The following is a 66,153-nucleotide window of genomic DNA, read 5'->3' on the forward strand; positions in this document are numbered from 1 at the left end:
TAGATATGTGCATATTTGTATTGTGTGTATCGTACTGAGAGATTTTAAAGCAAAAAAGTTTTGAAATATAAACTGCTAATATACCATATATCATTTAACCCGGCCCTTAACGTGAGTGAGTTTAAATTGTATTTTAAAAAGTTTAAATCCAACTCCAAAATTCTAAAAGATATTTCTCAAATTGCGGTATCTTAATAAAGTTCTATCATCCAACACCTATGATGACAATTAACTATTGGCTTTATGTAATCCAAACCAACTGTCGACGAGTTTAACATTTCTGACTGCCTTTTTTGTGGCCTTAAAATTATAGTTATCCACAAACACGGTTTTTAAATTCTTTAGTTTATCGGTACTCTTTTGGAGGAATAAGATACATTAAGATTCTTCAGTCTGATCGAATACACCTTCTTATACCAAAAGACCTGAATCTGTTGCAAAAACGACGTCGAGTAAAGGGCCAAAAGGAATGCTTGACAACGTAGCTGAAACCCTACATTCATCCAACGCATCACTACTGAGAACGAAATGTGTTTTTAGAAAAATTTATAAGCACATTTTTTATTAACTGTAAACAATATAAAGAGTTTCAAGTGAGTGAATTATTTTATTTTAAGAGATGATATAATGTTTTACAAACAACCTTTTTTTAAGTTAAGGGGCAGCACTCTTACCTATGTACCTACCTACACATGATCTTGGCGATCCTGCATGTCTTTAATGCGGTCCATCTCGCCTTGATTCGTCTGTTAGCCATTTCGGTAATATCACTGTATATCGTTTTTATTGATTTCCGTATTTCTTGTTCTGGTTCGCCCAGACGGATGGTACTTTGGCAAACTCATCAGCTATTTCGTTTCCCGGAACCCTGGAACCCGGTATATATGCACTCTCTCTGGCATAATGCGATGTGCGATTATAGCTTTAATTGCCGCCTGGTTATCGACGTACTATATATGCTAATATTCTTTATGTTGTTTCCTGCGTTTGTAGCTATCTCAACCGCTTTCCCGACCTTCCTCTTGGAAGATATTGCAATTTTCGGAAAGCTTGAAGGGTCGCCTGTTATTTAGCTTCGAGCAATAGATTTCGGCTCCCACTCCATTCTACTCGCAGAAAGCTTTCTTAAGATTTTTCAAATACACTCAAAATATGTACAACTACTTCATAAGTTCATAAGTTATATGTCTTTAATAAAGCCTAGGGCTAATTACACAAAGTTCTTAGAATTATATGTAAAAGAAAAATAAAATGGACGCAATTGCAATTGTAATTTACATAATACAAGTACGTGTCGAGCGATTTTGTTTATCTGAAACTAGGAATTGCAAATCATGAATGCTTCAGAAAATGAAATAGTTAATGAATATGTCAAATATTATAAGCAAGTTTTCCAATGGAATTCAGTGTAAGGCAATTAGACAGGGTGACCTGTGATATTAAAAATTGGTTGAGTGTCAAGAAAAAGGTTAATTTTCATTCTGGAAATAAGATATTGCAGTTGTTATTTGATCTAAGAAAAATTTTATAAACATTTTTCAAAAAAAAAATTACAAAATACCTGAGAGGTTTGATTTTATATCATCAAAAACAAAATGAGCTAGAAAGCATCGAGCGCAATCACTTGCTTTTTCCGTGTAATTATTCTGTGCTTTTCTTACTTCTTTTTCAATGCCGTCTTCTTATCTGTTCATATCGCGAATGTCGGTTTTTTATTATTTGATTTTGGTCTATTCCTTGATAACCAATTTGGGTTACAACTAATGATCTATATTTACAGTTAGATCGCTTCTTTTAAGATCTGTGTTTGCTCGGCCCTTGCGACTTGGTCATGAAGTTAGCTGCATATGATGCCATGAAGTACAAACTATCTAGAACAAATTTACTTAGGTTTGAAATTTTCTCTAAATATGATGAAAAATGAAACGTGAAAGGAATTATATTATTCTTCAGTCAAGGTTGGCCAGTTCTAGCATCAAAAAAGTTTTTTGATTAGAAACAGCACACCCTTTACAGCTAAAATGCACTAATTTTATATTTTGAAGAGTAAATATGTTTTCAATCGGCAGTAAATTCTTGCTTTTGAACCGTAATTCCTCTTTACTAGTTATTTATATGATTTTATGCTTGTCACATTGCATTCATTATTTATTGACTTGGCTTATGCATTCGCCTATTTCATGACACAATTTTACCAAGAAAATATATGTAAAATTTCCCGCTGGCTTTTTCCAGATTATTACTCGAAATAAATCGATAGTGATTGTTGTTGGTTTTGCTTTTGTATCTGTTTTATATTAATTCCTTGTTCACGATAATCCTTTGTTTCAATCAACGAAAATGTGTTGACCAACAAATTTGTTAGTCAATTTCAATTTTACTGATTCAATGATGTTCTTGTTGTGGCTGCTGAACGAACCCGTTACATGGACAGGCAACTGTAACAAATCAAATCAATACGGAATTTAAATGTAGCTGCAAACGTTATACAGCGAGAATAATAAGAGAAAATGGTAGAGAAAGAAGAGCGATTATCGGGTGCTGCTGGGTAGTGGATGTGAGGAACGACTGTTGAAGCTGCTTCCTAGTAGGAAACACAAATATGGTAGATTCTACTGGTAGTGATTATATGATATAAAAAATTTGTTCAGAGATTGTACCGTTGTTTGGGAACATATTACATGCTAAATTTCGTGAAGATATTTTGTCATAAAGTTAAGTTTTCAAAACAAGCACTTGATTTTGATCAGTTTGTACAATATGACATCTATGTTCTATAATGGTTCAATATCGGAGATTCCAACAAATAAGTAGCTTCTTGGGGAGAAAGGGACCTGTGCTAAATTTCAGTTCGATATCTCAAACGCTGACAGACAGATGGACAAAGCTAAATTCATTCAGATCGCCAAGCTGATTAGTTATGTATTGCATATATGTATATACTTTAAAGGATTTCTGACCGTTATTTCTGGGTGGTAAAAACAATGCGGTGAAGTACCAAACATCTATATTATGTCATTGAAAACAAGTTTCTACAAGGGTCTGCAGATTTGATCTTGACCTTGAGTCAATCAAATGGTCCAATGGTTTACACAACCAAACGAGTATGCGTTTGGAATCCAACACCTCTTTTTGCCTCATGGGCAGCCAGGTTTATCTCACCAACTCTGTATAAATTTAGGTCAATCAAAAACAAAATTGTAAAATCGAAGTGGGAAAACTTTAGACTTTAGATTGACATATTTGAGCAGCTTGCTTCCAACCGGCATCAACATGATTTTGTCTACGAAATTCTACATTGTTTAAAAATGCAAAATATCACTCGGATATTTCGAAACTTTGAGGCAAATTCCGTGTGGTCTGGCAATAAGTGTTATCCATGTGTCCAATATATACGACCAAGTTGGCATCTTAATTTCGTTTCATCGCGACAATTTCCAATGGACCACTCACTGCCCACATATTTTCCTTAAATATAAATTCCATGTACCAATATGCAATGCCATGCAACAACTGCCCGTTTGAATTGGAGTGCGTTATTGGGTGAAAACAAGCAAATTGTAATCAAATACCACCGTTATTGACGCTCGGTTTGATTGACTCCAGCCACCAACCGATCAACCGAACATCCAACCAGTTCTCAACGCATTGAGAAAGAATAAGAAAACTCATTCGATTGAATGTGAAATTGAATTTTGTAATCTGATGCAAAATCGAATTACAGACAATGTCCATATGCGGAGGATACGCACATACGCTCACACATACTTGCACATCAGTATACACATACATATATATGTAGGTAGAAGTGTGGAAGAAGTGCAAATAAAAGATGGTCAAAGTGTGGATTGTAAAATATTCGAAGAGTAAGAAAGACACACATCTATTTGCAACAGACAGGGATTCAAAGTTTCTACAATGGCGCGATATATGGTATACGAGTGCCAGATGTAACGGTGGACAAACGAAAGCAAATGTGTATTTGGAAAATGAATAAAATTGTTGACTCTGAGCGTGAACATTGTCCACGGATTTATTTTGCGTTTTTTCCATGTTCGGATTTCCACTTTCATTTGCACATCTGCAGTTGCATGTGGCAAAATACAAGACGACAGCAACATTCACAAAAGTAGCTGAGTAAGGAGTCATAATTGAAACATGGAAGGGGACCGGCAGATTTTTAAATGTGAACGTAATTTGGAAAGAACACTTCGCCGTTTTTCAATACTTAGAGGTTGAAAATAAAAACTTTGAACTACATAGACATTACTCTTTGGGTTACGCTTTATAAAAATTTTAGGACTTTTCCACTTAGTAAGTAAGTATGTGTAGAGATAGATTAGTTCATTTAGGTAATACCAAATAGTTTTAGATCGTTTCTGTTAAGTGTAGAAACTGATCGATACCATCTTCCAAGTCTAACTTAACTGGACTTAACGAACTTATTTCCCGTACTTAGCTGATTTTTAGTTCAAAGTTATGGCACAAAAGTGGGGTATGGCAATACAGCCGAAACTAGAGCTATGGATGTGAGCACATCTCACTTTAAGTTGGCTTTTACAAATTGTCGAACACACATAACGTCAAAATTAAGCAGACCTTAAGTTGGGCGCGACTGAACAGTGAATCCTTACACAAATCTAAGCATTTAGGACGTGTGAACTATTCAAGGTCTAGAAAAATAAATCCATTATTTTTGCAATAAATTTAAGCTTTTAATAAGTAATGATCCGATATTAAATATGCACCATTCGATAATTTGTTACAGCGATTATTTGTCGGTATTTTAAAGCTGATTTCGAATATCAATCTCATAGAAACCTTCGTCTCCAAGGGCAAGAAACTGTGAATGAAGCTTAATAATTTGACTTTGAACGTGTTACCGGCTAGGTTTAGATAAAATTAAATTTTTTGAAAACACCACGCCTATTTTGAAAGTAAAGTCAATAACTCTAACAGCAACCAAAGTAACAAAAGCAAACTTAGAATCAGGGATCGCTGGTACTTATAAATGAAAACTCCCGTCAATAAATATGTGGAATAAGATCGATTTCAAAATGCCTTTCTGGAGGCGAATAAACTTGGAACAAGGAATGAACAATTGAATAGTTATAAGATCGATACAAAGCTTCCATAGATTTTGACAGACCACCATCGATTTGTGTGGCCTGCCATTGTCTTGAGGAAACACAATCGCTCTCCTATTGGTCAAAGTTGCCCGCTTCTGGTAGAATACTTCCATTGAACTGCGTGATTTTAGAGGCGCGACAGGTTTTATTGATTTAATTTCCGTTACTAAGATTATTAAAATATGTAAGTTAGGTTTATTTAAAGTATATCAATGTTCGATTAGGTATGAATATACATACAGACAAAATTAGCTTGTCAAATATGACATGTTATGAATAACTGCTAGGTGAACTAAATTACTACGCACCAATATAAAGGCTGTACGATTTCAATCCATTTCTGACATGCATGAAAATACCAAACTTTCGAACATCCGTCACGTTAACTTCGATTGCACCGAAGCTTTAATACTCTTCACAAATACAAAAGATTCTTTCAAGAACTTAATTTTAAGAGGTCAGTTCCATTAAAAATTTCGTAAAGATATCTCGTTAAATAAAAAAGCTTTCCATACAAGCACTTGATTCTGATCGTTCAGTTTGTATAGCATTTATATCGGACCACTGTAGTCCGATATAGGCAGTTCTTACATGTAATTAGCTTCTTGAGGTGAAAAGGACGTGTGCAAAATTTCAGATCGATATCTCATAAACTGGGGGGCTCGTCATGCTGATCATTTTTACATATATATATATATATTATATTCCCGACGGGTGTTACAAACAAAATCATTTGTTGTTCAAACCGACTTACATTTTTCATTTTTGAAATGTTTACATTTTCCCATTGCCTACAGTATCACAGGTAGTAAGGCTATAAGAGTCTACTAAGTGAGCCTTGGAAACAATCAGAGCTATTATCTGAAAATAATGTAAAACAATTTTTTTAAAATATAAGGCTTGGTAAGATTTTCTGAAGCTCGTTTGTTCACGTTTAGATCTTCTGAGAATAGCTCAGAAGAAACCGAATAAAGGTAGCTTCCATTATTTTAGTGTATATTGAGATTTTAGTAAAAACAAATGTATATTGATATTGTAGATATTTTGCTTAAAAATCAGCCAAAAGATATTAAAACCTGTAAAGATTTCATGAACGTTATAGTTCAAGATCAACTACGGCGGCCTTGCTTTAGTTATTGTAGATTGAGAAAACCTTATATTAATACCAGATGGTTGTTTCTACATCAAACTGAGCAGTTAAAAAAGGCTGTACGCCTTACACCTATATATTTCGAAAGCCTCTGTGCTACCTCATTTCATTTTATTTTGAACGTTTTTATTCTACTTTGATATTAAACACGTTAATATATTTTAATGGAATAAAAAGTTCCTGCTAATACTTTCCGCCATTCATAACTGAAAATGAGTTACGAAAGCGATTATGAACCTAAGGTGGAACAATTTACTGCAAAACCAATGGTTTTGTTTACCTGTATGCTTTGAGTAGTTCATTTGGTTTCAGAGTACAAAGTTCATGTACAGCAATAATCAATTTTTGATTGCTCATCTGTGAGTGTGGGCGAACTTGTTGCAGATGCAACTCTATGGCAACACCTGGTCAAAAGCTTGTTGCATGGAGCTACCAAATTGCATTGGGCACACAATCTACCATCGTTAAAGAAGAGTTTTGCGAAAATTAATATTCAGCAGCATGAAGAAACAACAACGACAATTGGTGATTTTTGGCTAAGGTTTTTGTGGGCTTTTGCCTGCTTCATTGTCGTAAGGCAACAATATTGCTTTCTACCAATTTTGCACTGCACCTTTAGCGTGTGGCATAATCACAGAGTATCCTCATTTGTGTGCAATTGCGGCAAGTGTTGCAGTTATTGGCATACACCAATGCATAACTGCTCTTGCACTCAATTTAATCTCTACTAGCTACAACATGCAATCAAAAGTAAAACAAGCAAGATGTGTGGGTTTGATGAGTCACGAGTTGGATTTGTAGTGCCACTTTGGCTTCTTAGTGCAGCCTATATATAAATGGAGTAAGGTCAGCCGGATGTCCGAAATCGTGATATTAGTTATATAGGCGCTAGAGCATGTTTTAAATCAATTTAGGCAGAAAGATTTATTGTTTTTAGTAAAACAGTAAACAGGAAGTTTGAGAATCTTTGTATAAGAAATATGTCGGCCAAGAGAAGCCTTCATTCGATTCAATCCATTTTTGACATACAGGCGTACTTAGGAAAGGTCTTGCTCCGAATTCCAGTAACATATCTAAAAGATTTACTGATATTTTCGATTAAATGTTCGCTGTAGGAACTGTGCTCCTCATATTCGGTATCTGGGGGTTGAACAGTTATAAGGGAAGGGTAGGCTTGGTTGTAGTCCGATTTCTCCAATTTTTTAATATAGTAATATCAATATAATATCACTTACCAAATTTTGTCGATATCAGTGAAATAAGTCCTGAGACTGTGTGTTTTCACTTAAATGTGGGCGGTGCCACGCCTATCGTGTTAATTTGACCAGGGCTCTTAAAGAGGCCTCTCGTACCATCTTGGCTCTGGCGTAATTATTTATTGTTTTATAGCGCTTTTAGTAGTTTTTAACAAGACCATTATATGGAAAGTGAGCGGAATTATCATCTAAAAAAAGCGAATTTGAGTTATGGCACTTTAAAGAGTTTTCGTTTAATGGTGTCATGTCGGCGTGGTTGTCATTCGATTACGCCCATCTACGAACTCGTTCTCTCTTTTTTGCCAGGAAATACGTGTATCATTATCACTACGATATCTAAATTTTTACTCAAGTTACGGCTTGCACAGACAGACAGACGGGCAGACAGTCACCCAGATTTCAACTCGTCTCTGATCATTTATATATACATAACCCTATATATATCTTGATTCGTTTTAGGTGATACAAACAACCGTTAGATGAATAAAACTATTATACTCTGTAGCAACATATTTCAAGGACATACAAATATTGAGAAACATTTCAACCTAATTAATACCAATGAGATACATATACCTATGTATATATATTATATTTGATATATGTGATATACCATAAACTTAATCAAAACTAAATTTAATGGGTAAGTAGTATAAGGCAGCAGGGCTAATGTGTGGATCCAAATATCACATTTTCACTTAATTTGGCTAAGATATCTTACATATTGACATATACATACGGTATAAAGCAAAACAGACTTTGAAATTCTGTTATGAATCTTATCTATTTTCTTATATAAGGTAGATGTCGGCTAGGGAATATTTTGAGCTGAATTTATCCAGTTTTGGAGTTATGACATATCATTAACAGAAAAGATGCCCTTCGAATTTTTTTAAGAAATCCCACAGATATATATACCAATATACAGCGTCTATATTCAAGCCTTATTTCTTTCGAAATGAGGCAGGAAATGCCGTAAGAAAAAATGTGCATATATCTTGACCTACATTTTTAAAAGTCACTCTTGTAATGACAAAAACCCCGGAACTGAAGTTTGATTACTTTCCGGATAAACTGCATATTTCCTTGCTAATACTGCTTAGACTGACACACTTATCGCAAACACTTTTTGACCTGTTTTCCTAAAAGTTTTTGTAAAATTTGTATAACTCTGATCAAAAGTGCTTATCATTTATCTCTACTTATTCTACTATCTATGTGAGGTGTGTATGTGTAGTAGATTGTTCCCATGCTCTCCACATGCAATTAATTTGCCACATTGCCTTGCTTTCAATTAAAAGGAGGCAGCAAATGAATAAAACGGAAAAACCCTTAACAACCAGTCTTAAAGCTTAACAAATTACATTGTCAAAGCACTTACCACAATCAAATGTCTCACCTGGACAATACCAAAAACAATACTTAGAATGTAAGACAACAAAAATGTTGGCCACAATTCACAGATTGCCGCAGTGCTGTGATATTCATCAAGTCATCGTAAATCCGCTTAGCATGTGAGACGTAACATATCAGCACACATAACAACAATTTGGCATACAAAACTCTATATGTATACTAACCAACCTCTACAACTAAATTCAGTAACCACTCACCGCAAAACCTATCGGGCAGGGCTAACTTCATCAATTGATCGCCTTGATTGACTCTCCACTTCAACTGTTGCCGACATGTTGATGTGATTCTAATCGTGCCGAAATTTCAACAACACTTCCAGCTGTATAAGCCAAGCATTCTTTTAAGTCGAACAATTCTTCCTCACTTCTCTTTACTTACCCTACACCCCACTGTGATTGTTTGGCCAAATTCGGCACCTCCTTGGATTAGTATATGCTTTGATGTGTATTTGCTTCAGACCCCTCTTCCTCGGTACGACAAATAAGCTTAGCTTTGACGTATTATATCTGTTTTTTTGTTTGTTGTTGTGTTTGTTTTATTTTCAGTTTTGCCAAGGCATTGATATTCCACATCCGTTTGGTAGTTCTTACTGGCATAAGCGGTTTAAATATAAAATATTCACAGCAGTTATTAAGGTTACAATACATACATATGTACAAGGGTAGTGCAATAATTAGTTAACCTTAAAAGGAAAAAGAAAAATACACCAATAGCCACTACAAGATCGTGGATTCTTGACAATTGGCTGGTTTCTTATTTTCCTACGATCCGAGGATACGATTCACACTCACTCAAAACAAAACGGAATGTCCGGCTGATATTCGTAATCGTCTGCGAGAATGTTATATACGGTATGATAGTAGAGTTCTCTTGCGTTAGATAAAGGCTAAGTCAGTGTGTGACCGCCCTCGTATATAGAATACGTATTATATGTGTATATGTTTCGATTCAACATTGAGGTTAGTCACCTATTGGCATGTTTTGTCAAAATTTTTATTATTAAGTGTAATCTTAACATATCTTGGCATTATGAGAATCTCTTTGAAGGCTAAGTTTGTTCTATTTGTGATAAATAATAGTGGACGCTGTATTCAATGTAAAATAATTGGAGGTTTGGTCGTTCTCACGAGAGTCGGGTCTACATTATCCCAATGAACGGCGCTTTATTCGGCCAAAAAGTATCAACTCGCAATTATTTTATTATCATATAAGTATTGACTAAATATTTAACATTTCTGTTCAAATGCTTCTAATTTTTGAAGGAATCAATATTTTAAAATTTCCTTACGTACGTCTATAAGTATGCTTATGTTGATTAAAGACTTTTTTTATTTTATTCGAGGACGTCAATTGTGAATGCTAAATGTCTCGCCGCGCCTAAAAAACGATAAAGAAGACATGCTCAATTTATTTATTATAATTAACATAATTAACCGGAAAAAAAAATTTCATGAGCTTTAAGTTCAAACTTGATAAGTGTTTCAGTAGTTGTGTGAATAAATTATTATATCAAAAATTATGAATCTGCACCTGATTTTAAACTCGCTGCAATGGCCATACCTCTTAAGCTTCTAATTTTTTATGGTTTTCGGCTAGAATTAAGACCTTTTTAGTTTGTGAAGTCTAAATTGCTTTTGTAAAGTACGACAAACGATCGCAGAAATTTTGTTTCGACCGACATATCTTCCAGTTTTTGCAATGGAATAATGGTAGTCATGTACAAAATGTTCTTACCGAGGACGATTATGAACTTTAAATAGTGCCTTTTGCGTTAAAGGATATTCAATTTTGACACCAACCCGACTTCTTCCAAGTTCAAAATTGCCCAATTGGCTGCACACCCACCACTGCCACAACTAGCACAATGCATTTCAATGCTATTTTCCCTCCACTTCCGCAACGTGCAATATATCGTGGCATCTCGTGCGGGTGCAACGCGTCGTTGGCATTGTCCGCTTTGCCAGTTAAATTTTGCGGAAAACGCATTCGTGCGCATTCAATGATGAATCCGTTCTGCGTTATGCGGTTGCATGCAACGCGAATGATTGGCTTTTATGGCAGCGATGTCCTCCGTTTTTTGCCGTTATTTGTACAGATAGGGCGTATATGAGTTGTATGCCTGCGTGTGTACTTATGTGCAGGTGCGGGTGTGTGTGTGCGAGGGTTTCTAAGCGCCTTTCAGCGCAGCGAATTTTATTGTTGCCATGAAACTGCGATTCACGTCACCGACTTTAATATCCGGTTATTTGATAGACTCATGCGTAAAACGACATTGCTGCCTCGGTTAGTTGCTGCTACATTTGTTGGTCCTGTGTTATGCCGCCGATTAATCAGCGGTGATGGCTAAAGCCATTCGATGCCACACATTTTATATTTTTAGAGTGAGGTTTTTTTTTACTTTCCCCTTCCATTTTGTTTTGATTGGCAGACTGTAGCAATTGCCGGTTGAGATATGTGTGAGTGCCGGCATGTAGCACATTGATATCGGATATCGCATTGATTGTGCCGCCCCAACATCCGTCGCGTTAGCTGCGTCCCTTCATGCAACATGCGTGCCTGCAACCGTTCATGTTACACGTACCTACCATTTGTGTCAATTTCGCTGGACATTTGACGACTACATTGCAACGGTAGCCGAGACGGCTATTCTAGCAGATGGTGCAGCCGGTTGTCGATAAATGAACGCACACAAATAAAGAAAATACATGAAGATTCTGTTAGCGTTACGCTACCGTATTCTCAACGACACCGTTTCAACGTTATTGCGCTATTAATCAATGCGGCAAGCATGAACTTCGTTTGTTGCAAATGAAAAAAAGTGTATGAGAATGTGGCAAGCTCCGTATTGCGTATACTACGGTGGCGGCCATTGTAAGTGAACCTAAAAAAAAGCAAAAAAAAAAACGGTAACTTCGGTTGCACAAAAGCTATAATATCCCTTGCAGGTGCACTTCTTATAACAACTATACATATAAATCTAAAACCGTAACCGGCCAACGGTTAGCATTCAAAGAAAAATATTGTATTAGTTTTTCTAGCCAAGTTGTTTGATATAAACAACCTTCAAGTCAAGTAAGATTTCTTATTAAAAAAGAAAGATTTTTATGAAGATATTTATCTTGGTTTTGATCGGTTAGTGTGAATGGCAGCTATATCCTATAGTGATCAGATCAGAACAGTTTTTCGGACAATAATTTTTGGCAGACAGACGAACATGGCTACTCACGAACGGACTCAGCCTTTAACGCTGATCATTTTTATGAAAATGCTTTTAGTCTCAGCTAATGTAAGCACTCGGTGTTTTAAAGCTTTCAAAATCATTTTTCTTCTTCAGATGGACCTAATTTTTTTCCACCACTTCTACCTCTTTCAAAGGTTCAGTATCCGAATGGGTTCAGAGGACAAATTTTATACAGAGTCTAGAAGCTCTTACAGCTCAATATATCTATTTTGAAGTTCACAGTCTCCAATTCTCACTGATATACTCCTCCGTTGACAAAATTAAATACCACTTCTCCAGATAATGGCGTTCGCGGGTCTTCAGCATATACTCGTATAAGATCAAGCATTATCAAGAATATACTCCGATTTTCAATTTCGGGAAAGATAATAAAAAGTGTAAATGTGCTATTGTTGAAATGGATTGATTATTTTGTGTATCCCTTTTTCTCCACACACATTGGTCTCCTTTCTTAATACAATCTTTAGAATCCGAATTATATTGGTCCAGTAAAAAGTTATGTTTTTATCTAAGGGATGGCGTTATTGTCCATAGTACTATTGTTACGTGTCGCATCATGTCATACTATACGGCGCTAAAAACGTGTTTATTAGCGCTAAAAGCTTGATTGATTGATTGTTTCAGTACTTTGTGAGCGCTCGTCAAAGATGGACACCAGCAAAGAGAAAATTCGCTATATTTTACAGTTTTTCTTCGATCAAGGCGAAAAAGCAGCCAAAGCGGCTGAAAAAATTAATTTAGATTATGGGCCCGATACTGTAAACAAAAGTGGTTTGCTAGGTTCCGTTCCTTGGATTCAAAAAGAAGCTCGATGTTTGGGTGCCACACGAACTAACGCAAAAAAACATGATGCGGAATTCTGAAGCGGATTGTGACTGGCGATGAAAAATGGATCACTTACGACAACATCGAGCGCAAACGGTCGTGGTCAAAGCTCGGGAAAGCGGCCCAGACGGTGGCCAAGACCGGACTGACGGCCAGGAAGGTTTTGCTGTATGTTTGGTGGGATTGGCAAGGAATCATCTACTACGAGCTGCTCCCCTATGGTCAAACGCTCAATTCGGCCCTCTACTGCCAACAACTGGACCGCTTGAAGACAGCACTCATCCAGAAGAGGCCATCAACAGAGGCCGAATTGTGTTCCATCAAGACATCGCCAGGCCACGCCCGTCTTTCGTGACGCGCCAGAAGCTCCGGGAGCTCGGATGGGAGGTCCTAATGCATCCACCTTATAGTCCGGACCTGGCACCAAGTGATTATCATCTTTTCCTGTCCATGGCGAACGCGCTTAATGGTGAGAAGTTGGCCTCAAGAGAGGCCTGTGAAAATTGGCGCTCCGAGAGCGGACTCACTAATTGAGCCCGTAGTACTTTAAAATCAGTGTTATATCTACTTGTAGTTGCTAATGGTGCACATTTTTTTGACCTCCACTGTATAGTGAGTACACAGACCGAATCGTATGTGAAAGTAATTTACGATCACCATTTGTGCAGTTGCTATAACTTCGTTAAGGCTTCGGCGAAAAGCAAAAGATTCGCAAAAATATTTTCATACGTGTAAAGAATAGAATATGGCTCCCATCACTGACGCCTACACTTACTCTCATAACACCCGGCGCTCTTTACGGTACGACGTAAAAACAGAAACATCGAAGAATGGAATTGCGATTATTTATACTCCGTGAAAACCATCGTTCGCCTATCAATCAATGGCAGTGCAGTTACTCATGATTGCTTTGTACAGATGACACGCAGCCTCCTTGTAGCTCACATTCAATTAACTTCCCCTTGCTTAATTTTGGACAGTTTCTCTTTTGTATTGCTTATTTTCTAACTCTGCCACACATCGCTGTACTCTTATCTCACTTCGATTGAGTACACTGCCAAGCCAATGCCATTTAATTGATTTGAAACTTGCGTTACATGTCAAAACTTGCCCATCTATTAAAAGAAAACAAAAAGGAAGACGAAAGCTGCGCTTATTACAAGTGTTTGCACTTCCAAGCGGTTTTCTCTGCACATTTTTTCACGGTAATTTGCTGCTCGCAAGACACGGCAGCTCATATAATTTCTTTGCTTTTATTTCCGATTCAGGTAGGGAGTCCATGCAATAAGGTATCCTCAGTACATCATCGCTGAGATCAGCGCCTTCCTTTTTCCGTGTCAGCGACTACGCCTTTACTTCTGACATTATAAGTATGATGTTAAAGTATTAAATAATTTCCGGGTTTTGGGAATATCCAAATATTATTTTCTTAATAAGTACGTCTTGGACGGAAATTTCCCAGATATTTCTAAATGTTCATAAATCTCATGATTTCAACCTATACTACATGGATACATATAAATTATTTTACAAACCAAACAGAAACAAGAAAAAACGTTAACTTCGGTTGCACCAAAGATAGAATACTCTTCACAAATACAAAAGGTTAATTAGAAGAACTTGATTTGATCGTTCAGCTTGTATGACAGCTATATGATATAATGATCTGTTCTGAACAATTTCTGCGGATAATACTTTGTTGCTGTTCCAAATTTCGTGAAGATATCTCGTCAAATGAAAAATTTTTCCGTGCAAGCACTTGATTCCGATTGTTCAGTTTGTATGGCAGATATATGCTATAGTGGTCCGATATCGGCCGTTCCGACATATGAGCAGCTCCTTTCTGAGTAAAAGACAGGTGCAACATTTCAGATTGATTGCTTAAAAACTGAGGGAAGGACAGACGGACTGACAAACAAACAAGGTTAAATCAACTCAGCTCATCATGCTGTTCACTTATGTATATATTTTGTAGGGTCTCCGACGTTTCCTTCTGGGTGTTACAAACTTCGTAGCAAACTTAATATTTCCTTTGCAGGGTATAAATATACAAATACGTGAGGCGTTATATAAGAAGTAGACGTGATTGTAGTCTTAATTGATTATTAAGTTTTATACTTGATAGAGAAAGTATTATTACAATTTCGTCATTTTTAAGTTCAGAGGCCTCGGTAGAAATATCAAATCTTGCCACTGAGTTTCCCTGAGGGGTAGATGGATAAAGCAAATGGGCGAGCTCCGTCATTGTAACCAATTTAACAAACGAGGTGTATTTAAAAAGTAAGATTCTTAATATTGTTCGAGACAATTTATTTTGCTTGTAAGAGGCCGAAAAAATTCGGAGGAATTTAGTATGCTCAGTCCTTTTTCTCTGTTTAAAAAACGATTGTGACCTGCGGTTCGTGTTATCTCTTCTAGGCATCGGCGTATCATCGTTAGACACGTTGCGGATTTTTCTGACATCTTAGTTGGTAGCTGTCTTTGGCTTTCTTCGGATGCTTTGAACATGTCTAAATTTTCGGACAGAGTATATGTTAGTTTTGTTGTTTGAACCTTATCGAAATTTTTTAAAAAGTGGGCGTGACTTCGGCCCTTAATAGGTTTAATGTACATTTCTTTTAACCGAAAATATCGGTCAATATGTGAATATATCATTGAAATGTGGAGATAATCTTTACCTTATACGGAGATAGTATGTCAAAAATGGGTTGAATCAGGTCAATACTTACATTTGGCCCCATATATCTAATATAAAGATTTTCGAACTCTTGCGGCGAATATGTGTGTTATCTTAATATTGACAGAGTGTGCTTTTCTAATAATGGTGCATATTTGTGCATAAATTGGATAAAAGCAGGTGAAAACTTGACCTCGTCCCCCCATATAACTAATACTAGGATTTAAACACATCTAGTTGTCTACATACGTGAGGTACCTTAATGAAATTCAGAGAGCATCTTTATGTTTAAATAATATTAAAAATAGATAAAATTGGGCAATAGTACCTCTACCTTCCATATACCTAATATAATATTTTCACACTTATTACTAGCTATATACCATATAAATCGGTGCTTTATGTCGATTTTTGTCGGTTAGTGTGTGAGTTATTTATTTCTAAAATGAAATATGCTATCGAATAACCTGAGAGTGCCTACCTCATACTTTTCCTGCCCCTTATACTTGTATATTAAATTTAGACCCTTCAGTTGAGTTTGTATCACATATTTCGCATTAGAAAATTATTTTTATTTAATTTAAGCTAACGGTAAATAAAATATAGTAATAACAGCAACTAAGCCTATGACCGATTATACTAATTAATAAAATACCAAATTTGTTTGTAATCAATTCGCGATTTATTCGAGTAATAAAGTTTGGTAACACCTGTTAGTATTTCAACACCGTTACATTTTTCAAATTGCGGGGATAATACGTTCGTATACAACCGAATTTAGTCTTCCTTGCTTGTTTTTATTTCTTGTGTATGTATTTGATAAACTCAACCTCTATTGTATTTCGGTTCCCGACAAAGAAAAAAATTGTCGCCATACCTCAAATGAATTGGCAATGTGAAACTTGTAACGCAAGTCGTTGCTTTTGTTGGTGCACTTGAAGTTTCATGGCATGCCACCCTTCCGTTGTAAAATGCGCACATATCTGCCACTGCTTACTAACATCGGAAGCGCTCTCGGTGGCAATTTCTCTTGTCGATGCGAACGGAAATGTAATTTGAGTTCTTAAATTAAAGCTGTGGCAACAAAGAAAAGGATAAGTTGCCAATGTTCTGCGTGGCAAGACACACTGCATTTTGCACTTTGTTTGATTGCTGCGCCAGCCGTTCGGCCAGTCGCCTTGAGGTTGGCAACACTGGCTCGGTGTTTCGCTTGATGCAGCATTTAAATGCGCATAGTAATGCATCTTCATTGGCAGCGTTGAAATGTTGCAAGCGTATGGGCAATGCAGCGAGCAGTGAGTGTTTAGCGCTGCTTAACCACGGTAACGCCTAACACCCACACTTACCGTTAGCTGGGCAACAACACGGAAATGTTTTAAGTGCTGGTGCTTCAATATTGGCAACAACGCCTCACAACTACACATGCAATTTTGTATGTATGTGTGTGTGTCTGCTTGTGATTTATATATTTTCGACTGCATCCGTGTATGTGCGTATGTGTGTGCGTGCTGTGTTTGGGTGACTGCCATTGTTGTGCTTAGTTCGCCATTTGTTGGCTAGTTCTGCCAGATAATAAATCTTTGCTTTTTCTTTAGCTGGCTGCTCTCATTTACGCTTGCAACATATTAGCTTGCAACAGCTGAAGCAACAACAAATACTTACTATGTACCGTGACAGTTTTATTGCGCATACTTTGAATGCTTTAACTTTCCACGAAAGGGGACAAACAGCAGCAACAAGAACAACAGCAACAGCAACAACAACAACAGCATCAGTTGCAACAATAGCAACAAAAATGATAGCAACACTGCTAATGTATGTAAACTGTAATGCCCTCAAGGTAGCTGATGGCACACGCTCCACCGGCGAACATCCCACACGTTGTCCTTTTGCGCAACAACAACAACATAGCCTTGAGATTTGTGCGCAACGGCTGTTGACTGCAACACTTGCAACATTTTGTGGTTGCGCCACATGAGATGCTTCAAATCGCTTCGACAGCAATGTGGCAAATAAATTGTCACCGCTGCTTGCCGCAAGCGCTGTGTGCCGCCTACCTTTGTGCGCATTGTCCACGTGTAGTATGTGTGCAGGTGTGTAAATAGCTGTCGGCCATGTAAATAGCATATGCACACAGCTGCACATGTATGTGTTCGTGGCGGCAAGCAAACAAGCGTTGCGAAATTGTCGCTGTACAACAAGTACATACATACATATATAGTGCATACTTCATTGATTGTGTCACCAATGATTCACCGTTTTGTTTGCGATATGCAACAACGAGCACTTACACGCACTGAGTAGAAGCTTAAAGCTCTTCTCCAGCGACAATTTATTACTACAATTTACTTATTTTCAATTTTCAATTTTGTGGGTTCTTGAACACGTATGAAAAATTAGAAAATATTTTTTTTCACTAACTTTGAGGTTTAGTGTGAAGAGCTTTCTAAAAGCTATTTTTCATTTATTTTTACATTCAGAGATAATATCGATTTTAACCTGGTCCACGCACCCTTGTATGATAGCTACATATTTTTCTTTTACCAAGATTTCTTTTTAATTGTTCGCTGTAATACGCGGTAATATGTTAGTTTTAAGCAAAAGCAGTTAAGGTTGCTACCAGCCCGAAGTTTTGATTTCATTTTTTATGAGTTTAAGAAACACTAAATACTAATAAACTTAGGATTTTTAGGTAGAGTTGCCACTTATTTGAAAATGTTAGTTAAAATTTTCGATTTTTTACAAATATATCTTACTAAAAAGATTTAAAAAACCTTATATTTGAAAATAATTTTATGCAGGGTTGCCACTTTTTTAAAAATAACATTAGCAATATGAATGAATAACTACAGTGTATACAATATAATCGATTAAAAAGTTTAAGTAATATATCAGTCGAAATTATTTGTGGGGAAGGTTACCACATCTTTGAAATTTTAAAATCATAGAAATTGTTATAGCGCACAAAATGTCGCAATAAAGACATATAAAAGTATTTACTGTTGGCAATATTTTTAAGAAAATGTCCACCCTTTTACAATTTTGTATTCAATTGAGTTGATATAAAACATGAGGTTTAAGAAGACTTAAGGGGCACACTTAGTGCAATAGCTGATTTTTGGGCATTTGAATTAAAACTACTGTATCAATAATTTTAAAATTTTAATTTTCCAGCCAAAATATGTAGACATTCAAGTTTATGTAAACTTGCTAGACTGTGAAAGTTGGTGGATTCATTTAAATAGAAATGATAGTTCTTAGGAAAAAGGTATTCAAACATTTTTATAGATAATTTTTTGGTCTAAAGAATTTCTTGATACAACTTACCGTTTCGAGTTCCTTTTTCTCCATATCGGAACAATTAGGAGTTTTGGTGTATAATCGTGTCTTGAATATGCACTTATTTACCGTCTAATTTGACCCGACGATAAGGATATATTTATACATATTTATTGAGTTGCGCGCGATTTGCGTTAGCGCTAAAAACAGATCCTCCCCTGCTACAGTAATGACAGCCTTTTCCGTGAATGAAACTTAAAAAAATTCTTGAAGATCAGAAAGACTACTGTCACTACAATGACCGTAGGGTCCGTACTATTAAAATACCTCCAAATAGCGGCGTTTTTAAAAAAAGTTTAATTTGGCCCTAAATTTTTGCCGTTTTTGATCAAATAAAATATACAGAATGTGCAGTAAAAATTTGGTAGATTCTGATCATTTGTCTCTGGGTAATCAGTGCAGCAAATTTGAAAAGTGCTGGCTCGAGAAAAACACGTTTAAATTTACATAAACTGCTTACATATATTGACTATTGATCTATTGAAATATTCATTTAAAATTTTAATATATTATTTATGAAGGCGTAGGCTATCGATATATGCAAGAATACAAGTTTTTTCGAAATTTCTCACCAGGTGTTGCAAATTTTTTTGTGAATGTTTATGATAAAATTAAAATTTTGTATTCCACTTCTCATATTCTGTTACATAAATACATATGTACATGCATTAACCGAATTCAGTTTATTTTTGTACAGTCATTATACCAATGGAATATTAAATGTACCGTATTTTTTTTTTACTTTTCTTTAATGAGACTTTTTCTTTTCAACCAATTTTGTTGTAACAATTGTTATTAACTTACCACATTCCACATTGGCTACTGTTACTATTGATTTTTCATGCCAATTACTTGCCTTGGGCTATTCACTGTTTCGTCTATCGACCACCGCTATCACGTTGGGTGTGGTATGGGCACAAACATATCGACATACATAACTACATAGCGGCTCTAATATTTTTGAATTTTCGTTGGGCTTGTGCGGTTGTAAATGGTTGCAGCAACAAGCTTCCAGTAGCCGTGATCGTCTAGTGGTTAGGACCCTACGTTGTGGCCGTAGTAACTCAGGTTCGAATCCTGGTCACGGCAATGTTGCACTTAATAATGCGTGGTACATTGTCACGGATGGAAGTGAAATTCTATTTTACCATTTTCAGAAAACTTTAATAACAAACATTTACGTAACTATTAAACGACTACAATTTTATAACCTTAAATATTATATTTACGATTTCAACCAATTTTTCTTTACAGTCGTATGGACTTGAGAATAATATTTTAAAAAAGTCTATCCTGGCAATCTATGAACAAAAATTTATTGGATTCGTAAACTTGTTCTACAAAAACGGACCGCAGATTCTTAATTGCATCTGAATACTGTGCTGGTGCTTGTACTACTCTTATATGCGGACAGTTTCAAAACAATCACCTTTGCACAGTTTCGAATTTGTATGTTATTTCAAATCATAATTTTGATTGTCCTAAAAGTGGTTACGAATATTTATTATACTTCAACCCTGGAGGAAAGGTAGATTGTTCAATATCTACTGGTAGCGTTGTGTGATTGACTGTGTCAAAAGCTTTTGACAAGTCGAATGCTATTAAGTTTGTTCTTATTTTTCAAACTAATATTCATAAAATATCTTTGCCACAGCAACGCGTGGCCGGAGTCTTCTAGAATAATTATAAAAACTCAATTTCCATCGATTTCTTTCTGCAACACATGAAACATTAATGCCATTATTTCTACTAGTTTATATTTCATGTAGTTTCATGCTCTATCGTTTGTGGAGACTGCAACTAGACAGCATGTCGCATAGCTGTGTTGTTAAAGCAAAATAGTCGAACATGTTTTTGATTTGTCAGTTTGCGAATATTTTTTCAAAACAGTTATGCCTTTATTTTTTTTCTGTGCGAAAACGTAGAATTTTCGAAGTGAAGCGATTAAAGGTCACACTTTCTAATTTTTTTTTCACATTTCTTTTTATCAGGACTACATTTTCGATATAAATTTGATTTCTTTGATATATGAGAGCGATCTTTTCCTTTTCATGGGCAATAAATTCTTCTTTGGATATTCATATTTATGTTTATATAGGATTCTTCTATTTCCATTATTTGGAAAAATATTCTCGCTCGGAAAAACAACTTTTGTACTTTAATATAACAATGAATGCTAGATGCGCTCTCTGAGGAGAGTATAGGATGCATCGACATCACTATCTGCAACAATACTTTTACTGGTCACCCAGCCAAATTTTCCCAAGTCATTCGTATACTTCGAGCTCTACAATTTCGATGTTTCTTCAATTTTAGAATTTACTTTACTATGTTAAAAAAGATTTCAGATTGTCGCTGGCAGATGCTTGCCGTTCAAATGACTGGCGGAAGAGTGAAGCGATGCCATCCTTATTCATTCAAAAAGCTGCCAGACACGTCTAAATTTATTTTCTACATACATAGAGTAACATTTGTTGCAAATGTTTGTAGTTTTTATTATGAATCAAAAGCGTTGGCGGCGAACTTCAATCTTCACAACAACTCTTCACCGCTGCAATACTTTGTTGCAGCCAAGCGAAGTAGTTGGTTGGTCACGCGTCGTGTTGCGGTTAATTGTTGACCAAAACGAAGTTGATCGTTTGGAAGCTATGTTCAACAACGGCGTGCGGCAGATCACGCGCGGTAACTTTCTGAGTTCTAATCTTAAAGTTGCAAGTTGCCAGTTTCATTACTTTTTAGTTTAATACCAATTTACGAAACTTTGTGTGCGAAGTTTATTGGATTTTATTTGGTTAGCATTTTAATGAGCGTGACGCATGTTTCGAGTCGGTTATTTTTATATGCTTCTCATGCTAACAGTGTTGGGTTCATTGTCTCAGCCGCAAGCTTGACTTAAATATTAAGCTACTAACATCTGTTGCATACTTTTGGGCGGCTACTTATCATAACATTTGAGGAATTATAGTAGCATATATTGTTAGGTAAGGTTAGGTTAAGAGCTGGATCCTTACAAGAATCCCACGTGGACTTAGTACGCCTGTACGTTGTGTTATCTAAAACTCCTATATAGTATATCAACCGCTTGCCTTGTAAGTAGCCAGCAACGTTTCTTTGTCCTTAGCCCGGATGTCCAGTTGGTGAATATTGTCGCTGTAGAATTAGCAGGGGAGAGTTTTAGGATCCGTGAAGTGAAGAAGCGCGAAAGGTCAAGGAGATAAGCGTTCACTTTCGAACACATGTCATCCATTCCATTCCAGATGCCAATATCGTGCAATCAGCGGCGTACGAGGTAATGGAAATATTTTGTGATGGTGGAAAGAGTTCCGAGATATAGAAGTTGAACTGTAGCTGGGAGAGGACATCATCTTGTTGAAATTATATTCGATTCACATTTTAAATAAATAAATAATTTATGATCTTGAATGAATACTAAACACTTAATAAGAGAGAACTCTAAATATCTTAACACAATATATACGCGCTTAAAGCATTAAATATGTAAATGGAAATTAATGGAAATTGAATCATGAAATTAAAAAACTTAACCTTAGGTTAACTCAACTTAAATTTCAAAAAAAAAAAAATATTTAAACAAAAGGCAATAGAAAAGTTTTCCAACAGCTTAGTATTTCGCTTTTACCACACAGCTGCTACCAGTTATCTATAATGCCAAAATTATCAACAGTATCAGGAAAGACAATTGACACACCAATTGCAGGTTCAACAACAAAATTATCAGTTAAATCACAAAAGTTCTGGCTAAACTTTTTGCAAAAGCAAATTTGAAAACTTTTGAACAATATTCGTTAGAAGAATGCGAGAAGGTTTCTTCTTATCGGGTACGTGGGAGTGAATATATACCATACGTATATTTGCCTGTGAAATATATTTATATCTTCAGTACATATTCAGGTACATGTCCCTAAAAGTCAAGAAAAATACTACTAAAGTTTTCCAGTAAGGGTGATATGGTTTTTTTTCACAAAAAAAAAATCATATTAAATGTTCAGAAAATTCAAATATTTTTATTTAATGTAAAGTACAATCCATACAATTAAGTTCTGAATATATCTTCATTCAAATGGCCTCCACGACTTCTTTTGCATGAACGAAATCGAGTTACCCCTTCTTACTAGTGCTTTTTCCTAACTAAATCAAGTCGTATGTCATTCAATATTGACTTTTGAAGCTTGAAGAGAGTTTGTTTTATTGCTAAAGGCCAATGACTTCAAATAGCTCCACAAGAAGTAATCTAATGGTGTTAAATCACTACTCCTTGGAGGCCATTCAATGTTACAATTGATCACAAATGATCGAATCTCCAAACTTTTCTGGCAATATTTCGGTTGTTGCACGTGCTGTGTGGTACGTAGCCCAGACTTGTTGTAACCAGATGTTGTCAAGATCAAATCCTTCCAGTTGTGTCCATAAAAAGTTGGTTGTCATGGAACTATACCGCTCTCCATTGGCAGGAGCGGTGTCACCAGCCTCATTTCGAAAGAACTACAGACCGTTGATTGCACGTTGTACACGTAAATCCCCACATTCTACACAAACACTAAGTAGGTTGCAATATAGTAATTTGATGTGTTCATACTCTTGGCAGTTAGTGCATTGTACTGGACCACTTCTTTTGTGTGGTTCTTCGATGGTAAAATAGATATCAAATCGTAAGTCGAATGTGTTTAATTTTTCACATTTCTAACATTTGGCATCAATTCTATTTTGAACAGTGGTTATGGTACTTTATTTTTGTTGAAAATGTTTACAGCTGTTTTAATGCCAAGTCAGCCGAAGAATATCTACCTTTAACAACAACAACTAGGCACTTAGAGCACTTCAGTGGATAGAAATATTGATACAAATTTAACAACATGCATACAATATTTCTCAGTGTTGTTTCATCAATAATACCCTTAATTTCTTTGTTTTTCCCAAACATTCGCCAATATCTTGAAGGCTTGGATTTGATTTCATTTTCTTCAGCATTTCTGCATAAAATGTCTCGCTAGTTTACGAGATCATCAAGACTTCTGAGTGCTTCACCTTCCATTTTGGCACTGATTTGGGATCTAGCTTAATTATTTTAGTTCTTTCTTTAGTGTTGCCATTGGGCTTGGTCCATCAATATTGGCGCCTTCTCGCATACTTTGTCTTGTAAATTAAATAAACTATTGATTCCAAATACCGACTTGAAAAAAAAATTTAAGATAATATATATTGTTTAGAATTTACATTTTTCAACGTTTGCTTACTTCGTGTTCCACCATTTTGAATTACACTGGATATGGTCTTAAAACATATAATGTTACTGGCGGTGTTCTTCAGGTTCAGTTCGCGGTTCTCTAACAGTTTCGATGCTGGACGCGGCAAAGATAGTAGTATACGTGGACAAAATAGTGGTTGTCGTAGGGAAAACGCTAGAGGAAGCGGAGGACAACTGTAATGAAGCATGAGCATTTGCTTGTAAAACCAATTTGTTCACGTTTAATCACACACATTTTCTCAATGGATCAAAAAAAGGCACCTGTCGATTGGTCGAGAGAAGTGTTAAAACAATACGATAAAAGTAAATTCTGAGCGGTAGACAACTACTTCTTAGCAAGTTGTCTTTTAGGAAAACTAACCGCCGAAGACGGATCACTCTTCACCACGACAATGCGACTAAAACAACTGCAATTATACGGCCCCACTACATCATCTTTTTGGTTTTTTGTTTAAATTTGACTGTATTTTTAACAGCGCTTTTTTTAGCCTGTGTAAATTACAGGACTTTTGTTGTTGCCTGTTACATAAATACAGGTCTTTGCTTTTGTTTAGCCGTATATCAGGACTTATAATTTTTAGTTTGTAACACTAAATTATATATATTTGCTGTTTGCTTTGCAAACAGGACTTTTTATTTTTATATTGCCTGCATTTTTTTAATGACAAGGCTTATTTTGGCTAAGCTCTTTATTAATGCTCGAAGGACCAATGATTAAACTCAATAAAGTTTCTAAATGTCTCACCGCTAGTGGGGGACAAAAAAAGACTTTCTTGAGCTGAGAATATTTTCATTCTGATTTGTATTTACTTTTTGAGAGCTTTATATATAATTTTTATTTTCCTAACTTGGCAGCATTTGACTTTTTTTTATTCCCATACGTAAAACATAAACTAATAGGTTAACATTTTTCTACACCGGAAAAGGCGGTTGATGCGTTCAGAACGCATGTTTAGGAAATACCACAATCAGGGTGGCGAAGTTGGTTCAAACGCATTCAAACGCAAAAATGAATTGATCTTAATGGAGAATATTTTGAAAAATAATGCAGTGATTTTTGATTATTAATATTTCTTTTAGTTCTCTAATCTCGAAATATAAAATGCAACCGTCGTATAAGACACATCGAAAACTGGCGCGGGATTGCCGACTTAGAACAAGGCACAAAAGGCACTGTCAATGGTGGAAAGGATGGAATCTCTCAAGTAAAGAAAGGACCTACTCTAACATTTTGGATTAAACGTAAAATTTTCAAAATTGAAATTAAATTAATTTTACATTAAAAAATTTAGAACCCTGCTTATATATACATAAGAATATCTATCCTATCCTATCGTCAAGAAGGAAATTAAATGTTAATATCTAAATCCTAAATATAGACGTTACCGAAGTTAAGAACAGAAAAATCATTGTAAAAAGTGCATAGCGCCTCTGCACTTCCAATTCTGCAATTCAGTGGAGTAGTGAACATTTTCACAATCCACTGTTAGTTGCGCTGTGTTTTCATTGGTTTATCACCGCAATCAACAGCAACAACACCATCAAAAATGGCACCACAAACACAAGCATACATTTCCACAATGACCAGCGTCCAAGAGCAGTGTGTATGTGCGCATTGAGTGGCGTTACGCCGGAAAGTATGCAATGTGTTTGTTTTAACTCGGGTCTCTAGGGTAAATTACATTTACATTTGGTGGTTGTCCGTTGTTTTTATTTTTAAGCTGTTGGTTTAACACATTTTTTCGCTGTAATTTAGCTCTTCTTATTTTTATTTTATTTTTTACCCGCACAATTTTTATAAACAAAAATTTTGTTTGCCTTAGTTTTGGCAGCGGCGCATTCCAACGGTTTGTATTTTTTACATTTAATTTTTTAATTTGCTAGCATTCACTTGCAGCGGCTTATGCTGTAGTCATTTCCATCCAAGTGGTTCATTTAATTTTAGAGTTCTCTTCACCGCAGCAGGTCTCGGTTCCTTTGATGATTTTGGAGGCTATTTCGCACGGCGAGTGGACTGCCTGTCCTTTTTGGATTCGACCGTTTGGTCTAATAAATTTTCAGGAGTTGGGTATATACCAAAGGCGTTGTTCTTGGTTGTATTGCGGACAATGGAGCAACGTATGCTCTACCTTCTCAGTTGTATGCCCTCCGCAAATGTCGGAATATCCAAAGTCCATTTCGACTGACTTGCCATCGTTTTTGCCAGCTTTTCACCGTATCCTTCATTTATTTCGCTTTTCGCACTATCAGCAATACTTTTTAGAGCATCATTGGTGAATCTTTGCTACATAAAGCCTTATCGTCCTGCTGATAATCCATCGGCTTTCTGGATTGCTAACTCCAAGAAGAACCGATCGCTGTACCTTCCACCAGTCGGGGAATACCCCTTCTTTTAAACACGCGTTGTAAATTTTTACAAACAAACAAACTTGGTTCCAAAGTCATGGCTTCTTTTAAGACTCTGTTAGGTATGTCATCTATTTCAAGCGCTTTGCTGTTTTTAATTTTTTCTGCTCTGGCCACATATGTATATATGTATATGTTCTCTGCATTCATTCAATATGTTATGCTACATATTTATTTGTTAAAACATTGCCGCCATTTGTAGTGCTATATTGGCGCCTGGCAGCTGCATTTGTGGAAATGACTGTCAAAATGGCAATATCAACAACAAAATAATAAAATAGAAATCAACGGCAACATCGCTCACACAACACGTTGGTAGTTGCTTTTGCCGGCTGCTTGCAACTTTGTTGCCACTAGTCTGTTTTTATTGCAACTCATACTTGTAGATTTTTCTCTCTTTTGTGCAAACTTTTTCTTTCTGCAGTATTTTTCCAGCTATTATATATTTATTTGTTTGCGTAAACGTGTAGCTGTGCGCTTGCATTATTTTCTGTTTTTTTCCATTTAGCGCTTATTCCCTTGCGCTCTGACGAACTCAGCGTTGTTGTTGCTGTAGGTTTGTATTTCTCTCACAATTCTGTCCAATTTTACACGTTTCATATTTATTCTGGTTATACCATACACACGCGCATATTTTGTCTTCAACATTTTCATGCGCTTGTGTTTTTTTAATATTTTTTTTTTGCCAAGCGTTTTAAAATTTTTTCGCTTACATACATACATATATACATGTATATATTCCACAATTTTACTTAATATTTGTTTTTATTTGTGTTTTTGTTTTTGTTTGTAAGAAACAAAAGCAGCAATATCACATTCAGATATTTGTTTATTTTCTCAAATAACAACATACAAACACGGCAAGGTAAACAAACCGAACACTCAAACAATCCGCAGAAAAATAAAGAGTGCAGCAAAAAATACATCACTCACAAAAATAAAGAATAATTTGCTCTTAAATCCCTGTGCACACAACGTCAATTGACGACATCAATTCAACTGGATTGAAATTCAATTTCTGAAATTTTTTTTCCAACGTACAGTCGATTGTGGGATACTTGTAGCATTTTAAATATATAAATATTTTGTTTGCACATTAGGGATGTCCGCAATGGGACACTGAAAATAGTTTCTATGATGCTTTGAGCTCCAACTGAGCAAAATATTTAATACCTAGTGAAATTTCGAGTAAAAAAGCTGTTGCAGCTATACAGGGTTCTCATATAAAAGCGATATGATGTTAACGAAATGCAAATGTTTTTTTATTTAATGTAAAGTACAATCGATATAAATAAGTTCTGAATATACAATCAATCAAATGGCCTCCACGACTTCTCTTGCAGGATGGAATTGTTGTTATTGTGTTAAATGGTGTGAAATCACAACTTCTTAGAGGCCATTCAATGTCACAATTTCTTGAAATTATCGAATCTAAAAACTTGTCTCTCAATAATTCGGTTGTTGCATGTGCTGGGTGACATGTTGCCCCGTCTTGTTGGAACCAGATGTTGTCAATATCAACTTCTTTCAATTGCGACCATAAAAAGTTGGTTGTCATCGATCTATACCACTCTCCAAAGACAGTAACGGTGCTCTAGCTTCATTTCGAAAGAAGTACGGACCGATGTTTCCACCAGACCGAAAACCACACCGAATCGCAATTCGGTGGATTTTCCTCGCACCAGAATCGACAGTTTTGTTACTTCCCCACTCGGATGAAAGTGATTTTCTTAAAAAAATCGTTATCGTTTTCAAGTTGTTCCAAGGCAAACTCAGTAAGTTCACGACGTTTACGGTGGTCCAATACCTTCAGTTCTTAAATGAGAACAATTTTATACGGATGCAAGGCCTTGCTCAAAATCCGTCAGGTTGTGGTTTGAGACAGTCCCAATTCTTGAGAACGTCTTGGAATCGACAAATTGCGGTCTTCAGCAATCCGTCCAAACAATATTTTCATTACTTCGAGTAGTTCTTTGTCTTATTGGCATTTGAACATTATGTAAAGAAAATATATGTTCGAAATTTACGACCACAAAATGTCAAAAACGCACGAAATTTTGTAATTGGATTACGATTACTTTGATAATAAAATTGTATAATTTGTAAAGGTTGGTCTTGCGTATATATTTCCATGATGAAATTGTATGTAAACATTAGAATACAATGAAAAACATAACATATACTAACATATTAAAAATGGCCGCAACAACACTTGAAATCATATCATCCGTATTAGAAACCCCGATATAATAAAAAAGATGTGGTCAAATTATAATGCAATTTAGATATACTAACCAAAACTAGTCATTTGTTTTTTAAAAAATATTGTTGCTTATTATTTCATTGCTTTTATACCCTGAACCATCCAGCCAAACTGACCGATCAAAACCAAGTTCTTGTAAAGAATTTTTTGTATTGCTGTAGGCTATTATAGTTTCGGTTCAACCGAAGTTAACGCTTTTTCTCGTTTCTTCATAATTTCCCATATCATTTATTGCTGAAATAAAAGTGTTTTACTTTAATAAAAAAATTAAACAGTTGTTCATGGCTCCCATCAATCGAAAATAGTTTAGCATCTTCAAATAAAAATTCGGCACACCCTTATGGTCGCCTTAACACTTACTGGTTTTTCATAATATTTCAATACGAAAATTCAGAATAGCTCTATTAACATAGTCGAAACAAATGTCAAAATTTTACTAGGTAGGTAGGTAGGTAGGTAGAGGGGTTGTCTTACGACGCACATAGGCCTTAGAAGACCTTTTGAAGAAGTTCATCAGTACGAAAAGTTTTGCGAGACGTTGTTAAGAAACCCTCGACCGAGAATTGCGATTCTTTTCCTATATAGAGCCTTACAGTCGTCATTATACAACAGTCATTATATAATATTCCTTTTAAATTTTAATAGTCGGCATGTGCGGTCCTTATTCCACTCATGCCACGTTTGCCTGCTTTTTGAGCAAGTCAGGGATTGATTCCACCGTGACTCAGCTATGTTTATAACATATTTGTCGAATTAATATCTAATCGTACGGTAGTGCCTGTACCGGCTAGTTCATCTGCTTCACAGTTATCACTATTTTTTAAAGTCAATTACAGGTTTATCGCGAAATAGGTTGCTAGATACACTAAGAAATCAAGGCATTCTTTCACTACCTTAGGCGTGACCCTTTGAAACTTTAGATATCTCAAAGCCCCCTGACTATCTGTATAAATAAAAATATTCCTTATTGTAAGCGGACTCCTTGCCAGAACAAGAAAGTTTTCTTTAATTGCTGCAATCTCCGCTTGGAAGACACTATAGTGGTCTGGTAGACGGAAGGCGATTTTGGTATCTAGTTTTGCGGATAAGGTACCCCCTTCCACGCTGTTATCTAGTTTGGAACCATCCGTATAGAAGTTTATCCCTGTTACTTTGTCCACCTCGTCCCTTTCCCACTGCTCTCTGGAAGGGAAGGCAATTTTCTTTAAATTCAACTCTATAGGATTTTGAAAATCCGTAGTAATGGGGGAGATTCCCTCAGTCTAGGAGCTGTCATTTGCTTACATACAAGTATGGCGGCGGTAAGTATAAAATTACGTTTAATGCCTGGCTTGGCGTTGTTCTGAGAGCTCCACTGATGCAAATACTGGCTGCTCTTTGTATACTTTCCATACGTCTTACCGTATATTGCTTTTCCGTTATTCGCCACCATACCTATACGGTTGCTCATAATCGGCCTTACAACTGCTGAGTAGAGCCAATGAGCTACCCGAAGCGTTAATCCTCATTTGGGCCCCACCATAATTCTGCTGATGTCAAGTGCTATAGCTGCTTTCTTTACCCTAGTGTCCATGAAAGCTTCCTATGTCCTAAGTATCTTGTCTAATCTTCTATTGCGAGCCTAGTATCATTTAATAATGGCGGCGTAATTTCTGGAATATTGTGTTTCTTAGTGAACAATACTAGCTCTGCCTTGCTAAAAATTTAGTCCGCGTGACACAGCCTAACCCTTCGGTTAGATCTGCACAGCGTTGAAACTCCAAGCGTTGAAACTCTTGATCTGCCCGTGATCATCTAGTCAATTAATTTCCTGATCTCGCCCGTTTTGGGCTTAGTGCTATCTCTGTGGATTTTCCTTTAAAATACGCATACAGCGAAACTAACATTTTTTTAGATCTATATTGCTTCTTAGGCGTAGTTTCATTAGCTTTTCCAGCGTTATTGTGTAAGCTTTTGTCCGCTGAGCTGGGAATATACCGTCTAGTCCCAGTGATTTGAAGAGCTTGAAACTGCCCATTGCCCCGTATACGAGCTCGTACATTACTATCTGACACTATATTTACAGGGATGAATTCGGTCTCAACTCCACTGTAACTAAATATGTTTCGAGTATAAAAAAAAAAATTCCAATAGTTTCTATCAAATAATTTGGGATTACTGACTTTAAAGACTTTTTTCTTTTATGACTTACTGCTTTCATATGGTGAAGTTGAAACTGATACCTAGCTTCAGTGAGATCTATCAGTTATTGTCTAACAAATTTATTGAATGTATATTGCCACGATATTTACTCCCTAAGAACACATACTTATTTCTGTTATGACAAGACCTTCACTATTGTGATGAAATATCCAAATATCATTTTATCTATGAGCGATCGTCATGACCACAATTGAAATTTAGCATATTCCAACTCATGTCATTATAACTACTAAACAAGCAGTGTTTTAATCATTTATCCATCCGAAGTCGCTCTTAATCTTCTCAAAAAGCGGTGCCGTATTGTTAGACGAATAATTTAGCTTCAATTAAACTGAAACTTCATTTGGCATTACTAAGGAGCAGTAGGTCTATGTATGGAGTGACAGCCCGCCAGTTTAACCTAACATAACCTAACTCAATAAATGGATAGGGCACAGCAATGATATCATTAAGGATACACATACTATAGCGAATTAGGAATTGGTAAGATCCATTGATTTTATACATATTTCAGAGTTCAACTATCTTATTAACTGTTATATTATACTTAATTTTTTATTTTCCTAATTTGATGCCGCTCTCTTAAGAAGAGTTTCGCCATTTGAAAGCACTTCATCTTTCCAAATGTGACTTCTAACTTAGTAAAGAGTTTTATAGAGCAGATTATAATGTTATTAAAAAAGAGTTCTTTTGCCACTCGCTTTCTTCGGGTAAGAGAACTTATTGCTGTTCTACTTCCTTCTATAGTTTTTGAGTAAATAAGAATTAATTTTTCGTTCATTTTTATTTTAAATAAATTATCGTAATTATTTATACATTTGTAATTTTACATGGTTTTAATTACAATAATAAACATTAAGTTTTAAACATTTAATGAAAAGATGCTCACTCCGCTTTGCCGAGTGTCCTTATATTCAGTGAAGACGAAAAATGTAAATATTCCATGTTTACATTTTTGCAGGACAAAGGCAAAGCCATGTATAATAAGATATGGCAACTTTAATGGAAAATGATAGTGAATGTTTGTTATAATTATTATATGTAAATGTACAATAATTGAGCTTAAAAACTAATGGCAACCTTAACGAGGTTGTACGAAAATTATATATTTGATTTCTTTGTAATCAAATTTTATATTTTAGTTGCTCCACCAGGAGAACATTTTGTTATCGTTAAAATAAATTAGTTTTGTGATGATAACTAGCTTCGGTCATATGTATTATCACCTCGGGTCGAGAGCCATCTCATAACGGATAGCGCGTGCGCCACAGTAGCGACTTGTATTCGTAAAAATACCCCATCTACCGTTATTTATATGTAGGTCGCTAATGCTTCGCTACATCATCATCGATTTCGGCCGCTACAATCGGCTTAATTTCCTGCACTGTCGCCACTTCTTCGCCATCGGCGTTTACTTGTACCTCAACTTTGTCAGATTCGGCTACTTCAGGCTCGTGTTCGTCGTCGGGCGTGGCATCTTCTTGTATGTCTGTGTCGGAACGGCTTTGTGCGCCATGACCGTATATATCATTGTTTTGATTCGTGATCACCTGTACGGTGCGCTGATGCTGTACACCCTTTTGTTGGGGTTGCTCAATGGCGGTTAATATCGATTGTAGTAAGCCTTCCGAGAGTATTTCTTCGTGGTTGGACGACTGTTCGGTTTGTATCGATTTTGCGCCATCGCCGGCTATGTCCAGTTGGAAAGTGGGTTCATATTGAGAGTGCGCCGCGCCACTGACCTGTTCGGGTGACAGCTGTATGGATTGAGATTTCTGCGCGGAAATCACATTTAGACCATCGAGACCGGGCAGTTCATGAGGATTAGTGCCATCTGGTAGCGCCGCTACAGAGGACTTCTGTGAAGCATAGCCGTCATAGTCGTGATCGAGATGATTACCGCCTGACGGTAGTCCGTAGCTATCGGCTGGTTCTTGTTCAACAAACTGTGTGTGTGTCTCAGCCACAGGTATGCTTTGCGAGATAGCGTTGTAGGCGTTAGCTGAGCTGCTCGAGACTGAGTTTGAGACGGAGTATTGTTGCGAGTGCTGTTGTTGGAACTGGTGTTGCTGTTGCTGTTGTTGCTGATACTGGTTTTGTTGTTGGTATTGATTTTGTTGCTGCAATTGATAGCCTGCACTGACTAGATTCGGTCCCTGACCACAATCATGCACCTGTGTGAAGCGCGGTTCCTGTTGCAGTGGCAATGCTTGCGCGTGTATGAGTTGCTCATTGTGCTGCGAGGCTGAATATGAGTTTTCGAAGCTAGAGCTGGAGGATGCACTACTCTGTTGTTGGAAGGTTACCGGGCCAGTTTGTTGTATCGGTGGCAGATATTGTTGAGATGGTGGTGGTGGGGGTTGTGCGAAGGGGCGACCATGTTGTGGTGGCGGCGGTGGTGGGGGTAGATACTGTTGTTGCGGTGGTGGTGGTGGCAAGGGTGGACCATATTGATTTTGAGCGTTGCCGCGATGCTCCTGTAAGGGGGGTAAAATTTGAAATTGGGGTTGTGGAGGAGGTGGAGACAATGGTGGAAATTCTTGGAATGAACCATGCTGTTGGAATTGTTGTTGTTGTTGATGTTGGAAGTGTTGTGTGTTTTGTTGATGATTGTGATGTTCGTGTTGCTGATTTACCTGTGTGAAGACCTGAGGCGGTTGCGGTTGTGGCAACTGCTGCTCAAGTACGCCGATGGGTACATTTATTTGAGCTGGTGGTGGTGGAGGTGGACTATATTCGGAACCAATCCCGTTATCGGCGATTTCATTCGCAGCAGGTGGTATGTAAGTGGGCGGCTGAGTTCGTGGTTTAACACCGAATTGATCCAAATGTTGCACGGTAGCACCAATAGATTCAAGCAGCCCTTGAGGTACTGGTGGCCGGAACGATACTGGTCGACTAGGTTGCGAAGCACCATGCGTTGGAACATTCAGTACATTGCCGGATTGCGAGCCATAATGTAAACCAGCTTGAGAGGAAGAATGTTGGCTTTCTACGAACAGAGCTGCGCTGGAAGGTGGTGGTGGAGGAAGTCCGTAATTGTCACTAGGTGGCAATGGTGGTGGTGGTCCGTAATTGCCACTTGGTGGAGGCAATTGGGATGGTGGTGGTCCATAATTGCCACTTGGTGGTGGAAGGTAGTTACCACTTGGTGGTGGGCCGTAACTATCTACTGGCGGTGGCGGCGGTGGTCCGTAATTACCACCGGGTGGAATTAATCCACCACCAATGCTATTGTGTTTATGTGCGTGTATTGAGCCGGGCGCATAAGAGTCTGATGGTGGTTTGCTATACGAATCATCGCCAAAGCCAAGAGAAGCCTGTTGGAATAAACAATTACAATATATATATCGCATCTTGTATTTTTATCTAAACATTCTAGCACTCACCTGTAAAACATCAGTTTCGATGGAGTTAATATTTTGTTGCTTGAAATCACCCGCTGGTCCCGATGGTGGCAATTGCGGTCCATGGTTGGACGCACCGAACCCACCTGATTGTAATGCAACAGCTACAAGTTGTTCATCAGTCAATCCAGCAATAATGCTACCACCACTGCCAGTTGCACCACCATGAATGCCTCCGGTGCCGCCAGGAATACTTGCACCACCGCTATACTGTGTGCCGAAGCTACCTTGTGCGACATGACTATAACCAGATTGAGTATCAATGTTGTTGCCTTCTACATACGAGCCTACAGGTGCTGGTATTGGCTTCCAACCATCGCAAGCTGTGTGAAATGGTGCTTGTGAGCCGCTAACACTGTGCGTATGACCTGAGGCATCTATTTGGATTTGTACTTGTTTTACTGGACCGCCGCCATTACCGTGATGATGACCACCGGAGGAACCACCACTGCCGCCACCGCTTGCTAGTATAATCGTTGTTTCGGGCACTTTGTTGAAGTTGGCAGGCGCTGGACCGGGGCCGGTAAGTCCTAAAGCCAATAGCGGTGGACCATATGAAGGCTTAGGGGGCCCATACACAGGTTTGGGTGGCAAATTTAGCGGTCCTGAGGGTGGTGGACCATAAGAACTGGCTGGGGAATGTTCAGGTTTGAACAGCGGTGCAGGTAATGGTGAAGGCAGCGACTGTGGTGGTGGTCCATAGCTGGGACGAGGTGGTGGGCCATATTGTGGTGATGGCTTCGATGGTGGTGGTCCGTATTGGGGCGCAGGACGTGGTGGTGGGCCATACTGCGCTTGCGGTGGTCCATAATTGGGCGCAGGCTTATGCTGGATATGTGGTGGACCATAGAATGGCTTTGGCACACCGAAATGCGTTTTAATTTGTTCATTGAAGCCACTGTTAAAGCTATTGCTGCTGCTACTACTTGAAGAGAAGCTGCCACCATTACCGCCGCTAATGAATTTGGGTGGTCCATATTTTAGTGCTGGAGGGCCATATTCACGAAACGGTATCTGCTGTGGTACGCCGTATTCACGATGTGGCTGCCGCTGTGGTGGTGGTGGGCCATATTGTGGCCGCGGCTTCACAACAACGGCATCACTGAAGCTGACCGCTAGCAGGAGGGTTACTACTGTTATCCGCAAAATCATCTGCAAGAAAGAAGTAAAATGATTTTTTTGATTAGTTTAACTAAATTTTAAAGTAAAGCTAATTATTTTAAGGATATTTATCACAAAAGTTTAGTACGTTTTGGGGTTAGGATGTAAGCTAAAGTATTGAACTCTCCCATACCGTATATACCGTTTTCAAGGAGACATTTCTGGCAAACCTAGTGGGAATGCTGTCTTCTCAAACGTTCCGTTATATAAATACTTTAATTAGTTTAGACTTAACAGAAAAATTGAAGACGAAGAAAACTTGATCTCATGGTGAACTGTGCCTTATGTGTTCAACCTACCTTGACTAAAATAACTTAATAAAAAAATTACTACTAGATATTTTTTTTTTCTCCTCACATATTAATATTTCGATGATAGCGACGTCTTATGTTGCTCCAAATATGTTGTTATAAAAGTAATCTCTATCTGTCTTCAATATTTTAGGAAGGTTCCAAAAAGGCAGCTACTATAAAAAACTTTTTTAAGGCTTAGCAAATTATTTGTTTATGCCAATTTTAAAGATGTGTCGAGAACTTCTGTGGAGTTTAAATTTTAAATTATTACTATTTAAAAGCTGGCTTTCGTGGATTTGAGTGACTTTAGTTTTACATATACAATTGAATCTAATACAACTCTAGGTACAGCTGCGTGAAATATCAAAAATATGTACAATACTTGAGTGTATTGTTCAAGAAAGATTTATTTTTAAATTCCCAATTTTTAATTTAAAATAGTATTATTTTTTTTTTTTTATTTCAAAACCTAATTCTATAATCTGAAAAAATGTTTGCTTGCTATAATTGATCACATTGCTGCTCAACTCAACCATACAGTTATTACCCACGCAGTTGAGTGAACAGCTGCGCTAGACTGCCTGCCTCTGAGCTAAGTTGACTCGAGTTGAGTTGGTTAATGATATCGCAGATTAATTACAATCAAATTAATTTCAGTAGACATTTTCATTGAAATTTCGACACGGCAAATCATTAAAACAATTTATGCATGTATGTGTGTGCTTATGCATTTCAATGCACATAAAATTTGCGCATTTGCGTTTTATCGCGCACAAACAAAAACAATAAAAAAATGTGTAGTGGCATCGCACTTTCACCTAACGCTCTGTATTGGCATGTTGCACGCTATTTTGGTATTGTGGCACAATGCTGCTGGTGGTCCGTTAGTTGGAGCTTACATATCTAGGTGTATAGCCCCAACTTGGGGCGCATCAAACTGAATTTGAAATGGAATTTAATTATGAAACTGAAATTAGTAGAAAACAAAAAATACAATAACCACAAGCACTAAAGCAAAAGCAACAACAATAACACTAAAAATAGCAAAATGCCTAATACAGGTGCTTATGCGCAGAATTAGTTGACTGTGAGTTGGCCTGACTGCCGCACATATTTTGTAGGTGTGTATTTTTTTATATTTGTATATGTTTATTAGGGTGGGCCAAAAGAAACATTTTCTGTTTGCTCAGATGCCGTGAAAATGTCGTTCGAGTTGACAGGTGGCGTGTTGTTATTTGATTTCCTATATAAATAACACAGGAATATTATCTTATTTTGTTGAATGTTTCCTGCATTTTGTAAATTATATTTGATGGGTGCTCAACTGGCAATAGCTACCGCTACAAGGTCTTACCGAAGACTTTAACCTGTTACCACAGGGAGCAGAAAGCCCTTGGATTTCGGTCCAATCTGCTCATTGGCCTTGGTGCTTTGGGAAGATTCGTGGTGGCCGTGATTTAAACCTGAATGCAGGAAGAACTGAAAAACCGGACCCATAGCACGCTGAGCTCTTAAGCACCGTGAGGTTGGGCTTTTGCCTGCATTTTTAAAAAATTGTTTTTTTTTCACAAAATAATTCTTTAAAATAAATTTTTTTCAATCATTTCGGATGATCGGATATTTCTAAGGATAAAAATTAAAAGTTTTTTTTTTGGCCCACCCTAAAAATATCTTTGTATGTGCGTTTGTGCGTGTGTTCAATTGCGTCACAATACCGCACAGCGTCATGTCAAAGGGACGATGGCAGCTAACTAACTAATGTGGCACGCGGCTGACTCAGTCATCAGCGGGACTCACGGACACATTTTTGCTGTTGTTTTTAACGTTGTTGTCTGCATGATAGTAGGTCGATTGGTCACATTGACTTTGTGCATCGCTGCCAATATGCAGGCGCGTACATTTCAAACTGAAAATTTTCATGCAAATGCACACGGTCACAAATACACACAGACTCACATACATTCTCTCCCACACTCACGCAAACATGCACTTGTATATTTATGCCTGCATATTGATTCACCAACGCATTAAACTTGTTTCGCTGAATTTTCGGGACCGCCTGTGTCGTTTGTCAAACAACAGACTATTTTCCGTTTGGCTGTCATTCGCTTTGTGGCACTTTTTATTTATTGTCAACCACACATTTTGCGGCTGGCTTTTGGCATTTAATGCGGCGACTGTCGACTGGCGGTTGGCTCGCTGTTGTGGCCCATTGATTTTATTAAATTTTCAACAGCTTTCTGTGTTGCCGTTTTGCTGTTAAGGATGTTGCTGTTGTTGTTGTCGGTGATATGCCAGTTTGCCGTGACAATTATTGGCGCGTCACCGCTTTAAACTTACATATATTGTATGTATGTATGTATGCGATGGTATAGCGCGCCAAAAGCCAAAAGCCCTACTGCCATGATTACATTCGCGAGGCACCATTGACCCTCTGGTTTTATGCGATCGAGCGTGTGTGGTTGGGTATTTATGCCGCACCTGTGTGCCGGCGTGTGTTGCCACCCATCAGTGCTGGTTGCTGCCAACGCATTTGACAGGTGCCGCGAGTTTTCTCATGTTTATTTATAAATGCATATGAGCCCGTGTTTATTCCCACAACTTCCATACATTTGATTAGTCCATAAACCTAAATATGGTGGTGTGCGTGCATTTTATGTATTAATTACTAAATTTTCAACAAAAACTGAGCGTCTATCATCACTATAAATACATATTACATGTATATTTATTTTTATTTAGTTTAAAATTTATTTTTCTTTAAAAATATACATGAACTATATCCGGCAAATTGCTTGTTAGTATAAATTCAATATAATTTGAGCGGCACTCATTATATTGTATGAGATTTAAAAAATCTATTCTTTTTTTCATATTTCATTAAAAATAACATGCATATAATTAAGTAATAAATCGAATCTCAAATAGTTTTTCGTTACAGACTGCTAAAGTCTAGCTATCAGTTTATCTTTAAACACATTTTTTTTTAAAACAGAATTTCTACAATTTGCTTGAGTGATTATTTGGAGACACATGAACTGAATACTATCACTCCGCATGTTGTACTTGTATATAGAGTTCTCCATTTAATGACATTTTGGTTCTGTTGTTTTAGTAAAATTCAACTGTTTTTATCTTCTAGTGAGAATTTTGTTTGAGGTTTCATCCACGGAAAAGTCCGTAACCACTGTAGTGGTGGAAACCTGATTTTAGCGCGTCGGAAATCGCATATATCCCAAAAACTTTAATTTTTATTTTACGGAATATTCTTAAACTATATATACACCTAAAACTTTAAAACAATTCATACAGTAGTATTTTTTAAAATACCCCAAAATCTTTTTGGGCTGTCTCACCAATTGGCTAAGGCAAGAAAAATTGAACTAGAAATTATGACAGTTTCGTCTCGTTACATTTCTTAGAGTGCGTTTGACAGACAAACACATTAGATCATGGCGTAATGTAGGAGATATTGGTATTGTTATTGAAGTTTATGCCGCTCTATTCTATGATCCTTGCACTAAAGTGTACAATAAATATGTTAAATAGATGAATTGCAATATGTTTATTATTGATCTATTAACCAAAATTTTTTAATTTAAAGATTTTTTGATTTACTCAAGTAAGATTGCATAGCTTTCATATTTTTAACATTTTTACCACAATTTCAAGACAAGAATTCCTTAGGGATTTTCAAACAACTAGGTGGAATACAAATACAAAACATTTTTAGGGACCTCGGCTTGGTTTTTGGTTGATAAGGTTGAGGTGCGGCATACTCGGTAGAACAACAGAATTTAGTCAGAATCGATGACTGTCATTTCAACAGCATTACTTAAAAATTTTTGGGAATTTTAATATTTTTATAACAATTATTAATATTTTGTAACATGCCTTGTTGGTGGTAAATTTGCTGTAGTTTTTAGTCTTTTTTAGTTTAGTTCAACTCAAACGTTAATTTTTTTCTGAAAAGATACTTAGAGACCAGTGCTGAAACGAAAATGGAATAACGTGAAAGAAATTTATAGTAGGTTAAAACCCATCGAAAACGAAAGATAAAATAACAGAAATGGAAGGAAAAAGACTTTAAGAGCAAGCCAATTCGTGAAGTGCAAAGTAAGGGCATGGTTGAATTTTAAAGGGATAAAAACGGTACAACTTATCTACACCTTTAGGATCCGTACCTATTTAGGTTAGGTTAGGTTAGGAGGTCGATCCCAGAAGGGATCCCACTTGGACAGCTTAAGACGCCAGTCCGTTGTGATACCTACGACTCCTATAGTCCGGATCAAAAGACCCTTACAAGTCGACGAGACGTCTTGTGCTGACTACAAACTTGTTAAGACGGCCAATATCCATTACGGATAGGTATTCAGGACCGCCAAACGTGTGATTGCCGAGATATTTCAATCGCAGCCTAGCGAATGCCGGACATTGGAGGAGAAAGTGCTGGGATGATTCCACCTCGCCCTCCTTTATACAACTTTGGCAACTGGCATCGGGTAGTACACCAAGCCGTACCGCATGAGTGCCCATTGGACAGTGTCCAGTGAGAACTCCTACAATAGCGGCTAGATGCACTTTTCTCAGGGCGAGAAGTTCCCCCGACCTCCTGCGATCCACTCTTGGCCAGAAGGATCTCGCGGTCGCACAGGACCTAGTCGTCGACCAACGTCTGCTGAGTGCACGCGAGGTTCATTGATCCAAAGTTAGAGCGCAGGACGCTAACGGAGATCCTACCCGATCCCATTCCGATGTGAGCGGGGCAAAGGTGCCCCCCCTGGCTAGCTCATCGGCTTTGCAGTTTCCAGCGATTCCGCTGTGACCAGGCACCCAAACGAGCCTGATGTTGAAATAGCCAGACGCTACCTCTAAAGAGGACAGACACTCCTTGACTAGCTTTGATTGCACGGTACGCGCGCTTAAAGCTAGTATTGCTGCCCTACTATCAGAGTGAATGCTCACTTCTACAAACGAGACCTATTTAATTTTACCGTACCTATTTAACATAACTTCAAAATTTATAAGAAAATTTGTAATATCCAAACTTTTGGATTTTTGATTTTTATATTGTATAAAAAAAAGTGTTTCTAACATGAATCTAGGTGTAAACTTACCTTCTTATGCCTCAAACACACTGTATTTCTCATTTTTAATATTAAGAAGGAAACCATATTTCGATTTAAACTCGAAAAAAACCTTAATATTTAATCAAAAATTCCCCACGTCAAAAGCACAGACTTTTTTGAAATGTCAGTCTGCACAATGTTTGTTGTAATAACTACTTTCTGACGGTATAAAAATATACTATATATATAAACATTACTCTAGTAAATGTTTTGAGAAATTGCAAAAAAAGATGCGAAATTGAAAGCAAGTATTTCGATTACGGAGGCTAACTTCGACAAACGGAGAAACTACTTTTTAAATAGGTCTCAATCTGAAATGTTGTAGGGTTTCGTAATAATATTTGCACTTGATTTTCCATTCAAATTTTTTAAAAGTAATAACTAACGTTTTATTCAAAAAGTAATACAACGATACGATATCATAAGAAAATTGGTAATATACAATAATATATATATGCGAAAATAATAATGAAAAATTTTGAAAACAATTGAAAGAGTAAGTTTCTAAAATTATTTCTATTTTTTTAAGATTTAATTTGACAGATAAAAAATTTTACATATTATATGACAAAATTAAAAAAGAAATAAATCCAGTGGAAATTTTTTAAAAAGTTATTTAAGAGTAGAAGATTAAAAGTCATTGCGAACATATCAAAAATCATAAAAAAGTGAATTTATAATTTCTATGCCATTATTTCAACATTTTCGGATGCCAAGTGTAAGTAAGAAAACTAAAATTTTCCTGAAAAAATTTTATATTTTATTTTCAGACTATATAAAAATTCGTGATGCTTGAAGGAAATTTCGTTTGTACATACATATCTATGTGTATTATATTATTCACCCGAGTTTATTATATATCATATAATTTATCTCTTCTCCCTTCATCTTAACACTTCTTGCAGATATAGCATTCACATTGCAATGTATTTGCCTTGACTTTCCTTATGGTTACAATTATTTCGTGACTAGAAGTAACAACAATAACAACAGCAAACAGAAGCAACAGCTGCTGGAACAGTAATACTACACAACCATAACATTTAGACAACGAAGCAACAGTCAGCCGTTATTTCGTGCATTATCAACTATACCACAACAACAACAATATGATAGAAATTTCTGCAGTTGTTACTGCATCTGCATTTTATGTCACTTTGTGGGTGTCACTCATTTTCGTGACACATTTTATGGCGCATTTACATTTTTATCATCGTGGCTTTATTGTTGCTTTCGAACAGCTTTGCATCCAACCCTGGTGCACACATTTGTACAATCATTCCTAAAAATAGCAAATTCACCGTCGTCGTGGTTGCTGGTTTTATGGTGAAAGTTGTGTACTTCGATTATGACGTAGACTTCATTGACTTTGACAGTCACGTCGCGCTGCCGTCATTGTTCAGCGTGGCGTTGGCGCTGGTGCTGGTGGCTGTGCAGCCTAATGAACATAATTTATTTGAGTTACTGTTATTTCTATGCGACGAGAGTTGCGGCCGCGCGCAAATATTTGCAAATGAAAAATATCTATTTAACGGCTTTTGTCCACGCGGTGCGTCGCGCAGGCGTCCCACACCTTTCGTTGAGCTGTCAATCACTTTCGTTTTAATGCGTGCGGCTATATTTGCTTTTGTTGCTTACGTAATATTGTTTGTTTGATATTTTATATTTAGCGCCTTTATAGAAATTTCTCTGCTTCCCTCTGCCTCTCTCTTGGGCGTGTAATTTGCGCAAAATTAACTGTAGTTACTCGATTTGCACAATTGGTCGCTGCTGAATGCCACATTGTTGTTGCCGCAGCCGCAGCATTACTTGCCGACAATCTTAATGAGCGGTAATTGCTGCCTTTATGCGACGGCTTAGGCCCTAGCTTTGTACATTTTGCTGTGACCAATTTTATGCTTGCTTCATGCTTCCGCTTTATTGCTGTTCTTTGATTTATTTCTTCTTCGTTTTGTTGTTTTGCGGATCTCCAATTGCTCTGACGTGATGTAATATTTGCTGAGTATTTCTTTTTTATTGTTAGCTAATTTTGCAAAATTACATTTTGTGCTGTGACTGATTAGCGTTTCTTTGGATTATTATGGAAGTTAATAGTTTTCGCAGCAAATTATTTTCATATTAACTCGCAAATGGCATTGATACAACGATTTTTAGAAGCTATAAGAGCAGCAACTAGCGGTCATAAGACTCAAGAACTATAAAACCTTAAAATTGCTAGACTCAAATACTACAGCGTCTACATTTTTGAGACAAAAATTGCAGATAAATCTGCTTGACTAAAGTAGTAAATAGGATATAATTTATTCAGGTTTATATAAATTTCTAGCTGCCTCCATTTGTTTGCCTTTACTTAAAAAAGTTTAACTCGACTTAAGGGGCTCGTATCCACTTGGGCATTTTAAACACCACTACATATATCGAATGTGCATATATTTGAGAATATTTTGCGAAAATTTAAACCGACAAAAAGATTCGCATATCTATCTTTTCAGAGTCGGTATGAAAAAAAAATCTCGGATACGGTTTGACCGGTCGAATTGAAATTTTCACACGACTTTTTCATTTCATGGTAATGGTCAAAGGAATAAGATAACAATTTCGATTTTTTAGCTGTAATTTTCTTTAAAACTTCAAAAATCACAATTTTTACAATAATTTTGGTTTTTGGATTTAATAATTTTAAGCAAAAAATCTTTTCTCCCGCCAGACGCCTTTTTTAAGATCCTCCTGTAGATAGGTAACGCTTTCAAAGCAATTCAAAATGTTCACAACCAAGCGCCGATTATAAAAGTACATTAAGTTTCCTAAATGTGTATAGTTTTTTTATTAAATTAAATATGTTTGCATTACAAAGTCGGTGATTAAAGATTTGAAAACCTTGAATTGTACAAATTTTATTCCTTTCAGTGAAAATTTCAATATTTGGGCTTGGTAGACATTGAACACATATACTAAAATATTTTTATCTTTTGTTGAGAGAGAACGATGTTTTTATGATCTGCGAGGCTGTAATGATTACTAGAACATTTGCTTAAAGTTATCTTTAGCTCAGTTCCATTTGACAAATTTGCTGAAAAGCGAGTAATTTTCATTTCTTTTTTCTGTTTCATTAATCGATATTATACACTATCTGATTATTATATTGATCAACGGGTAAATTGATATTTCATGAAATCATTTATTACTATGATACATATGGAATGTTTATTATCATTCGAAAGAAAATTCTGTGACATTTATTTTTTGAAGATTAGCGACTACGTCTCAGATGATCCCTCCGTTGAGTTCAATTTTCGATTATTCGTTCGAGCATTTTGACTGGCAATTGTCGAATAACTCACGTGATGTTTTGCTCCAAGGCCACCGGCCCACAAACCACAACAAACCTTTGTCTTTTATGGTTGAAATAGCATCTCTTGAATCTTTTCAGGTTGCTCTTCGTTCGTAATAAAGTTGAACGATTTGTTCAGGTGTAAGTCTTTCCCTAATAAAATGCCAAACAATACTGAACAAACATAACATAAAGTGTGATACGACTCACGCGTGATCTGTCAAAAAAAGGCTATTGAAGAAAGTACCTCTATTTGGATCACCTGTTGCAAAATTTAAATTGTCTTGTGTGTACAAAAAATGTTGGTACGTATATAGGAAGTCAAAATTATTATCATATCTCTCTACTTCCTTTAAAAACAATTTAAAAACATTCTCTGGAGTTTTGTTTATACTTTTATTTGCTAAATTGTTTGCTAAATCCGCCTTATTAATCAACTACAAATTGAAATTAGCAAAACAAAATAATTTCCTCTCCAGCGAACCGGGTAACTTATCGTATTTTACGCCTCACATCGCTATCCTCAACGGAGCGCTTAATTGCCGATCGCAGAAAAGCGTTAAAGCGTATTAAATGAAGACACCTGTTGATATAAGGCCGCCTAGTTGTACTCTCATGGCAGCAACAGCTTACATGCTGAGCATGTGCGCATGCTCGGTTACATTAAAAGATACCGGGGGCCAATACAAAGCCACAACACGTATGACAGCTGGAGCTCAAGGGGCATGACAAATGTTTAAACTCCAAACAGTTATGTACTTACGTGTGAATTGGAGTACGCGATGTGGAATGTGCGGTTAATTAAACGGCATTTATTCGCACGATCGACACCAAAGGTGGAAACATGCGTGTTCGTCTGTACGATATTAAGTTGTTTGATAAGTTGGCGCATGCGTGTTGTTGTAAAAGGTAAATTGAATGTAGTGCAGCTAATTACTTAATAAACTTGTAAAGGGGTGTTGTAAATCCGCTTAATTGGCGCATTTTAAAATACTGTGCTCGTCTATGTAGCATAAGAGTAGTTTATTTGAATAAGATAAAAAAAAGTTAACGCTATTAGATTGATTGGAGATCTTAAGTTTCATATTTATTCATGAGTATGTCTTACCAGAAGACTTTAGTTGGAATTATTTACAGTGAAAATTTGAACAGGCGTCCATTTGATGATTTATGGTCGGAAAATATTTACCGTCAATAAATTAATATATTGAGTTTTGAACTTTTTCGAGAGTCTAAGGACAGGTTGAATAGAAGTTATTGAAAGTGCATCAAAAATTTTTTTCTGACTGTATATAATACATACTTGTATAAGGTAGTAATATTATTTTAAGGGTCTTCTTTCATAAGAAAGAGGAGCAAGGTAGAAAGTACCCCGACATACCATTTTCCATTTAAGTCGGCGAAGCTCAGAAATTAGGACGTACTCATAAACGCGAGCAGTTCCTACAAACCCAAAAAAGAATCGATTTTTCTTGCACATACCTATTTAGTCGCGTCACAATACTAAATATTAGCCAACGCACCACTTCAGCTATTGATCCATTCGTCAAGACGGCACTAAGTCATTAATTGAGTAAACCGAAAAACTTTCACTCTCTTTGCAAGTGGCAAATAAAAAATGCAAATAAAAAACGGCTTAGAAATTATTTTCATTTCTTATTAGCTATTTGCTATTTGTGTTGTGTTTACATATTCCCTCTTTTTGTTTTGTTATTGAATTGTTTTGCATGGTTTATTTGTTGTGCTCGTTGGCTCATCATTTTCTTACACAATTTGTTGCTTGGCGCCTTTATGTCTTTTCTATGTCTCGATTTTTACAAACATTTTTTAAATACCTGCATTGCGTAGAGTTTTTCAGGCTTTGTCGCCGACTTTGGTGTCTCTGGTATTGGAAAATATGTTTACTATAGCAATTAACTTCAATTTGCATTCGTGTGAATAAGTAAAAATGTTTCTCTATTATAATATATGTTTTAAAGTGCTGGTTGTGAGTTATTTATTTAAGTTTTTAGGTTTCTTAGTTTCAAAAAGTTGTTTGCTTTTAACCATGCAATTTTAAATAAAACATAAAACATCAACGAAACAAAGAAATTAAGATTTTTGAACTAGTAGCGTAATCGATGAAAAATTTTAAAAATTTGAAACTTGCCCAAGAAATACTTGATAGTTTTGTGCAATTGAAGACTTTACTTTTTTCCATATTTTTTTTTTTATTTATTAGCATTAAATGCTATTTCTATAATTACGGAAACTCAAAATGTGTAAATAATTTATTTATTTATATTTATTTAGAAACTAATATATAAAATTTTTACTTTTTCAAATTAGTCTAAACATTTTCAATGATTTTTTTTAATCCAAATTTTACAAATATTTTCCTTTTGATCATTTAAGGTCTTCGATTGCGATCTTGAAAAGGTAAATAGTTTTCACCGATATGCGAAATTGGTACGAAATCTTATTATTTTCTCAGGAATATTAAGGCTCACTGCTTATATAATAAGCCAAAATATTTTTTTTTATGTTTTTCAGGCAAAATATTGGAAACGTATTTTGTTATTTCGTCTTAATATGACACATTTTGGAGTTGTAAATTTCGAAAATTTCAACTTTTGAAAAAACTACCTTTAATCATTTGCGTATACGGAGAAAATTAATTAAATATAAAAAATCGATGAGATAAATGTTGAGTTTTTTTTCTAAATAAAATGTACGTTTTTATACACAAATAATTTTTTTTTTCAAATTTGGAACTAATTTTATTCAGTTTATTTTCATTGAAAATTGTACATTAGTTTCTTCAGTAACGACTGTATAAATTTGGGAATGGACCGTTATAAACTCCGTCCGCAATAAATTGTTAGTCTTTAACGCTTGTTCAATATTTGCCTCAAAGAAAACAAAAATAAATGTTTTCTACGAAAAAAATGTTTGAATGTAAATTTTCGATGGAATGAGCAGCGTGACGACTGAGTCGATTTAGCCATGTAGGTCTGTCTGTCAGTATGTATGTCCCTCAGTTTTTGAGATATCTTTCACCCGTCCTTTTCTCACTAGGAAGATGTTCATTTGTCGGAACGGTCGAAATCGAAACAGTATAGTATATAGCTAACATACAAACTAAGCGTTCGGAATAAAGGGCTTGTATGGAAAACTTTTTCATTTGTCAAGATATCTTCGCGATATTTTGCATGAGTTATTATTTACTAAAATGGTGTAATCTTCGAAGAGTTTTAAACTTCCATTATCGTATGTTTAACGGATTATCGGATCTTAATATTCCGTCCGCACTGTCCTGTGCCATCAGTTAATTGTAATTTCACTTTAAGTGAACATAGTACAACAAAATTTGAAAAAACTTATGCAAAATATTGTTTTTTTTTTCTTTTATTCTAATCAAAATAATATTCTTTCCATATCACTTTCTTTAATTCCCTTTAATTGCCTTAAAAGTTTTGTGTTAATTATTTTTGTCAATATTTTATCCTCTAACGCCTGCTGGACCGTTCTCAACCCTCATCAAACCCTAATCAATAGCTGCAATTAATTAAGGGTTTACTTCGTGACTACAAACTGTCATCAAGTAACTTTTTTCCTTTAACTGAACATATTTTAAATAAAAAACAGAAATATATAAACATGAGAATTCTTCTAACACTTAGCAGAAGCAAGCCTGTTAATAGTAGTTGCATATAATGCAAAAGAATTTGAAGGCATGAAATACATTTCTTGGAAGCAATATAAGTTTCGCATGAACTAATATAGCATGTTAATTGTGTGGAATCATATTTTATAAAAATACAATTTGTATTCAACACGCGTCCACATTGACTTTACGCACGTGTTAGTCAATTAACGTCATTGCTTTGCATCTAAGCCACAAAAACTTTAATTTACAAGACTCTTCGGTTGATTTTAGTTCATGTCGATGACTTGCAAGTAAAATAAATAAAACACTTAATGGGCTTGTTTTCAATCTAAACATTAAATTGCTGAGAATTTAAATGAAAGTTACAATTTAGTGTGCGAAATTTAATTTTCTAAAACAATTAGAAAGTGAAATGGCAGCCGCAAATAAACAAAAGTGAGTTGTTAATTTAATTTGGTTAATTGAAAAGATAAACTAAATAAGTATTTGAGTTGGCCAGTATATTGTAAATTACATATATATTTTTGTAGAATTACCTTGTGGTTCATGTTTCATATAAAACCAATAAACATTATAATAATTTAAGGCATTTAGAGAATAAATTATTTTGAATATTTGCATTTTGTTTGTAAAATTCCAGTTTCACTACTGCTATTAACTTTATATATGAAATAATTAACAGAAAATTGTGTTTTTCGAAATCAGGATGTAAATTACAAATTAAAAATACTGAGAAAATATTAATTGATATTTTTATATATGTATTATATATTTTGTAAATTTTTTTAAATAATTAACAAAAGTAAACATTCACAAATCGTAAATAAAAGTTTTCGTGGTAGACCTAATTCCGTTCCTATTTGCATTAGCGATGGCTACGAATTATCAATAGTGAAAAATTCGACAAATTTATTTTGTATACTGACTTAACGTGCAGACTATATATCACAGCCCAAGAAAATTAATTAAAAAAATGCGTTATTTTAATGGGTTCGATTTTGCAAACACGACGTCCATTTGATAAAACCTTTAGTTTAAACAATAAAATTTAAAAAATCAGATCCAAGCATTTGAAATATATTCAAGCAAGTCTTTTATCGACTATCGATAGTGTTCTTATTATCTATAAGCAACTATCATTTATCGGTAATTTTAAATTTTTCTTACTAAAATTGAAAAGTGGTGTTGCTTACTTTTTCTAACAAAAGGTTTTGTTTTCATTTTCTCTTAGAAAGTGTATTGTTGGCTCGACATAGCGTTAGCTTATTATTGTTGTTTTCTTCTTATAATGTAAATTTTTGGTCTCAAAATCATAAAACTAAAAATTCTTTAAATTTAATATGGTAGCTGTTAAATCACTTTTGAGCGTCGAAATATTTTTTTATTATAAGAAATTAAATTTTAATTAAATTTTAATATTTTTCTTATCTGTGGTATCTCGGCTAAGTGAGAACAATTTTGTGATTTTTTAGGATCAAGGATCCATTAAGTGTTGCGGTTGATAATGCGTTCTAATCGCAGCTACTACAAAATACAAACAGAAATATTTTTCGAACACTGAATCTAAGGTCATCGAATTATATTTTGGTGCCTTAAACTACTACATTTAATAACGTTCTAGACTCGCCAATTTCAAAACAGTCGTGACGCACACCATAAATTGGTCCCGTTTTGTATTTGCTAAGTTATGTGTTGTAGTATATACCATAAAACGAAACTAAGCAAAAACGTTAACTTCGGATAAATTAAATTTGTATTATTTTTCTTAAAGTGAAAACAAATCATTTTAAATAAAATCAACAAAATTCAGTAGAAAGTGCCTATACGCCCATATTAAACAAATACAAAGCAATATATGTATATGTACATAAAGATATTACAAACTTGTACATAATAAGAAAACAATAACAAATCAGAGAAATATGTTAATTTCAAAGTTCACTGTGCCCAGAGCAGCATCACAGAAGTCACTAGTTGCTCGTGGCGGCCTCATACACACAAACTAGTATGCGTGGGTGAAAATACCAACCTGGCACCCTCTTACATGCTTTACATACCCATATGTATATCTAATTGTGAAAACTTTCAAACATATTTATCTGCATACAACTTTGTATATCGAAAGTAAAAGTTACTCTTCGCCATGCGCATATTTTACAAACACCCATGCACGAACATATTTATAAAAAAGTTATTTGCGCAAGACAGCAACACGCTTGCTGGCCTGCCATCAGCTCTGGACTGCTTGTTCCCACCACTAACGAGCATCTTCATTTCACGATATTGAATATAAATCTTAACTTATTTTCTTTGAGATTTTTTCTCTGTAAACTCGGTATCGGCCTTTGGTGAATTTATTTCTTCTTCAATACTGTTTTTGCGTTTTCTTTTGACTTTTCGGCTGTTTACAAAGGCATATGTATGTGTGTGTAGGTATTCGAAAACTTTTTCATGTGTTTATCTTTATTTCCCTTCCCCTCTTTGCAACACCTACTGCTCATCAAATATTTGATAATTGTTTTCCGGCGAAATACGAAGCATTTTTTTCTCACATTTAGCGTGTGACATAAGCTGTACTTATATCTCAAGTGTCCGCAGCGGGATCTTGAGCTTTCGGCTCCACTTACACTTCAAAGCATTTTCCCATTATCTTACGCTGTGCAGCTGTGTCAATATCATCTTTGGTGTCTTATGTAATATTATTGCTAATATTTGTTGTTGTTGTTATTGTCGGTTGTGTTGGTCAGCTTAAGTCATTGCCAGTATTACCGCTATATTTTGTGGCAACCGAAACCGGTACAAGTAAATGAAATGTCTTACTTACTGCATGCACAACGATAAAAACATTACAACCATAAAAACAACAAATACGTAACAACAACAAGCACATCACATTATATGACTGCAGTTTGTTTATTTTTATTTGCAGGTACTGTATGGCAGATACCAGTTGCATAGGTATTTATGCATTTGCCATGCAATTTTCATGCATTTCACGTTCATGGTTCATGGACAAGCGAGTGAAGCGAGGGTGTGTGCAAAGTAGGAAGTATTAAATATATTTAACATATTTTAAGGCATTTACAGGGCGTGAAAAGTGCTGTACCATTACTTTTGTTCAGAGATTTTTTGACTTATGCCTTTTTTTTTGACGGTTTAAGTATTTATGGACAATTAAAATTAATTAATAATTATCGTGTCTAAATAAGCGCTAAATCAATAAAAGCAATTTGGCGGTTGAAATATATAAATATTGAAAATTTTTAGTTCAAAAAATAAAAAAATTTCACTAAATCATCATTAGTTAATACATGTATACGCTCTAAACTATAAAAAGAATATTGTTCGTTATAGTTGGAGAAAATTTTTTAAGCAGATGGGGATTACATATCTTGAAATTTTATTGACGAATGATCACTTCGCATTTGTTGCCTATTAGATGGCGGGGTCATGCCCATTTTTTCCAGATTTTTAGTCCACAGGTGCCCCCTACTACTGCAATCCCGTGCACTAAATTACAGGTTTATATCTTAATTTAGTGCTTAGTATGGCATTTTGTACTTGTAGGTTTCTGATTAATGGCGTTTTGTGGGAGGGTCGGATGGAAAAATCTGACTATCTGAGTCACTCGGATTTCAACTCGTCTCATCATCCTGGTCATTTATATATACATAAATAACTCGATATGTGACTTCATTATTTTTAGGTGATACGAACAAATGTTAGGTGAACGAAACTCGGTAGCAACATGTTGTAAGAGTATAAAAATTTAGTGACTGGCGCCAAAAATGTCAGTATTTCCAGTTAGGGGAATACAAAAAAAATAAAATAATGCTTACACCAATAGTTGGTTGAATAAAATTCAACACAAAGCCGGCAAACCAAATGAGAGGCACGGTAAATGTAGACATACATATATACTACATATATATGTTGTTGTTGTTATACTTCATATGTATGTATGTACACAAGTAGATAAACTAAAACTCGTAAACATAATTAGATCTGTTAATTAGGGGTTTTGTGCGCGGCTGATTGCTGAAAAGGAGAATTGATATGAAAATAAGCAAGAATGAAAAATATGATTCAACTACGTATCCACCGCTATAGTCTAAAAAGGCCTAAGGCGATGAAAGAGTATATCGTGTATTCTAAACAGCTTTAAAATGAAACACAACGCGTAGGAGAAATGCGCACTTTGATATCTAAATATGAGTTTGAAATGGATTAATAAAAAAAAGCGGAACTTATATAATATTTTAATCAATAGAGCGTTAAGGGGTTATATCCACTAGTGAATTAAAAAAAATCGATTTTTTTTGCACATATATTAAATGTACATACATTTCAGGATATAAATTTTGAGTTAATCCGGCAAATAATTGCGGAGTTATTAACGTAGTTCTAATAATTTTATACGCGTTTTTTTTTGGAACGCTGTATTCAGAGTCGTTGAGGAAAATTTCCCCAAAACGAAAATCGACTTTTTTTGGGAATTCGACCATTTTGTCAAAAATAAAAATTTTGTCTCGTCCTTCGAGAATCACCTGAATTCATTTATAATTTTAAGCAAAAAAATATTCTTCACCACCAGAAAACTTCTTTTCGAGGTCCTTCTGGAGATCAGCTAGTGACAAGAATACACAAATATTTTCAAAATGAGCCAAGGATTATAAAAACACATTAAATTTCTTATTTTATTTATATAAATTTTATTTATTTTATGTATGTATATAATGACTTTTAAAAGAATTCTCAAAAAGAAACATGTTTTTCTGACTTGCAAGTGGATATAACCACAGATAACAGATAACAGTAGAGTAAAAAATACATAATTGCCTTTCCTAATCCAATTTAAGATGAAAAATTTTAGGCTGTTTAAAATTTTGAAAAATTTTCCATTTTTAGGCAAGTTTCTTAGACTCTTCGTCATCATCAGAAATATTCTATATTTTTTAATTTGTAATTTAATTCAATTATTTTTTACCTAATACTCTTGCATTCTTTTTATACTCCTTATGCATTTTCCTTCTGTACATTAATTTCAAGTACACTTTCTGTCTTTCCAGTGTTGTACTGACTCTTTAACTACCTAACACCTGTTTCGCTATTTCCATTTCCCACATCGGCTTTGCTTGGTTCAATGAACTGCTCTTGGCGAGCGTAAACATTTCGAGTGATTAAACAAATGCTGTACTTAAATAAAATAGCAATTTATTCAATTTTACGAGCATCTGTTTTTTCTATGCCTTACAGCAATGCTAATTTACCGCCACCGAAAGAAATAAATTTTCAAAGTCGCACACTAAGCATACTTTCAGGCATTTCATCCTGCCAACACTACCTATCACCACCAGCATTAACACACCCGCACAACCGGTCAACTGCATTTGTTGCTGCCATTTTGCAAACTCTCCCACATCCACATCCGCTAACTGTTTATTTACATTTGTCGCCTGCCAGTCGCACTTGGCTGTTGCTCTCAAAGTCTACCTTTACCTCGCGCCCGCTTGTATTTACTTCGCTAATTGCAATCGCACAAATGCTCTTCGGCAAGCTTGCTTCCTTGGCCGATTCTCCTGCCTGGCCAGTTGTGTGTGCCTGACTGTTTTGAGCTGCCTGCAGTCATTAACTGCCAGTGTTAGGTACGCGCGCGCGCAAAACAAACTGATAACTGTGAAAATTAATTTCAATTAAAAAGGGTAGGCAAGACCGCCCACGTCCCCATCTCACACCCTTGCTGTCGCTTGCAGTCATTAATGCCGCCATTGAACGGAACTAAGAACTTTGCATTACTTTGCCAGCCAACTGTAGTATTTAGTATGCTTAGCGCAATGGCCGGAAATGAAAGTCCTTTACCCGTAGTCTTGATGTGCGGGTGTATGTTGCGCAAACTAAGATATTGACCGTATAATAAAGCTATTCAGCTGTGCTGCTCATGACGGTATTGAGTGCTGGCATGAAGTCTAGTTTTCTTAATGCCACATTTTCACTTTGCTCGGCAGTAGCGGTAGCTCATCTGCCAGTGCACTAGCGCTTCGCCTATCTAGCGGTGTTTCCGCTTCCGTTCCGAATGAAAACTATACAAACTGTATAAGTGTAGATTGTGCATCGCTAAGCGTTTGCAGTGGTACAACGCATACAGTGATTCATACTTTGAGTTAATATATAATAACACTTTACTTGGTCTTGATTTGCTGGCATCAAGTACTGTCCTTCCCCATTTGCAAGTCTGTTATATTATCGCGCCCCTGTTAGTGTTAGGTACGAGTTTGTCTGTTTCTGCGTTTGCATTATAATTTTCTGCGATTAATGCTGCTTTTTTTGCAGTTTCTTACTTGCTTGGAGGAAAATATGTTAGTCATCGTAGTTGCGAGTGTTTGCTCGAGGCGAAAATCTTTGCAAAATAAATCAGTGTTATATATTGACAGCTATTACACCAAATAATGACATTTTTATTTAAACTATTCTGTAGGATTACGAGTGCTCTCTATATACCCGTATACTAATTTGGAAGGTAAGAAAGATGTGATAGAAAAAATTAAGAGGAAATATTTTATTGTTCAGAATACTACTCAAAATATATTTTGTTTTTAAATCTCAGATCTGTTTTTTTATATTATTTCGAGAAGCTTTCTAATTCACATTGGATCCATAATTTATCAGAACTGTTTAAAAGTCTTGTATTGAACAACTGTAAGGTCAAAGGAAATCTCTGTATGTGTTTTAAGTAAGTATTAAATTGTGGGCATCGCCATAAAACAACTTGTCGACCAGCTATTAATGATTTGAGTGGTGAATGTAATCTTATCCTGAATTGGGGAGACTAAATATTTTTAGACAAATGAACAAAGGATTTAACAAGAAGATATATTTGATAGTCTAAGCTGTAAGGTTTTATAACACAAAGATATATGTATTCGAAATGTAACACAATGATTTTCAAGCAGTCATTATATTTATATTAATAAATATTACGATAACGAATGTATCTTATAATCTTTAGAACAGCTTAACAATAATTAAATACTACTTTTGAGGTTAGGAACATGTTAACAATTTTGACTATGCAGTTGTAATATTAGTAAATTGCTTACAGACTTTAAGAACCATCTATGTTTTTTAAGAAAAGGAAAGAATTAAGTATGAACAGAAAGCAAAATAATTTACAAAAGTGAAAGTTTTTCAAAAATTTAGTGCATTTTAAAAATGTTTTACAGTATGGTATGGTAAGTTTATTTACGGATCTGTGCCATTTCATCATGTTACGTTTCACTTTGGTACAACACATGGAAAATGTCCATGATTATTACGCAAACTCACGTTCCCCGGAAAATCCGGATATCCGAAAAATCATCTTCTCAGATGAGGCCCATTTCTGGTTGAATGGCTTCGTTAACGAACAAAATTGTCACTATTGGGGTGAGTCAAATCCTCCTGTGTTCCAGGAAATGCGATTGCATCCCCAAAAAGCTACTACTTGGTGCGAATTGTGGTATGGCGCATTATCGGGCCTAACTTCTTTCGAAACCATCGAAAGCGAGCATTATAACACGATGTTGATCGATATTATTTCCGGATCTTGATGAAATCGACGCGAACGGTCTATAATTGCAATAAGATGGTGCTCCATGTTTTACGTTTAAACATGGACACATTTCGTACAAAGTTTAGCGACTCGTAAATTTCAAGAAATGACTCTGTCAAATGGCCGCCAAGATCATGGGACTTAACGCCTCTAGATTATTTTCTCTGGGCGTATGTTAATCAACTAACAACGCTCGAAGAAGTCGAAGACAACATTCAGCCCACTATAGCAGAAATGCTGCACTGGGTCATCGTAAATTGGCGTAAAGAGGTGTAGATATCAAATGGAACCATGGTGACCATTTGTCCGCCATTTCGCTCAAATCATAAATGACATAAAATTATCTGCATAACAAAAAACCCAAAAGAACCCATTTTGACCAAATTTGGGTGTTTTATTTCATTTTCATATCACTGCGGTCTTGTTGGTACACTTTTAAGAGCCTTATTAGGATCGACCTCTTAAGCTAACCTAACCTTACCTGCATTACAAGAAATATTACAATAGAGCAGCATATTATTTTAAAACCTTAGAAACATATTTTTTTTATAAAATTTAATTTGTTGACTATTTATTTCAGTGTAGTTAGGTAAATTTTTCGATAAAAGCCAATTATCGTTGCACTAAATGTGCTAACATTTTTACAAAATATTACTTTAAATATTTCAACGCTAAATTTTTGGGTGGTTTCTGAGGTTACTAAAAAGCACTAAACACTTGTAGGAATTCTTCCAAATCCGTTTGCTCCGTGCTGTATAACCGATTTGTTTGATAACTCCAATTGAAGAAGCGAATTTAAATTTTCTCTAAATGAGCAGAAGAAGTAATACAAGTAGATTATTTAATATATATCAGACATGCACACCGTTAAGGTTTTTCCGTGGAGGAAAAGTTATTTAAAACCTGTAACTAACTGTAAACGATTATTCGCAAACACAAAATCACTAAAAAAATATCATTTATAAAATATAATAAAGTAAATATAACATTTTTAACCAAAACCCCATTTAATTGGTACAGCATTGCGTATAAGTAACCAAAAATTCGCAAACACTTTCAAAATAAACCCAAATTTGTAGCAAAAGCTGCTTTTGAACAACGATTACATTTCAAATCAAATAAAATACACACCTCTAAAACAACACTGAAAACCAGCAATTCTTCTGTATTCATACAACAAAAATCCCACAACAATTGCAATGCACTGCACGCTACTAACACAATTCATGCTTGTTCCACCCTTTTCTATTTCACTTAATGCCACGCTTCCAGCAAAATTTTTGCGCCACAAAATACCAAAACTCAAAACAAGGAAAAGTAAAGAACAAAAATAAAATAACTAAAAAAAATAAAGTAGGAAATTGAAATGCAAAGAATAATAACTCGTCAAAAAAATATATAAACACAGCTTCGCATTCCTTTTGCACCGCAAGCTTGGGAAAACAATCCGCGTTTGCGGACTTAATAGAGCAGAGTGCTGTGCAAAACAAATCAACATGGAGATTTACATGCGACTTTGTGTGTGCGTATGTAGAAAAATGGGCGAAAAAATTAAAATTCCCCACTAAATTTAGCAAACGCAGCGCTAGCAATCCGCAAATGCAACAAAAAAATCAAAACAAATAAATCTAAAAACTGTTTTTCCATTATTTCGACTGAAATTCGAATACTTGAAATTCCTTGTTCCGGGTTGCGTGCATAACACGCATACACACTTGTTTGTCGACTGCCGTCGGCTCGCCACTACACAAATTTACAAATTTTATCTACGACGAGTGGCTCCCAGTCAATAGAGCTGCATAAGTTTTGCCTGCACAAAATTTTTGGTAGTTCGGCGTCCTGCTGCTCGGGTTTTACAGTAATGCTATAACGCTTTTGCATTTTTGTGGCTTCTGTTGCGACTTTATACCACAGTTGTAGTGTTTCGTTTTTGCGCTCATTTTTTTCTATGTTTGCCTATTAAATTTGGCATACTTCAATTTGGTAACATTCCTTTGCATTTGCTGCATTTTTGTTGGTGCTTCCCTAATTTCGAAGCTTTGCTCTAGTAGTATTCGGCTTGTTGTGTGTGTAATAAAGAAGCTTCTACGTGAGTATAATGTAGAGAAAAATTTGTTTTGCATTCATAATTCACTGTCGGGTTGCAAAGATGGAACACATTTTCAAAATAAAAGATGAAGCTAACTATTAAACGTTTTTTATTTAGAATATATCATTAAAATATTTTATGAGTAGACGTTTCTGAATTAAACTTGGACATAAATTTCGTTTATTGTTTTTTGTTGCTGAATTTTAAAATATTTAAACATATTATATTTAACAATATAAATAGTATTTTTTGAATACCGTTTTAATTACTTTGCTAGAAAAGAAATTAAAATACAAGATGATCAAAACTAGTATTTTCGAAATCTGATGATTGAACTTTTTTTTGTTGCCGAAGTGAAATTAAGTTTTGTAAATATTTTCATAAATTAAATATTTTATTCACATTTAATTACCGTCTGAGGGTTCGGCTCAAGTTTATGTAATTTGAGTTACTGACGAATTTTTAATAACAATCAAAAGTTAACAATCGGAAATAGTATGGCATTGTATCTTTTTTTTGCTTCATTAAGAAAAAAATTTGGGAAATATCTCCTTTTCAATCATTATTTTGAGTCTCCACAACAGGATTTACTTTAATTTTCTGAATTATGATACAATAATAATTTTTAAAAAATACTTTAAGAAATATCACTAAAGCAGATAACCTGGAGTTAAGTTAACAAAATAATGTCAATAATTGTCACAATTTGTACAAAATTTTCAAAACTAAAAAAGTGTGTAAGTTTGTATAACTTATTATAAGGAATCTGATTTTTTTAAATTTTTAAATTTTTAAAACAAGAAAAACTGTTGGTTGCACTGAAGCTATAATAATATAAAATATTTCACAGGAACATTATTTTGATCGTTCGGCTTTTATGTCAGCAATATGCTATAGAAATTTGATCAGAACAATTTCTTTGGTGATTTCACCGTTGCCTAACATATTAACCCATGACATATTTCGTGAAGATATCTCATCAAATACAAAAGCTTTGTATACAAGGACTTCATACCGATAATTTAGTTTGTCTAACAGCATGTTATAGTGGACCGATAACGGCGTTTCCGACAAATAAGCAGCTTCTTGGGTAGAAAATTTCAGATCAATATCTCAATACAGACAGACGGTCTGATATATAATTCATAGGGTCCCTGACATCGTGGCATACTTAATATACCCTGTTCATGGTATAAATATTAAGTTATTAATTAATTTAGTTTATTGTGTAAATGGTTTTGGAAACTTAAGTTGAAGTTTATTTCTTGATTAATTTTTTACTAATATATTTTTTTTATTGTATTTAATTTATATTATTTTATTTTTTATATTTTAATTATTTTGTATTATTTTATTGTGTAAATGTTTTTGAAAATTTAGTTTAACGTTTCTGACTTGATTAATTTTTTATTATTAAAATTTTTTTTGTTTATTTTATTTTGTTTTATTTTATTTTATTATATTTGATTTTAATAAATTTTTTTTGTTTTATTTTATGTGCTGTATGTAATCTTTTTTTTTCTCTATCGTGTTATTTGATTTAATAGTTATTTTTGTTCATTTTTAAATTTTATTTGATTTCATTTGTTGCTATCTTTGCAATAGTAATTAATTTATTTACATTTTTTAATTTAAATTAAATTTTTTTCGACGAATTATGAATAATTTAATTTTTTATATATTTTTTTTAATTTTCACTATTAAATTTAAATTCCATAATTTTCCCTTCCACACCAGGCTTTGGTGAACAACAAGAAAAACTTAATTTTCCCACATTTCCCTTGTCAGCACAAAATCGAAAAGATAACACAGAACTACACACAAACAATGCAAATATCGTGTTTACACATACATACATAAACAAAAGTGGTGAGTTGATTGACGTGAGCATATCCTTGCAACGATTTCCATTTCTAACAAGTATATTTGCCATTTCGTAAATTTTGACAAGCAGAAATGTTTGCACTTCCTGCTTTGTTGAGATTTTCGCGATTTTTTACTTTTATTTTCAACAGTATCACTTTCGCTGATACTTTGAATTTTTCTATTTGTCTAAATATCATACATATATGCATACATGTCCTTGTGATGAAGGAAAAATAAATTTGTTTGTTTTCAAGCCTACCATTTATGGTGAATTTAGCACGTGTAGAATTTTCAATGTAATCCTCAGTGTTGTCTTTTGTTTCGATGTAGTGGTTGTATCCTTTTCAATCTTAGATATGTATGAAAAGACTAACAACTTCCGTCTAAATCTAGATTGCGATGAGAAGCCTGAGCGAGTGGCAAACTAGTTGACAGGAGCTAACTGAGCGCACACGTTGACAGCGACGTCAACAATAGCAACAACAACGATAACGATAGCGGAAACGGATGCGCGCAACGCGAACGGGCCTCAATCACTTGTGTTTCCTGTGCTGTTAGGCTAAAAATATTTTCGTTTGATTTTAGAAATTAATTTCAGTTCACGAAAACTTGGCACAATTTTCAATTTATTATAATTTTCTGTTTATTTCGGTTTTGTATTGTAATTGCTTCCAGGAAGCGCGCGTCACCAGCGACCTACTGCGCGAACTATACGATTTGTGTCGTCGTTCTGCTCGTTGTGTGAGCGTGTTTCAGGCGCCTACGACCGTCGCTTTTCACTTTCAAATTAAAAATGTTGCCGAGGCGATGATATCAGTTACTAATATAAGCCAGAGAAGCCAAGCAGGTCGCCTGTAAAACCGAAAAGTGGCGGAGTCAACAACAGCGCCCGCGGCTAGCAAAGAAGCAGCAAAGGCTACAACAACGTTTGAGACGATCACTGCTGCAGATCGCTTGCGCTGAGCGGCGACAACGTCTAGTTACAGAAGATCATGAAATATTTGCGTCAGTGTTGTTGTTGTTGCTTACTGTATGCGTTGGCCTTACAAAGTGCATCTCACAAGCGTCGAAATCGGTGACGTCTTCTCACCACAGCGCACCGAATGCGGTTGCGAAATTCCGCCCTCGACCTCTGACAACTCGGTTCGAGCCGAACGCAAAAAGTAAGAAGGAGAAGAAAGAAGAAGAAACTTAAGAGAAACTGAAAGTGTTAAAAACGAAAAAAAAGCAAATATCAACAAAAACAGTAACGAAAGCTGCGCTGAATACCAAAATCAATAAGCAGAGCGCACCGTCCGCAAGACTGACGCGGTCTCTGCTAAGCTTCACTTACAAATCTATAAACCACGCAGTTGCGGGTAAGGACCGTTGCTCAGTCGTATTCGTCACTCAGTTAAGCAGTGGACAGCAGCATTATCAGCTGCTCATACATACATTGTGGTTCCTCATTTTTGATGCGCTAACGAACAAGTTATCTGTTCAAAAATGTTTGAGTTGTGTGAGAGAGTTTTAGAGCGCTTGTGCAGCTTGTGGTCGCAAGCTGTTTTTGTCGCTCAACAGTCGTTCATGACAATGACATCGCCATCGTTGACCAGCAGCCACTGCCGGTTTATGTTGTTACTTTGTTATCTACATTTGTTCGTTACATTCGTCAGCCGCTCACAAGTCGAAGAGGCAAAAGGCGGTCAGTGGAAAAATTACTTGAAATTCGATACAGTGGGACAAAATTGTCATCCTGTACGTGAAAATCGCAATGTGATATCTCATATATTTCAAGTTAGTAAAACGCAAGTAATGAGAGCGGATGCTGACTTATTGCCATAAGTTGTGACTACATTAGATTTACTCAAATCTATTCGTGCATTCTATGAAAATAGTTCCTTAAGGTTCGGTTTAACCACTAGGTTTACTGCAGACATTCGCATCAAGTTTTTGCTATAAAGTTTCTGACGTTCAGGACCAGTTTTCGATAGCATATTTCTGACTGAGCCACCTATAATTTTCATAAGTGATAGACGTCTGTCTACGGTAGCAGTGGGCTTTTGATATGGTCCATGTAATTACTTTAAGTAATCTTAATCTAGAAAATGATGAGGTTTTACCAAGTTTTGAATGCAAACCTAACCCGGAACTCAGAATACTAACATTCCTTTGAAGTTTATCCGTCAGCAGAAGCTTTCCTTGTTTCTTTGCTAAATTTTTGTTTCAGTTTCGGAGCATATGCAAAAATAATTCTTCCGTTGTGTTGGCTTTTCGGATCACTAGTGATTAGAAGCTAATTCAATATGTATTTATGATTGAGGAAGGTGCTGCAAATATGATATTTCTTGTTTAACATTCATACCTTCGCAAGAAGTAGAAATCGAATAAAACTTAATAAAGTTGGAAGCTAATTGTATTGCAATAACTATGGAAGATTGTATCTGGAATATATGATTTTCAATCGGGTTGATGTCGGACCTTCTTGAGGACAGACAAATACAGAATTTTGATCATTGTACCATCTATTAACACAAATTCCGAACGACGGTTCAAACATCGTATTTAACTAGTGGTTTGTTTAATTGATTTCCGCCAAAGGTTGACGATTTCATCTTATTTTCATCACTGAATATTGTTATCATTTATTCCCAAAAAATCCTTTTCTTTTAAAAGTTAAACTTTGTGTCAATTCTCAAACTGTTTCATCCATCTGTCGCATGTCGCATTACAGCTCTCTGTAGTTACATACTTGTACATACTAATTGAATAAGTCAATAACATTTTCTATGGAACTTACTTTGGGACATAACAAACAGTTCGAAAACATCTTTTCCACATTTCGACGTTTAGTAAAAATAATGTTTCTTTATCCTCAGTCTCTCTTTTCACTACACTGTGCACCACAGGTGGCGTTCCGTATATCACTGGTGGTAGCACAACGTGAAGCGTGAGCCAGCATAACCAAATAGTGTGTACGCTTAACAAATAAACGAAACCGCAAAAGCGCTAATACATAAATGCAAGTAATGCTAACAATGTTAAGAGCGCAGACAGGGACTCTGGGCTATAGCTTTAGCTGGACCGCAGCAAGCTCATAGTAGAGATAAGTAAGCCCACAATGACAACCAGTTTTGCAACATTTTTTCTCTGAAAAGGTGAAATATTTTCCATTTCGTTGACTTGCTGGTCTCGTAACATGCAAATTTCTCGCAATTTACATGTCTCACCGACTGACGGTGCGCACGCATGCGCTGTAACACAAAATTGGTAGTCAGCATGCGGGAAGGCAGAAAAGCGAGCTTAAAATGTGTTGATGTTGGGAGCAAGAGAGAGAGAGAGAGAGAGAGTGCTTGAGAAAACCGGCAAACGATGACATCTATTTGTGAACTTGCTTTTGTGGGCCTTCTTTCGTTGGCGCGTGGTTAAGTCCCCGCCGAGCGAGTAACGGCTCGCTCAGAAACAAGTTTGTATTGTTACAAGAATTTTTATAGACTAAATTTTTTTTTTTACAGAGACACATTGAGTAGTTTCACTTTCGTTTGCATTGCGATGAAGTCAAGTTACCTGGAGATATTTGTACTCTCACTCGTTCTCTCTCGTGCTCTCATGTGCGTTGTCAAGTGTAACGGTAGAGTGTAGATAACCGGTTTGCATCATCTGTGGTGTGGTTTTTACACGCTAAATTGTCACGATGGTCTGAAATAGGAAATTTCTGTGGTTGCACCTTACCTTAGCACCTTACCTCTGCGGTTGGCGCATCATTGTACCTACATATACAGCTGTGATCATTTCACACTTGCTCTTTGCACTGTATTCCGGATCACTTTTCCTTTCGATCCGTGGCCTGCGGCTGCATTTAAGTGACTTTTAATCATTTTCATGCGGCTGTTGCAAGTGTACCTTCGAGTTGTTTGACATATTTTTTATTGTTGTTTTCATTTCTGAGTCATTTTGAGGTTCGTACTTTTCTTCTTCAAAATAGTATCTAAAACCAGTTGCCTCTGCAACTACCCATCCCCGCGGGTGGCATTTGTCAATGTGGCAAGCATATTTCTGTTGTTATGTAATCATCTTCGTGCGGCCGACTGTTCATTTTCGTTGGTAATTGCATTTTTCGCTTGCGACATAACAAAAATTTCAAGTTGCACCTACCGGCGCTGACTGGCTTATCGGTTGCTGCACAAAACGTTTGTGGTAAAATTTGTTGTTGTTACTTTTTTGCTGCGGTCACTTTCTGCAGTTGGTAGCCACTATAGATTTTGTGTTGCACGTTATTACAGTTTAGCGTTGTGGCTGTGGCTGTAGGTGCTGTTACTTCAACTGGAAATGAAAATGAAGTTGGCCACCATCGCTGGAAGTTATTAAATTTTGTGGTCACTATTCAGCTCAGCTGACGGGTTGCTGGTATGTGCTTTTAGTCACTGGCAACGTGCTACGTTTCGTGCACCTTGTTGCAACCAGCGCACCGGGCGGTATCTTGCAACACAGCTACCTGCCACCAGAAACTGGTTGGTACACCGCTTTGCTATGCAATACCTTGCTATATTGCCGGTTGTGCTAATGCCACCGTGTTACTTCCTTCTTGTCTTCGCGGTCATGTGATTTAATATTTGCTTTAGAGGCACTTCTTCTTTCTCTGTATATATTTTTTTTATTTATGCGTCACATTTACCTCTTTTTGATATGTAACTTTATTATTATGTTGGCTGGACTCTGGTGGGTTGCATGAAATATATTTTGTAATAATAAATGATAATAAAATAGTAAATAATAACATTAATGTCATTGATCATCACATATCGGTTTTTTGATGAAAGATTTTTTTTTTTAATTATTTTTATACTTTAAGAAATCGGCAAAAATACCGTTATGAAGGTAGTCACACTATCTATTGTAAATATGCTAGGAATAGTTATCTAGTTATTATCTCTCTACATACGTTTAATGAGCATTAACTGTACTCTCCCATATACTATACTCAGATTCACAAAAGTTCTCCAGTTGATTTATTACCTTAACATTTATGTAAGGAATCACAAGAAGTCTTCTTTAGGCAAATGTGAGAACGAGAACGTAAAGACGATGAAATCTTAAACTTAAACTAGTCCAACTAGCAAGTTCTAAGATCCCCGATCAAAGCAGACATTAGCTTAAGGTTAAAAAATATATCATGTTTCGCAGCCAAATGTGCCCCATTAGAGATATGGAATTCTATTTTGACTTAAATCTTTAACTTAGGAAGAGGAAGTCCTCTACTTCCTGGAAACTAAATTTTCAACTCATCCTCTTTTATCTTCCTGAAAGCAGTTTTTAGGGTATGAATGGAAATCACAGTGAATTTCGCACCTCATAAGCGAGAAGTACTAAGAACTATTAAGGCATAACTTTTCCCTTCTGCTGAAGTTGCACGATTATAATTCTAGGGCACTCGAGTTCATCTGCGCAACACGTTGGACGAAATGTGAGCTGCTTACTTTTATGTGGCTGCAACATCAAAGAGAATATAATAACGGCGAACAAAATCTCGAGATGGGAATTCAATAGATTGTAGATTACAGTTTTGACACATGTATTTTGAAGTGAGTTATTTATTTATAGTTTTGTTGTAGGGTTTATCTTCAATTTGTATGAAGTTTTGTTATACAAATTTTGATTTCCTTTTGCTGTTTTTATTATTATCAAAAATGGATGGTTACTGAGGAAACTTTTTTTATTCCTGCGGCCAGCCATTTCGTTTTTTATTAATTTACTTATGTTTCGTCTGATGTTGGGCTCTTTTGAGTATTGTTTGTTACTCTAATATATTTCGTGAAATTAAGTTTACCATGAGTATTAGCTTCTCACATTTAACACTTATATTCATATACATTTATGTACCTATGTATGTCTATGCATACTATATTATGATTCACACGTCTATTTCACAGGAAATCGCGAATAACTTTATTTTCGCCTAAATTGATATTTATCGCGAGTCATTTGAATAATTTGCGGATGTTGCTTTACTATGCACCTATCGGCATAAATTTGTGAACTGAGTTTCTTTTTTGCAAAGTATGTAGCTCTTACGAGTCATAAAGGGACAGAATTGAGAAGTTGTGACAAATAATTAAACGTAAGTTCATGGTTTCAAGTTCTCTTCAAGACAGATTCTGCAATTATAAAAACTTTTCTTAATATCACCAATTTCGGATGTAAAATTAGATTTTTCAAATCAGTCAAACGACACCACAACTAGAAGAAGAAACAATTATTTGTTGTTCATATATAATTTTTATATGATTTTTATGGATCTGGTATTAAATTTATTGTTATTATTAACTAAATTTTATCTGGTATTTCCTTCTACTCAGTTTTTGAGTATCGTATTTGTGCAGGTAGGGATGACTAGTGCCTTTTTTATACTAAAGATTTTTATACTTTAGTGGGTATTAGAAAATACGTCAGATTATGTAACTCTGTAACCATTTATCATGACAAAAAGTGCA

The 66,153-nt window shown here is 35.7% G+C and overlaps 1 protein-coding gene and 1 non-coding gene across 3 annotated transcripts; one reads left to right on the top strand and one right to left on the bottom strand.

Annotated features, from left to right (window-relative positions):
- The first annotated feature begins 20,050 nt into the window (after positions 1–20,050).
- On the top strand, positions 20,051–20,122 carry TRNAH-GUG (transfer RNA histidin (anticodon GUG)). Its single transcript has one exon. It is a non-coding gene; the product is annotated as a tRNA-His (tRNA).
- An 11,813-nt stretch (positions 20,123–31,935) lies between these two features.
- Positions 31,936–60,604, bottom strand: LOC106616724 (uncharacterized). Of its 2 annotated transcripts, XM_014233569.3 has the most exons (4): positions 59,943–60,592; positions 34,560–35,729; positions 33,807–34,490; positions 31,936–33,647 (listed from the first exon to the last, which is right to left on the bottom strand). In XM_014233569.3, the coding sequence occupies exons 1-4, from the start codon at positions 59,943–59,945 to the stop codon at positions 32,496–32,498; spliced, it is 3,009 nt and encodes a 1,002-aa protein (XP_014089044.2). In that variant the 5' UTR covers positions 59,946–60,592; the 3' UTR covers positions 31,936–32,495. The 2 variants fall into 2 exon arrangements, with proteins under 2 accessions (XP_014089044.2, XP_014089043.2); XM_014233568.3 differs by having other exon boundaries at positions 31,936–34,490; positions 59,943–60,604.
- Positions 60,605–66,153: the final 5,549 nt, after the last annotated feature.

This window comes from Bactrocera oleae, chromosome 5, assembly GCF_042242935.1.
Source record: "Bactrocera oleae isolate idBacOlea1 chromosome 5, idBacOlea1, whole genome shotgun sequence".
Taxonomy (NCBI): Eukaryota; Metazoa; Arthropoda; class Insecta; order Diptera; family Tephritidae; genus Bactrocera; species Bactrocera oleae.

Excerpts from the sequence above, each read along its gene's own strand:
- LOC106616724 (XM_014233568.3), bottom strand. Across the intron at positions 34,491-34,559 it reads TCGAAACTGATGTTTTACAG|GCTTCTCTTGGCTTTGGCGA; the intron begins GTGAGTGCTAGA and ends TTATTCCAACAG.